Source organism: Coregonus clupeaformis, chromosome 9 (assembly GCF_020615455.1).
Source record: "Coregonus clupeaformis isolate EN_2021a chromosome 9, ASM2061545v1, whole genome shotgun sequence".
Taxonomy (NCBI): domain Eukaryota; kingdom Metazoa; phylum Chordata; class Actinopteri; order Salmoniformes; family Salmonidae; genus Coregonus; species Coregonus clupeaformis.
In genome coordinates, this window is record NC_059200.1 from 4,212,023 (window position 1) to 4,272,970 (window position 60,948).

A 60,948-nucleotide genomic window follows, 5' to 3' on the forward strand; every position below is an offset into this window, starting at 1 on the left:
GTTTAATGCTTCAGTTCCCTTGGCTAAGAGAACTAGCTTGCTAGCATGCTAGCTAGCTCTTTTCATCATTCAAATGTAGCTATACAGATAACTAATTAATGTTTGAAATGTTTCTTTACCTGTTGGTCTGGTTGTGATGTTGTTGGGCTGTTGCTGCTGAAGCTCTGGAGGTTACTGCAGAGAAAAGGTCATGTAATGTAGAACTGGCGCCAGCCCTTGCTGCAGCTTTGTGTCTCTCCCCCTTCATGCGGCTCTTCAGGGCTGATTCATCCATGCTCACAATGTCAGGCTTTTACGCATTTATTTTGCACTTTGCGGGTTGGTTGGGTCTGGCAAAACCCAATCATAAACATCAATATCCTGCCAGGCAGAATCTACATTTGCCAGGCATTTTAGCTATCGAGCTGATGTTTGGCAGCGACTCATCAGTCAGTTCTGTACCTGCCTGGCTGAATGGCAGTGTGGGTGGAATGAGCGTGCTCGCCTGACAACCAGAGCGCGAAACACTTGAGGGAAGAAACACTTTCGGTAGTCTGCCTGGAAAATAATTAGTAAGACCAACATATTTTATCATTCTGTTCTCCTCTCATTTTAATTCAGGTACTTTTAAAGTAGGCTACCAATTTGAGAAAATATCGGATTCTCAAGGTATTACAGTACTTCAAGCACCTTGTGCAAACCCTGCTTTGAAAACCAGACCAATTTTAAAGAAAGCCCCCAGAAGGGATTAAAAGTCAATAACTCACTGAATGAAGAGGGGGATGCTTCTGTTCACCTAATAGAGGTTTTGCAAGGTTACCCTTTAAGGATTATTTATGTTTGAAGGTTAATTTGAGAAAAAAGAAACTGTGATTTAAGAAATACTCTCCATTTTATTTTGTAAACTAGGCCCATCTCATGGAGTTGCCATTTCATTACAGTAGCCTAGACGTAATTGTAAAACATTAACATGGTTCAATATACATTTTCAACTAATACAGCTTGATACCTAGGAATACAATGCTTTTTTTTCTTCCAAACTTCAAATATCCAAGGACTTCTACAAAAAAAGACATGACACAGCATTTGAGTAATATGGCAGTGCAGCTTGCCAAGTGGCCACAACTGCTAGGTCTAGCCTAGCCAGCAGATTCCGACCCTACCGTTACACTTTTTACACCGATCTGCACTGGGGTCAGAACACAATCATGGTTACATTAAGATGCCATGGAGCCGGTGGGGTCGGGAAAACGTACCTCATTGCAGGCAGTGCTTAATTTGTAAATCGGGAGGTGCTGGAACAAAAAGTGAGCGGGAGAGGGTTGCACACATGGGGAACATTTGTAGTAGCCTAGGGTGTAGGAAAAATGTGGCCTTTTATAAATGTATTTCATGCAATTCTGCGTCATTTTACATAACTGGAGACTTTGGCAGAATATTTATTAACACAGCGCAAATGATTGAAATGACAGGCTACTTTGACACTGACAAACTGAGAATCTGAGATCAATAATAACGACCTTGTCTTGAATCTATCAATAGCCTAGGCCTATGTGTGTGGAGACACATATTGTAGGCCACAATATGAGGAGAAAATTTGTCCTGAAAATGCTTTCCAGTTTAACTGACTCACCCAATGACGCGCAGCTTACTTGCCGGTGATGGCCGATGTGTTCATGCCAAAAGTCTATATTGCTCTCTTGTTTTACTTTGTAAAGCAATATTTGGAAGTTGATCAAATATTTTGGTAGCCTACAGCAGACAGATTAGCGTCTTCTCTTTTCAGCAGTAGCCATTTGCTTTCCAACCTGTGTTTCCCGCGATTGTATTTGAAATATTGGGAAAGGGCTGTTTTGTCTGCATGCAGTTCACTGACAGATTTGCCTCGAGTTCCTGACTGTAGGCTATGCCTTGTAATTGGGCTACACACAATCAACAGCTATAAAAAATATATTTAAAAAAGCTATTGATCCTCTGTGGCTAAATTATAGGCCTTCTCATGGTGTAGTAGGCTATTCTGAATGATTTCATTTCTTTCTGAACAGACAGCAGTAATTCTAGAACTTTGGCAAATTTATTTCAATTTATCAGGGGTGCTGCAACCCCTCCAGAACCCTTTGCGCGGGATGAGGAAATACATGATGAAGGAAATACATGATGAAGTGCAACGCTGGAGAGATGAGAGATGCAGGCTCATGTCTATCAGAGCAGAGAGAGGGAGAGAGATCATACAAAGTGAATTTCATTCTAGTTCTGTGAAAGATACAGGCGCACATCTCACACGGCCACACATTGATCTCAAACATAGGTTGTAATGTTGCACAAACCATAAGCCCAGCCCAACCCAAATAAACTCTTAAAATATCAGGCAGAGGCTGGGACCATGTACATTGCAAAATAATTTTTCATGCCACGAGAGGTACCGGATTTGGACAAATAGGTTCCGGAACGAAACAGTCCAAAACGGAGAGGTGCCGGATCCTGTTCCGGCAGTATCCTGCTCAAATTAAGCACTGACTGCAGGGATGGAATATGCCACTGTACTCTAAATTTGACCTTGATTCACACCCATACACCGAGAAGATTGAAATACTGCTAGTTATTCTGAAAATTGCCCTTTTCATCCTCCTGCTAGCTAGCAGTAGCCACTGCAGCCAATCAGCTCCTTTGTTGTTCAACATGACGTGACATTCCATAATGGCTGCTGTGGCTACTGCTAGCTAGCATGAGGACGAAAAGGGCAGTTTACCGGGAAACTAGCAGTATTTCAATCTTCTCGATGCATCAATGTGGATAAAGATAAAACATTTAGTACAGTGGCATATCCAATGATACAGTATATGTATTCACTAAATGATTGACCCGGCGCTGTTCTGATGTCACCGTCTGCCAGTATACATGGAGTGGGTCTAATCCTGGATGCTGATTGGTTAAAACTGCATTCCAGCCGGTGTCTATTCCACAAGTTACCACCGGCTAAATCTATGGCATTGAAATGCCTATTTACTCTGTTCCATCTCACTGCGCAATGCACTGTCTCATCAGCCCAGCCATGCAATTTATAAACTGGATCTTCACTATAAAAAGCATCTAGACATTATCTAACTTTTTTTTGTCATACTTTGTGACATCCAATTACAGTCTTGTCCCATCGCTGCAACTCGGGAGAGGCAAAGGTCAAGAGCCATGCGTTCTCCGAAACACGACCCTGCCAAGCAGCACTGCTTCTTGACACACTGCTCTCTTAACCCAGAAGCCAGCCGCACCAATGTGTCAGAGGAAACACCGTACAACTGGTGACCGAAGTCAGCTTGCACACGCCCAGCCTGCCACAAGAAGTCTCTAGGGCGTGATGGGACAAGGACATCCCAGCCAGCCAAACCATCCCCTGAACGAATAGGTCTCCCGGTCACCGCCAGCTGTGACACAGCCTGGGATTGAACCCGGGTCTGTAGTGACGCCTCGCTCACTGCGATGCAGTGCCTTAGACCGCTGCGCCACTCGGGATGCCTAACATCTTGTTTTCAGCTGCGTACATTACTATGGGACAGCTGGAGATCGAATTTCAATATTGAACCAATGTTGCAAATGTCGGAGAGACAGACAGCAAGGTTTATACAAATCTCCGCTGTTGAAAACCAAATATTAGTCTAAAAGAAATGGGAGATAATGTCTAGATGCTTTTTATAGCGGAGATCCAGTTTATAAATTGCCTGGCTGGGCTGATGAGACAGTGGATTGCGCAGTCAGATGGAACAGAGTAAATAGGCATTTTAACATCATAGATTTAGCTGGTGGTAACTTGTGGAATAGACACCGGCTGGAATGCAGTTTTAACCAATCAACATTCAGGATTAGACCCACCCGTTGTATAAATATCATTAGGCATATCCCATCCCTGCACTGAGGTACATTTTCTGACCCATAGTGTATATCGAGCTGGCTCCATGGTGTCTTAATGTAACCATGATTGTAGGGCAGGGTTTCCCAGCTGGCGGCCCGCTGTCCGAATTTGCCGTCATACATTTGGCCCCCCAAGTTTCTGAGCACAAAATAAAAAAGAATTTGTTTTTGTTGGGAATTTTCATTGTTGGACAAAAGACTGTAAAAATACCAGGAAATGAGCTCCAAGTGATTTTAATTTAAGAAAGTTTTCCTCACACATAAGAGAGACAAGTAATCGTATACAAAATGTAAGCAAGGTTTGAAATGATTATGTTTTAGTCAAACATTATATATGTTTGCAGTCATTTTGCGGTCGACAAATGATTTGTAATTATAAACTGGGTGGTACGAGCCCTGAATGGTGATTGGCTGACAGCTGTGGTATACCACGGGTATGACAAAAACATTGATTTTTACTGCTCTAATTACGTTGGTAACCAGTTTATAATTGGAATAAGGCACCTCTGGGGTTTGTTGTATATGGCCAATATACCATGGCTAAGGGCCTTATTGCTTAATTTTGTTCCGGCCATCTGACCATACGCTCAAGAAGAAAATCAGCCCGCAGCTGAATCTAGTTGATGATCCCTGTTGTAGGGTGTCCAATCAAAAACACTTATTTTGACCAATTGGTAAAATAATATATGTTAATTGTGTAGACAATCTATGAAAACCAATGGTCCAAACCTCATGTTTCTATCATAATTCGTTCAAAACTATTGGAGTTTTTTTTTACAACTGCTGGCTTGCCTCTGAAGCTAAACAGGGTTGGTCCCTGAATGGGAGACCAGGTGCTGCTGGAAGTGGTGTTGGAGGGCCAGTAGGGTGCACTCTTCCCTCTGGTCTAAGGTGATCCCAATGCCCCAGGGCAGTGAAGGGGACATTGGCCTGCGTAGGGTACCGTCTTTCGGATGGAACGTCAATCGGGTGTCCTGACTGTGGTCATTAAAAAGCAAATGGCACATCCCTTACAAAAAAAGAGTGCAGTATGCTACAAAAACTGCGTCCCCCCAAAAAAATTATGACTGCAGTAATTTTGCAGTGTAACTGCAGTTAGATTGCAGTATAACTGCAGTATTCTGCAATTACTGCATCCAAAATACCACAGTCGACTGCAGTTGCTGCACTTGAACTTTTTTGTAAGGGTTATCGTGAGAGTAAGGGTGTTCAAATCAAATCAAATGTTATTTGTCACATGCGCCAATACAACAGGTGTAGACCTTACAGTGAAATGCTTACTTACAAGCCCTTAACCAACAATGCAGTTAAGAAAAATAAGTGTTAAGTAAAAAATTGATAAGTAAAAAATAACAAATAAAAATAAATAACCAATAATTAAAAAGCAGCAGTAAAATAACAATAGCGAGGCTATATACAGGGGGTACTGGTACAGATTCAATGTGCGGGGGCACAGGTTAGTCGAGGTAATTGAGGTAATATGTACATGTAGGTAGAGTTAAAGTGACTATGCATAGATAATAAACAAAGAGTGGCAGCAGCGTAAAAGAGGGGGTGGGTGGGTGGGTGAGGGACAATGCAAATAGTCCGGGTAGCCATTTAATTAGCTGTTCAGGAGTCTTATGGCCTGGGGGTAGAAGCTGTTAAGAAGCCTTTTGGACCTAGACTTGGCGCTCCAGTACTGCTTGCCATGCGGTAGCAGAGAGAACAGTCTGACTAGGGTGGCTGGAGTCTTTTACCATTTTTAGGGCCTTCCTCTGACACCGCCTGGTATAGAGGTCCTGGATGGCAGGAAGCTTGGCCCCAGTGATGTACTGGGCCGTACACACTACCCTCTGTAGTGCCTTGCGGTCGGAGACCGAGCAGTTGCCATACCAGGCAGTGATGCAACTAGTCAGGATGCTCTCGATGGTGCAACTGTAGAACGTTTTGAGGATCTGAGGACCCATGACAAATCTTTTCAGTCTCCTGAGGGGGAATAGGCTTTGTCGTGCCCTCTTCACGACTCTCTTGGTGTGTTTGGACCATGATAGTTCGTTGGTGATGTGGATACCAAGAAACTTGAAGCTCTCAACCTGTTCCACTACAGCCCCGTCGATGAGAATGGGGGCGTGCTCAGTCCTCTTTTTTTTCCTGTAGTCCACAATCATCTAATTTGTCTTGATCACGTTGAGGGAGAGGTTGTTATCCTGGCACCACATGGCCAGGTCTCTGACCTCCTCCCTATAGGCTGTCTCATTGTTGTCGGTGATCAGACCTACCACTGTTGTGTCGTCAGCAAACTTAATGATGGTGTTGGAGTCGTGCCTGGCCATGCAGTCATGGGTGAACAGGGAGTACGGGAGGGGACTGAGCACGCACCCCTGAGGGGCCCCCGTGTTGAGGATCAGTGTGGCAGATGTGTTGTTACCTACCCTTACCACCTGGGGGCAGCCCGTCAGGAAGTCTAGGATCCAGTTGCAGAGGGAGGTGTTTAGTCCCAGGGTCCTTAGCTTAGTGATGAGCTTTGAGGGCACTATGGTGTTGAAGGCTGAGCTGTAGTCAATGAATAGCATTCTCACGTAGAGGTGGGAAAGGGCAGTGTGGAGTGCAATAGAGATTGCATAATCTGTGGATCTGTTGGGGCGGTATGCAAATTGGAGTGGGTCTAGGGTTTCTGGGATAATGGTGTTGATGTGAGCCATGACCAGCCTTTCAAAGCACTTCATGGCTACAGACATTTAGGCAGGTTACCTTAGTGTTCTTGGGCACAGGAACTATGGTGGTCTGCTTGAAACATGTTGTTATTACAGACTCAGTCAGGGACAGGTTGAAAATGTCAGTGAAGACACTTGCAAGTTGGTCAGAGCATGCTCGGAGTACACGTCCTGGTAATCCGTCTGGCCCTGCGGCCTTGTGAATATTGACCTGTTTAATTAAAGGTCTTGCTCACATCGACTACTGAGAGCGTGATCACACAGTCGTCCGTAACTAACCCTCATGGATAAATTCCCAACCTGGCCACCTAAATCATCCCGCTCATTCCTAATTGGCATCTATTACTCCTCACCCCTCCACCTGATGTGTGGTGAGCGTTCTGGCACAAAAATGGTCGCTGTGTATCACCCAGGTGGGCAGGCCCGGTCCTGGCAGTTCTGCCGCCCTAGAAAATATTTTTGGGGGGCTGCCCCCTCCTCCGATACCCGCATAACTACACTGAATAAAAATATAAACACAACATGTAAAGTGTTGGTCCCATGTTTCATGAGCTGAAATAAAAGATCCCAGAAATGTTCCATTCGCACAAAAAGCTTATTTCTCTCAAATGTTGTGCTCAAATTTGTTTACATTCCCGTTAGTGTGCATTTCTCCTTCGCCAAGATAATCCATCCACCTGACAAGTGTGGCATATCAAGAAGCTGATTAAACAGCATGATTGCAGTGGGCAGTAATATTTTATATGTGAATATACAGTATATTATATATACACATCACATGCGACTCATAATAAGACTAAACAATTAGCCTATTAAAATGTTTATCTGACTCCATAAAGATAATTAAAATATACAAGCAAGTATTAGGCAATGAGTTGACGTTGACTAGCAAGAATTGGTCTGAGAATTGTCTATATCAAAGGGAGATATTTAATTAACATTGTACAATGAATGGATTCACATACAAGGCATAAAGCTTCAGTTACGAGCATTAACAAGCATTACAAGGCATTATTCCAAGCATATAGATTCTAAGGTTATCTCACAATACAAAGCATGAACAAAGAGATGTTTAGAAAAATGCATTTAATTTATAACACCTGAAGGTGTAACCTTTCAACCCAAAACCAACCACCTTTGACCAATCAAACGATACCAAGTTTACTGTGTAACCTGACCACCAAGGCCCAATCTCCACAGGGTGTCACAGCATTTAAGTGCTTGTGTGGGGAATGAGACCAGTGTAAATTCCTGAGAGGACAATAGACCCTCCTTGAGAGTAATTGAGAGTTCACCCTGTACAGACAAGTTACCACAGAGATCATACATCCATATAGATAGCATCAGTTCTGAGTTCTCCTCAGTGAACAAGTCTCAGATAGATACCAGACATGGATACTATAGTATTACTATATTCCTATAATATTCTATCACATTCAATATTCAGTGCTCTGGATACTGTAATAGAGAGATACATTTTGGCCCCTCAGAGGGGAAGGGCTGACTAGTCGTTAGGCATTGTCCTCTGTCTTCCAACTCCAGGTGTCAGAGAGCACATTAATTAGGGCCAAGCCTACATGATCATTACACAGGTGCAACTTGTGCTTGGGACAATAAAAGGCCACTCTAAAATCTGCAGTTTTGTCACAACACAATGCCACAGATGTCTCAAGTTTCGAGGGAGCGTGCAATTGGCATGCTGACAGCAGGCATGTCCACCAGAGCTGTTGCCAGATAATGTAATGTTAATTTCTCTAGCATAAGCCACCTCAGCTGATGAAACTGTGGGTTTGCACAACTGAAGAATTTCTGCACAAACGGTTTAAACCGTCTCAGGGAAGCTCATCTGAGTGCTTGTCGTCATCACCAGGGTCTTGACCTGACTGCAGTTCGGTGTCGTAACCAACTTCAGTGGGCAAATGCTCACCTTCGATAGCCACTGGCAAGCTGGAGAAGTGTGCTCTTCACGGATTAATCCTGGTTTCAACTGTACTGGGTTGATGGCGTCGTGCAGGCGAGCGGTTTGCTGATGTTAACGTTGTGAACAGAGTGCTCAATGGTGGCGGTGGGGTTATGGTATGGGCAAGCATTAGCTACGGACAACGAACACAATTGCATTTTATTGATGGCAATTTGAATGCACAGGAGATACCGTGACGAGATCCTTAGGCCCATTGTCTTGCCATTCATCCGCAGCCATCACCTTATGTTTCATCATGATAATGCATGGCCCCTTGTCGCTAGGATCTGTACACAATTCCTAGAATCTGAAAATGTCCCAGTTCTTCCAAAGCCTGCATACTCGCAAGCCATGTCACCCATTGAGCATGTTTGGGATGTTCTGGATCGACGTGTTCCAGTTCCCGCCAATATCCAGCAACTTCGCACAGCCATTGAAGAGGAGTGGGACAACATTCCACAAGCAACAGCCTGATTAGCTCTATGAGAAGGAGATGTGTTGCGCTGCATGAGGCAAATGGTGGTCACACCAAACACTGATTGGTTTTCTGATCTACGCCCCTTCCTTTTTAAAAAAGATATCTGTGATCAACAGATGCATATCTGTACTCCCAGTCATGTGAAATCCATAGAGTTGGGCCTAATTTATTTATTTATATGAACTGTAACTCATTAAAATCTGTGAAATTGTTGCATGTTGCGTTTATGTTTTTGTTTAGTGTAGTTGCCTACCCCTGACAAAGTGTTTCCAAAAAGCTCATCTGAGATACAGGTAACTGCATAAATAATGGACACACTTGAGTAAATGAAGGACACAAAGTATATTGAAAGCAGGTGCTTCCACACAGGTGTGGTTCCTGAGTTAATTAAGCAATTAACATCCAATCATGCTTAGGGTCATGTATAAAAATGTCCAGTTACCCATTATTTTGGCTACCATAGCTAGAAGAAGAGATCTCAGTCGTACATACGGGATACACCGTCCAACGAAACGCTTACTTGTAGTGTCCTTCTTGACAATGCAATAACAATAAGAAATAATAAAAGATAAGACTACGAACATAAAGTAAATGGCTCAGTAGAATAGTAAATATTTTAGCATAAGTATAATACAGGAAGGCACAATATCTACATGTGTTTTGGGGAAGTGGGGATTGGGGGACAACTTTAAATTGTGCAGTATTTAGCAATCATAACAAGAGTCTGGTAGCAGCAGTTGTGATGTGTGTGCGTAGCCATAGCCGCAGGAAGTACGGGTTCAGCACCCCCTGAAAAACCAGGGATTAAAAAATATTAATCAAAAGTAGTGCACTTGACCTTTACTAGTCCTGTTTTAGCAGACCAATATAGCCTTCTGTAGTGAGGGCAGAATTTTTTTGCCTGTCTCTGAGCCTGATGGTATCGGACCTCATGCTCCGATATCGTCTGCCTGACGGTAAGGGAGTGAACAGCTCGTGGCTGGGGTATGCTGCTGGCCTTCCTCAGGCACTGTAACGAGTAGATGTCCTGGATGGGTGGGAGTGCGATCTGATGTGATTGGTCAAAAGACCAATTAGTGGAAAAAACATCAGAATTGGGCTGCCTGTCTAAACAGAGCCAAAAGGAGCATAGGGGGATAAAAGGGTGTGCATGTCGCAATCACCAAATCGCTACCCAATTGAAAACATATGGGAGATTCTGTAGCGGCGCCTGAGACAGTGGTACATGATTGCATTATATCAGTGTTAGTGCAGAAATAAAGACATGGGACATCAGACAAAGGAACAATGTATTTGGCCTAAAAGGGCCATAAATAAATGTTTGTTATCTCGATTTCTGCCTGTTTTGGTGGGATGGAGTTTTGGCATGCCTGGTGAAACCAGGCGGTAAATTAGTTAGTAGACCAATAAGAAAGACAGTTCCAAACATCTCTGCCATTAACAGCTAGTTTTCAGTTTTCCCCTCCCCACTCAGACCACTCCAGGACAGTCCTAGCTAAATTCTTGCTTGAGAAATTGCTTGTTGCTAAAAAGCTATTTGTTTATTTTGACCATTTTATTTGAAAAAAATTCACAGCAAAGTACTTGATATTGAGATAAAAACGGCTGCATTGGACCTTGACGACACTATGTTGGCGTTTCCTTTATTTTGGCAGTTACCTGTAGAATCATACAGTTAACAACCGTGTAATACATGATTGCATTATATCAGTGTTGGTGCAGAAATTAAGACATGGGACATCAGACAAAGGAACGATGTATTTGGCCTAAAAGGGCCATAAATAAAGGTTTATTATCTCGATTTATTAACAAGCCACAGTGTGTCCATGGCTGTCTACCACAGCACTTCAAACTTCTCATTCTGGTGTAGTCCACAGCGTTCACAGACCCACTTGAGATACTTAAAGCCGCTGATAAATCTCAAGGTTCTCATTTTGTCGCTTCCTTTAGAAAATTAAAACAAAAACGTGATAACACTGTACCAAACTGGTGGCAGAGCAGCAGGGCAATCCATCTTTAAGAAAGAGGCGGGTGGGGGTGGGAGGGGGCATAAACCGAACGAAAAAAAAAAAAAAAGAACTCCACCTCATTTAACAAAGCTTGGAGCAGCATGCACTGGCTTTCAATCACTGCAAGAGCGCCATTTTCACTACCCCCCGGTCTTCCTTTTCCAACTGTCCGTTCATTAATTTCTCTGTTGCGTTTTGCTTAAAAAATATAATAGAAATAATAATTATTATTATTATAATGATAAAACCTATAGCAGCAAAAGAGAAACAGAGGAGTAACAGCCATAGCGAGTGACCCCCGGTTTATAAGGAAGGCATGGGTTAAAAGAGTTCCATTGGTGAGTGACCTGGGTGCTGGGGGGCCGTGGGACTGTGAGGGGGGCTGCTGCCCCCTCAGCTCATCTCCCGTCCGCAGGCACCCGGCTCAAGGAGGCCATGACACGGCCGTAGCGCTCAACCAGCTCCAGGGTGGAGTAGGTGGCTAGCTTTGGAGGGTCGTGGAAGCTTTTGATCTCTGTCGAGCAGTCAAGTAACTTGGGTAGGAAGTCCGTCAGCTTCTCCTGCAGGTTGGCTGCAGCAGGAGGGGGAGAACAATGACGAGAGGGAAGAGAGAGTGATTATTTCAATGTCCTTGCTTGCGTCACTCTTCAGAGAAACATCCAGTTACCAAACAGAAATCATAAGCTAAATATTTTCACTGTGATAGCACAAGCTCTTGGTAAGCATGCTCCTCTAGGAAAACACAGATTGAGAAAACAAGATGAAAGAGGCCCTGGTTGGCTGTAGTTCTAAGAAGATGCTGCTGGGTCACTTTTCTGAAAACCAATCAAACTTTTTCCTGGAGTAGAGGCTAGAACTCCACTGAAGCTAGAACTCCACTGAACCACTTTCTCTGAACTAACAATTTTGGTCAAATTCTGTGTGGGTATATCCCTGGTTGTTATGGCTTGCCTGGTCTGGCTGCTAACGTCAACTAATTTGACCATGTCCCTGACCATGTTCCATGTCACTTCCAAATTAAACTACAGCAGAATAATAACCAAACATCCAGCAGATCTCCAGTACCACAAATCTAACCCCCTTGCCTCTAGGCTCTTGTACTCCTTTCACATTATTGTGCTAGCCCAAACCGTACTGTGCTGCCTCCGATGTTATTTTCACATTATCGGTTCCAGCAACTACAGAGGGTGCCTAATAGGGTAGGGAGATATTACGATAGCATCGATAGTGACGACATCATGATGTGACAGACGATGGTTTAGCCTATCTGAACTTGACTTGAGCCGCGCAATACAACATTATTGCAGCAGGACATCACACAAGTGACATTCCGAGTAATTTTCATATTCCTATTTGCTATAGCCTATTTCAATAAATATGTTATATACAGAACACAAGAGGGGAGGAATGTAGGCCAGACAGAGCAGATAATTCCACCAAAGCGGCGCAAAATGTCCAGTCAGAAAATATTGTTTCTCTCTCTCCGTCAGATGAGATGCATGGGCTTTAGTTCCTAAACCTAATCTTTTTTTATATATTGGATACTCCTTAAAGTGAAACTGACAGCGTTTTAGCTACTTTGCAGATATGAAACAGACAATCATAATATCAGTCAAAAATATCAAATTCCCAGTTTATGCTAAAAAACCAACTTTATAAGAAGTTTTCAAAATAGGTTATATTTGACTCAACATTTCATGCCGTACACTAACGCATTGTTGGCAGAATAGATGGATGCAGTTCAAAGCATGATTAATATAATTATACAGTTAATATAATAATACAGTTGAAGACGGAAGTTTACATACACCTTAGCCAAATACATTTAAACTCAGTTTTTCACAATTCCTGACATTTAATCCTAGTAAAAAGTCCCTGTTTTAGGTCAGTTAGGATCACACCTTTATTTTAAGAATGTGAAATGTCAGAATAATAGTAGAGAGAATGATTTATTTCAGCTTTTATTTCTTTCATCACATTCCCAGTGGGTCAGAAGTTTACATACACTCAATTAGTATTTGGTAGCATTGCCTTTAAATTGTTTAACTTGGGTCAAATGTTTCGGGTAGCCTTCCACAAGCTTCCCACAATAAGTTGGTTGAATTTTGGCCCATTCCTCCTGACAGAGCTGGTGTAACTGTCAGGTTTGTAGGCCTCCTTGCTCGCACACGCTTTTTCAGTTCTGCCCACACATTTTCTATAGGATTGAGGTCCGGGCTTTGTGATGGCCACTCCAATACCTTGACTTTGTTGTCCTTAAGCCATTTTGCCACAACTTTGGAAGTATGCTTGGGGTCATTGTCCATTTGGAAGACCCATTTGCGACCAAGATTTAACTTCCTGACTGATGTCTTGAGATGTTGCTTCAATATATCCACATAATTTCCCTTCCTCATGATGCCATCTATTTTGTGAAGTGCACCAGTCCCTCCTGCAGCAAAGCACCCCCACAGCATGATGCTGACACCCACGTGCTTCACGGTTGGGATGGTGTTCTACGGCTTGCAAGCTCCCCCTTTTTCCTCCAAACATAACGATGGTCCTTATGGCCAAACAGTTCAATTTTTGTTTCATCAGACCAGAGGACATTTCTCCAAAAAGTACGATCTTTGTCCCCATGTGCATTTGCAAACCGTAGTCTGGCTTTTTTATGGCGGTTTTGGAGCAGTGGCTTCTTCCTTGCTGAGCGGCCTTTCAGGTTATGTCGATATAGGACTCGTTTTACTATAGATACTTTTGTACCCGTTTCCTCCAGCATCTTCACAAGGTCCTTTGCTGTTGTTCTGGGATTGATTTGCACTTTTCGCACCAAAGTACGTTCATCTGTAGGAGACAGAACGCGTCTCCTTCCTGAGCGGTATGACGGCTGCGTGGTCCCATGGTGTTTATACTTGCGTACTATTGTTTGTACAGATGAACGTGGTACCTTCAGGCATTTGGAAATTGCTCCCAAGGATGAACCAGACTTGTGGAGGTCTACCATTTTTTTCTGAGGTCTTGGCTAATTTCTTTTGATTTTCCCATGATGTCAAGCAAAGAGGCACTGAGTTTGACGGTAGGCCTTGAAATACATCCACAGGTACATCTCCAATTGACTCAAATTATGTAAATTAGCTCATCAGAAGCTTCTAAAGCCATGACATTATTTTCTGGAATTTTCCAAGCTGTTTAAAGGCACTTCTGACCCACTGGAATTGTGATACAGTGAAGTATAAGTGAAATAATCTGTCTGTAAACAATTGTTGGAAAGATTACTTGTGTCATGCACAAAGTAGATGTCCTAACCGACTTGCCAAAACTATAGTTTGTTAACAAGAAATGTGTGTAGTGGTTGAAAAACAAGTTTTAATGACTCCAACCTAAGTGTATGTAAACTTCCGACTTCAACTGTATATTTCCTTCTCTCTTCATGACTGAAGGCTATGCTTCATCGTTTTGTGCATGGCTTTCTCCAGATCAGACAATGAATGTAACAGAGTTCCATCTCAAAACATTATTTGAATAGCCTAAAAACGTAAGGTAGCCAGAGGACTAATAATGAGAAGGAACAAACAATATCAATAGCCTATAGAAAAATCTAATGACAAGTTGAAATTAGTTTAAGCTTATTAAGAAAGAAAATCCCTCCATTCTAGGTTGAAAACCAAATGGCCAATAACCTTTCCTCCTACTAGGCCGATCATAAAAGCTTTAATACAATAGGGGCGATAGCATCGTATATCACAATGTTTAATGGGTACATAACCACGATAGGACAAAGGTTGACATTGCCCAACCCTAGTGTCTAACCAGGCCAGCACAGTACAGCACGGCTTGGGTAAGTAGTGTGAAAATGCTCTGTTGCCTCTGCCCTATGACTTTTTTAGACTCTTGGAAGATTAGTCCCCTAATCTTAAAATGTGGGTTAAAAATAATCCAAAGAAACAAACTCACGCTCCATCTCCTGTCCCAGGTAGGAGCACCAGCGGTTCCTCATGTCCTCCACAGCCAGCAGGTCCTTCTCCGTGTCGTGGACAAGCAGTAGGGGGATACACGGCACCACCAGCTCATTCATGATGCTCAGCCCGTCGCTCACCTCCGGCTCCTCACCAGACTCAAACATCCCCGCCGCATTCTCGTTCAGTTTCTATGGGCAAAGCACATGCATATAAATTGATGAGTTAGGGATTAGCTTCATATGCTAGGGATTAGCTTGAAGTGGTATGCTAACAAATGTACCAGTATTAGCTATTCTGTCAAAACAGACTTGCAGGACAGCCAGGTATTACATGTTCCTATATTGCTAATGTATATGTATTTTACATTAGAGACCACCTCTGTATGAGGGGCTGCAGCCCAGGTAAGACACAGACCATTTGCATTATCACTATCTGGTAGTCATCCATCCCGACAGACATTGTCAATGTCAGAGGATGTTCTCAAGACCTGTGGTACTGACGTGGGCAGTGACGTACTACATGATGCACACAGACACTTCGCTATGTTCTCCTTAGCAAAGCCCTGCACTGCTGCTGACACAGACAAACTCACTGACCTCAGCTCTGGAAAATACCTTACACAAACGCAGACTGCCACTCCGGAACCAGAGAGACTTGGTGGGGGTTCACAAAACATAACTGTGTCAATGTTAGCAGTTTTTTCAATTAAAAACAGAGCAGAAGGTAAACAGCGGGGCTGGAGAGAGCAGGGCTGGAGCGGGAGCCTGGGGTTCATTCTGGCCAGAGATCTGAGATGGCGGCTCTAACTCTAGCAGAGCCCTGAAGGAGCAGAGCCGAGGTTAGCTCAGGACACAGCCATGTCTCCTGGTAATGTGTTTACACTCGCTGGGCCTACTGCTTCCTATTCCCACTCGGGTTGATTACATTAGGAGCACAATGCCGGTGTAAGGTTACTGAGTGCAGGAGCAGCAACAGGGCCGACCGAGGAGGAACAGGGTTCCCCCTCTCGCTCTCCCTCAGTTCAGACCAGACCAGTCACAGCCTGATCCGACCGACCAGGGACTCATTCCATCTAAGCCCTAACCAATATAACCAGAGCATAGTTTGGAGACGGGATATAAAAAACAAAGTGAAGCTGTGGTCTGATCAGAATATTGAAAGGATTTGGATCTTTCCCTCACACCAAGAGCATTTGCTGAGAAAAGTTCTGTGGGAATCTTTATGGGCAATAAAAAAGAATGTAATATCTCAGCTAGAACAGGAACAAACCCTGCATCAATCCTAGAGATTATGGGGTGGAGCGATGATCTTGGTAGACATGACAGTTTGGCTGAGTCACTGTGACCCACGGGAAGGCAAGGATGAGTTAGAAGGTCAGAGAGCCTTGATGAGAATGACTTAAAACGACTTCCACTGTGACCTATTGTTTTGACTGGAAACACGTGATGATCTTTAAAACACTATGGATGAACTTCGACCACTTCCTCTCAGGCTGCAACTTTGTCTCTTTAAAAACGTTCTCTCTTTAAGTTTCTGTACCAAATGTTAAACCCGCTAGCATAAGAAAATCCTACATTAACTAACTAAATTAAGTCAACTGCTGACAGAGACTTGCAATAGTGCAGTGGTTCAGTTGTATGATTGTGAGTGATAGAGGGTTGTCTCACCAGCAGGCACTCTCTGCGGTAGTGACCTATGAGCTCATCATCGTGACCTCTGTACAGCCCTTTGACCAACAGCTCTCTGTTGTACTGGTACGAGTAGATCAGGTACATCAAGGCCTCCACAAAGCTGCAGAGAAACAGACACACAGGAAAGTCAGATCCATTATAGAAGCATCAGGGTGGTACAAACTTACCCACAAGGAGAGGCAGCAGAGATCTAAAATCAGGTTTAGCTGTGTCTACAAAGGAAACTAGAGCAGGAACAGTCAGGCTTTTTTCATAGAGGATTTAAAACTGATGTATTGGAGGGAGAATTAACAGAAGAGGAAATAACCAAGTACATGAACAACCATCTTGATCAATGCCAGACTGAGCTCTATATTCCAGATTGATCTGCTGCCCTCTGCAGGTGACTTTAGGAAGTTCAGGTCCTACTAATAATGCAATAATCTACAGAGAGTATTTCAATCTCTATTTACAAAATAATATATTCAATACGGAAATGGATCAAGAATATCAGTTCACGCTTAAAGTAAGACATGGACACTTGAGTTAGAAGCTCTGCATCGTGGAGAGCAGAATGTAATAACAGTGCTGCCAATTAGCAGAGTCTCACCATTTCTTCTGGAACAGCTCTAAGCCAATCATCAGGAAGATTGTTGTCTCGCGGAAATTCCTGTAGTCCTGATGCCACATCTGGGAAAATTGTAGGCACCAAAAGGTTCATGAATGAGCTTCAAAGGATTTTAAGGACAGATCTGGAACATTTGGATCTAACTGTTCGTACATAGAAGCTTAACAATTACATCCGTGTTTTTTCCATTGGATTATCCATAGAAGGGTTAGTGGGATCAGTTAAAATGTAGAGATTATAATCATTTAAACCTTTTACTTGAATGCTAAATATTGTGCACACACTCCTCTCATTTCAACTGTAAAAATATCCTTATATATGTACTAGACCAAACACTTGAAATCAGTCAAAACCAGTGTTGCAGAATGCTGACCTCATACTCCTCCATGTTGACCTCTTCTGGCTTAACAAGGTCTAGTTTGGCACGGGCCACCTTCATAATGCTCTTACACCTGAGAGAGAGAAGGGGGGGATGGAGAGAAAGGGAAAGTGAGAGAGAGAAAGAAAGAAAGAGAGAGGAAAGAGGAGAGAAAGGGAGAGTGATGTTACAGCAGCTTGGCAGTGGTATGATGAATCATACAGGTGAAGTACTAGCTACTCCAGGAGATTAAACATTACACAGTGGTCTCATGGCCGTGACACACAGGCCCCATGAATCACTCCTTACTCCTTAACCAGACGCTCCTCTCCTGAGGGGCTTATTGAGACCACATGCAACACATAATTATACCGCTCAGAAGAGGCGAGTTGAATCAATTAATTCAAGAATATGGATTACCACGAACATCTCAGTGCATGTGTGAAAACTTTGAGACATTAGAAGAGACATCAAAAAGGGCAGATTCATAAAGTAGCTGGATATATGGCAGGGTAGGATGTTTTACACTGGTGCAAAATATAAAAGATTTTGAACTCTATAAAAGTTCTGCAAGACTGTCCTATTGGAATAAATCTAACGGACTGGGCATTATCAAGCTATGGTTGACTTCATAAACCACTTCAGGTCATTTCAGATCATTTAACATTCAAAGGCGTTGCTTTTTGCTACCCTCTACTGGTGAATTTGGGAAGTTCAGAGGAAATAACCTGGTGTGGTCTTTGTTTTATTAAAGAAAGATAAGACGGACTCATCATTGAAATGAACCAAATAGGAGTGACAGGAAACCGGTTATGGTGGTGTAACCCATACAGACCGTTCATCGAAGCTTAGGTTGCGGTCGGCGAACTGCATGAGGAGGGTTCTCTCCAGGATCTTCTTGGGGGCCTGGTTATGGATGAAGTAGACGATGACGTGCTGCAGACGGTAGTCGTTCTCCGGGGCCGTGTCCTCCTGGGCAAACCTCAGCAGACGGGTGTACTCCACCTTAATGGCCTGGAAAACACAGATAGAGCATGGGGTGAATGGACATGGTAGGCCAAATTAGCATTAGAACTTGTAGGCCTATTAGAGAGTGTAGGCCTATATTAGAACACTGATAAACACTGACAAACATCTGCAGCAGCAGGAGACAAAACTAGCGTATTCCGCATTAGAGTTGTCAAGATCATCATCATCCTTCTCATCCAAAACTCAAAGATTGGTTTCAAGTTTGCTTTGTTCAAATGAATCTCATTGTCCATGTGACACCAAGTCCCATTTCTGGAGGATGCTTTTGATAAGAACAGCTGAGTCACAGAGCAGACAGAGACATGAGGAATGCCAGGTAAAAGGGATGAGTGAAAAACAGATTCAATAAAGAAATAAATAAAAGGTGTGAAAGAGAGACTGAGACAGGACAGAGAAATGGGATCAGGATGTATGTACCTTGAAGAAGGCGGCTTCAGGCCCAAGCTTTTCAAACACACTCCTGGCCTTGCCAATGGACATTATAATACCCTGCATGTTTGGAGTCATCATGGCCTGCAGTACCCAAGGAGGGGAAGCATGTTACAACAGTAGAAAATAGATCCCTTGGACCCCACGGAGCAAGCCCCCAAAATAATACACCTTTCTGGTACAGCACTATTTCAGCTGCCCTGGGCCATGCAACTCTGTCACGACAAGCATACCATACATCAGCAGTCCATGCATATGTTAATAGTTATTCTACTACTGTGAGGTACATACACAGCCCCTGTCACGTGAGGGACGAAGTGCATGCTTAAATTGTCCTATGAAGGAAAGTCTCTGTCTATGAAGTAGGGCCTCTGAAAGGCAGCCCTGTGAAGGTCGAGGTCCCTATAGTACAGACAGTCCCTACAGACAGCCCTATAGACAGTTCTACTGTGGTACAGCCAGCAGACAGCCCATAGTCCATCTGAGGGGAATAGAAACTAAACAACATTGATTCTACAGCAGCACTTGACAACAACATTATTCGCTAGACACTACTGTAAATGCCAAACCAAGCAAAACCAAATAATGTATTGTTAAGAGCAGTGAGACGATGCGGTTACATTATTCAGCTTGTACTTTTCTTTTCCCCTCAAGGGTTTTGTACAATATATATTTATTTGTATCAAAAATGATGTTGGGAATAGTAAGACAAACAGTGCAAATCACATTTACTTTTCACATTTGCTGCCGAGATGCAGTTTATTTCTCAGCAGCAAAAAATACACTCCAGACAATTGAGTCGATGTTTAGGTGAAATTTCTGTCCACATATCTCTGATGAGAACCGAAGGCTTCTGTTTTGTGTAGAAGAGAGTACTTCTGTTGCAAGATGCAGGTAGGCTTGACAGGGATAGGCTTTTCACACAATATGTTTTTAAAGCTAGCCCAAGGCTAGTTTCATCTTCTAGGATAGTACACTGACTGTACTCTAATATAGCACTCCTATCTTGGTCTGCCAAGAGGTTTGGTTGAAAATGCCAACTGTGAGAAACTTGCCCTGAGCTAACCATGACTCTGGTTTGAAGACCGCTCTGAATGAAAATATACTCAAGTGTGAAAAGCCTATAAAAAGAGCCAAGAGGAGAACATCTCCTCATCCTAATCACCAAACAGGCAGAGAGACTTTTCAGCACACCACAGAAGAGTCAGCTGGGTGAGCTGAGTGTCGAGCGCTACCTCGTCATCGTACCCCCCCTCCTCAGACTCGATGACAAAGGTTCCCACCTGGGGAATGGCCACCTCTACCGTACGCTGGGAAAGGGGCTCATCCTCCACGGGGGGGTCAGGGTCAGAGGGAGGGGTGAGGGAGGGATCCACAGGCTGGGGGTCAGAGGGAGGGGCGAGGGGTGTTTCAGGGTTCACCTGGGCCTCCGACTGGGGTTTGGGGGGAGGGGGTGGGCAGAGACTCTCTCCACTGGACTGTGGAGAGAGCTGGAGAGAGAGAGAACAAACAAGAGAGAAAGAGCGAGAGGCATGGAGGGCAAGGTTAAACAGAAAGAGAAACTAAGAAAAAGGGGGAAATTAAGAACTTTAACTGGGGTTGTGTGGGAGGTATACGTGGTTCAGTAAAGCACTTTAACTGGGGTTGTGTGGTAGGCCTACGTGGTTGAGTAAAGAACTAACTGGGGTTGTGTGGTAGGCCTACGTGGTTGAGTAAAGAACTAACTGGGGTTGTGTGGTAGGCCTACGTGGTTGAGTAAAGAACTAACTGGGGTTGTGTGGTAGGCCTACGTGGTTGAGTAAAGAACTAACTGGGGTTGTGTGGTAGGCCCTCGTGGTTGAGTAAAGAACTAACTGGGGTTGTGTGGTAGGCCTACGTGGTTGAGTAAAGAACTAACTGGGGTTGTGTGGTAGGCCTACGTGGTTGAGTAAAGAACTAACTGGGGTTGTGTGGTAGGCCTACGTGGTTGAGTAAAGAATTAACTGGGGTTGTGTGGTAGGCCTACGTGGTTCAGTAAAGAACTAACTGGGGTTGTGTGGTAGGCCTACGTGGTTCAGTAAAGAACTAACTGGGGTTGTGTGGTAGGCCTACGTGGTTCAGTAACGTGAGCATAGAAGGAGCAGTTGTGTGATGTGGTTAAGAGGTGTAGTGTATGCATCTGAGCGTGTGTGTGTGAGATGTTTGGTCTTACTGCAGTAAGCAGTCCCTCAGGGCTCCTCTCCTCCTGCTGCTCGGCTGCAGCCTTGGAGATGGCCCTCTCCGTGTCCTCCTGCAGGTGCTTGGAGTCGTCTGTGGGGGATGGCTGCTCCATGTACTCTGGGTCCTGTTGAGGGGCTGGAGGAACCACACACAGACACAAACACATAAACCAACACTGCAGTGGAAGCACAAGTCTCTCATTGACATGTCATGAGTCTATCTGACTAATATAATTTACAAACTATTGTGCCGATTGGCCCCGTGCCCAAACTGTGCTGGCCTGGAAATGTTATTTTTACACTTCCAGCAACTTTGGTCAAGGCGTAACCAGACCAGCTCAGGAGTGTTTAAATGTTGTAGAGATGACCCCTGGCCCTCACCCCAGCTGTCTGATGGACAGGGCTCTGTGCTCATAGGTTGATGGGACGTTGTTGTTTCTGCTGCTGCAGCGGCAGCAGCTGCAGCCAGGGCCAGCTTCTCCTGCTGGGCCTTGCGTGCCTGCAGGGTGTCCCACTCCTCCATCTCCTTGTCAAACATGCAGTTGTCCTCCTTCACGTAGGCCTTCAGGTCCGGAGGGAGCTTATCAAGACCACTCAGCATCTGACCCGTCTCCTTATCAAACTCCTCTGTAGAGAGAGCGAGACAAACCAGGCAGTCAGCTACAGTCACCGGGTGTATATTATAAACATTCTCAGAAATGGAAAGTCCTGTGCATGTACAGCACAAACTGACCCTAAGAATAACCAACAAGCTTGCCCATGTCCTAATCACATACTCTGAAAGGATAGTGATTACAGCTGCAATTACTTTTTTTTTCCCAACACAAGAACGAAAAAAAGACAGTATACCATAACAAGAGAGGTAAAGGCCAAATAAAGATATTTCCCTACAGTGAGCGGTAGCTACCTTCTATGAGGAAGGGCTTCTTGTCGTTGATGTACATGAGGCAGTAGGCGCTGGCGTTGCGGTAGCCTCCGAAAGAGTCCCTGACCAGCTCCTCCCAGGAGGACTTGGTGACCGAGATGTCGTTGTACTTCATCCAGCGCCGCTGGTGGGGGTTGTAGATGTAGGCCCAGTAGTGGCCAGCGTTGGCCTGGCCCTCGTGCACCAGCACCGCATGCAGCCGGTACGGAACCTGGGAGCCAGCAGGAAACAATGAGTGACCAGGAATACAATACAATACAATCCCCTGAGTTATGTTAACTCAATGTGTGTTAAATGTGAGCGTTCTCTCAAATCAAGACAATAGTGCATCCTTCATTTGGTGTTGTAGTATTACAGACAATGAAAATGTGGGTTTTTCGTGTGACGGTGTATCGTCAGGTTTAGGCAGTGCATCTCTTACCTGCATCATGGACTTGTCAGAGTACATAAGCTCGATGGTTCTGTGGATTCTGGATATGCTGCCCTGAAGATCTGGAGAAGCAAAATCAACCCATCATTAGAATTAATATATTTGTGTGCTTGAGAGACAGATGGAGGTAAACACTGTATTATACGAGGCTGTTTGAGGCCAAAGGTCAGGGGTCGTACGTACCATGGGTGTCGTTCTCCACCTCGCTTCTCCAGCGGTGCAGGCAGCCCTCCAGCACCCGGAGCTCCTCCTCAGTGATGTGGCGTGGGGCTGGGTGCATGGGCAGGTCAGGGGGCAGTCGGGACTGGGTGAAGGGCTTGTGGATGGGCACCCTCTGCTGGGTGGAGGGAGCTTGGGTGGGGGCCGGGGCGGGGGCCAAACCCTCTGGAAGGGTGCAGGAGGGACCCTGTTCGGCTGTGCTGTAATGTCAGGGGCAGACGATTGTGAAGAAGTCAAAACCACAACTCGGTACTTCTGAATCACTTATTTAACAGCTCAATCAGACAGAATTGCTGAAAAAAAGTATCAGAAACATGTACACATGAACACTTAAATCCTGGCACAGAGTCACTGAGCGTGGTTGTAGCTGCATGGTCTTGCATGACTTGCCTTAAAGCGGGCAGCAGCTGCCCCATTGTGCCACCGGGGGGTGCTGATGTGTCAATGTCCTCCAAGGGAGAGGTGCAGACTGGCTTACTGGAGGCAAACTCCATGGCGTACTGCAGGACATCTGCCAGAGGAAACCTCTTGGGGCCGGAGCCATAGCTCAGATACCTGGGAGAGAGTGAGGGAAGAGAGAGGATGAAAGAGTATCTATAAAGTGAAAGAGCATCTATAAACACCATACCAGTATTATAAAATGTTAATGCATTATGAAAGTGAGAAAGTGTGAACAGAATGTGACTGCTGGGGACATGTTGTACATACCAACAACGCCAGAAATTAAAACGACAGTAAATGATTACACTGTTCTATTTTGTCTCCAGGAGTGGGTATTGTTGCTATGACTCTTGCACATCTAGCATTCCAGTGTTAATACTAATTGTAATTATTTTGCACTATAGCCTATTTATTGCCTTACCTCCATAACTTGCTACGTTTGCACACACTGTATATATATTTTCTGTTGTATTTTTTGACTTTGCTTTTTTACCCCATATGTAACTCTGTGTTGTTGTTTTTAAATCGCACTGCTTTGCTTTATCTTGACCAGGTCGCAGTTGTAAATGAGAACTTGTTCTCAACTGGCTTACCTCGTTAAATAAAGGTAAAAAAAAAAAAAGAATGATCAGTCATTTTGATAGTTTATCAATGTAAGAAAGTAAACAGAGGTGTGTATACAGTGGGGGAAAAAGTATTTAGTCAGCCACCAATTGTGCAAGTTCTCCCACTTAAAAAGATGAGAGAGGCCTGTAATTTTCATCATAGGTACACATCAACTATGACAGACAAAATGAGAAAAAATAATCCAGAAAATCACATTGTAGGATTTTTTATGAATTTATTTGCAAATTATGGTGGAAAATAAGTATTTGGTCAATAACAAAAGTTTCTCAATACTTTGTTATATACCCTTTGTTGGCAATGACACAGGTCAAACGTTTTCTGTAAGTCTTCACAAGGTTTTCACACACTGTTGCTGGTATTTTGGCCCATTCCTCCATGCAGATCTCCTCTAGAGCAGTGATGTTTTGGGGCTGTCGCTGGGCAACACGGACTTTCAACTCCCTCCAAAGATTTTCTATGGGGTTGAGATCTGGAGACTGGCTAGGCCACTCCAGGACCTTGAAATGCTTCTTACGAAGCCACTCCTTCGTTGCCCGGGCGGTGTGTTTGGGATCATTGTCATGCTGAAAGACCCAGCCACGTTTCATCTTCAATGCCCTTGCTGATGGGAGGTTTTCACTCAAAATCTCACGATACATGGCCCCATTCATTCTTTCCTTTACACGGATCAGTCGTCCTGGTCCCTTTGCAGAAAAACAGCCCCAAAGCATAATGTTTCCACCCCCATGCTTCACAGTAGGTATGGTGTTCTTTGGATGCAACTCAGCATTCTTTGTCCTCCAAACACGACGAGTTGAGTTTTTACCAAAAAGTTATATTTTGGTTTCATCTGACCATATGACATTCTCCCAGTAGGCTTTGTTACTTTGGTCCCAGCTCTCTGCAGGTCATTCACTAGGTCCCCCCGTGTGGTTCTGGGATTTTTGCTCACCGTTCTTGTGATCATTTTGACCCCGCGGGGTGAGATCTTGCGTGGAGCCCCAGATCGAGGGAGATTATCAGTGGTCTTGTATGTCTTCCATTTCCTAATAATTGCTCCCACAGTTGATTTCTTCAAACCAAGCTGCTTACCTATTGCAGATTCAGTCTTTCCAGCCTGGTGCAGGTCTACAATTTTGTTTCTGGTGTCCTTTGACAGCTCTTTGGTCTTGGCCATAGTGGAGTTTGGAGTGTGACTGTTTGAGGTTGTGGACAGGTGTCTTTTATACTGATAACAAGTTCAAACAGGTGCCATTAATAGAGGTAACGAGTGGAGGACAGAGGAGCCTCTTAAAGAAGAAGTTACAGGTCTGTGAGAGCCAGAAATCTTGCTTGTTTGTAGGTGACCAAATACTTATTTTCCACCATAATTTGCAAATAAATTCATTAAAAATCCTACAATATGATTTTCTGGATATCTTTTCCTCATTTTGTCTGTCATAGTTGACGTGTACCTATGATGAAAATTACGGGCCTCTCTCATCTTTTTAAGTGGGAGAACTTGCACAATTGGTGGCTGACTAAATACTTTTTTTCCCCACTGTATGTGTTAGGGCTGGGCGATATGGCCAAAATATCACTATTTTTCTCATTTTTGACAGTATATAATGTCTCTGAATAATAAAAGTTCTAAATATGCTTTATGGGTAGTGGTTTTAATAGGCTTTCTCCATACTGTTCAACCAAACTTTAACAAAAAATAATAGGAGGACAAAACTGACAGTGAATTAGTCTTATTTTTAGAACATTGCATAGGAATCAAAATCTGGTACTCAACCAATGGTTACCATTTGCATAGTTATTTGTTCAATTCTAGCATTTTAATACATTTCTTCATGTCCTGCATCATTCAGTAAGTTTACATGCACACTAATATTTCAATATTAAAACAGATTATGGCAGTAGGCTGAGTATGGCAATAGTCATGTCAACACTTTACTCTGCTTATCTTAAAATCGTTGTAAGGTCAAAATCGAAGTAAACATACGCTGATTAAAACACCTGGTTTTCTGAACACATCTTTCAAATTATTAGGGTGTGTAAAGAGCTTAAATCGGCCGTCCAGCAGTGTATTTGATCTGCTCATGTGCCAACACAGTGAGTTTGGGAAAAACTGAAAGTATGCATCTTAGAAATAGTTCATACAAACTTTAGATGTCCGAATTCAAAATCAAATAGGCTTCGCAAAAATAACATGGTCGCTGTGGTGGAACGTTTATTTTGATTGGCAATTTTCTGCATTTATTAAAGTCCCATCTGCTAGCCTGATTTCAGATGTGTCCATGTAAACAATATTATTAGGGAAATCGTTCTTCTTGCAAAGCATATAAACACATTTTTTCAAATTTTTTGTGTGTGTATTATACCCTCATTTCTCCCCAATATCGATCTTGTCTCATCGCTGCAACTCCCCAACGGGCTCGGGAGGCGAAGGTCGAGTCATGCGTCCTTCGAAACATGACCCGCCAAACCGCGCTTCTTAACACCTGCTTAACCCGGAAGCCAGTCGCACCAATGTGCCGGAGGAAACACGACCGAGGTCAGTCTGCTGGCGCCCGGCCCGCCACAAGGAGTCGCTAGAGCGCAATGCGGCAAGTAAAGTAAAGGATGGGACAGCCTGGGATTGAACCCGGGTCTGTAGTGACGCCTCTAGCACTGCGATGCAGTGCCTTAGACCATTGCGCCACTTGGGAGGCCCAAAAGCATATAGACATTTTAAACAAACTATTATATTAATCTGACTATCCAAAATAATCATATTATTGTGTGCATATGTATGCCTCTATTTCGTCCCAAAAACTTTACATTTATGAGAATAATGATTCTTCCTCTGTATTTTTTGCTTCAATTGCAGTACTTAAACTTAAAAACCCTGCGGGTAGTCGGATGATTTCTAGGGGTCTATTTGGCAAGCTTGCCCTCCTGAAGTTGTTGACTTGTTGTGCTAGAAAGTTAGCTAGCAGTTCTCAGCTGTTAGCAGTTTTCTTACTGGCAATAAAAATGGTTGAATGCCATTCTTTTGAATCATAACGGAATTATTTTAATGTAAGAAATCAACATTAAAATACCCTTATAGAAGGTAAAGTGAAAATCCAAACCAGTCCGTGAATGAATACCGGTATATAATTTTCTGATGGTTTACCACCCAGCCCTAATGTGTGTGTGTGTGACAGCCTAGCTCAGTGTACTGTACCTCTCCAGACGCTGTTGAAGTAAAGTCAGTTGCTCTTTCAGTCTCCTGATCTCCTCTCGTTTAATCCTGGTGATCTCTCGGTTCCTGTCCATATACCTGACAAAACACAACAGAAATCATACAAGTTTATAAATTCCTCTCCTGAACTGAAAAACCTTCTGAATGGAGAATCTCCATTGAATATGTTTTTTAGGCTAAGAATTTGCTTAATCTGGGTCAGTGAAACCGGCACTAAAAACTAATATATATATATATATACATATACACACACACACACACACAGTGGGGAGAACAAGTATTTGATACACTGCCGATTTTGCAGGTTTTCCTACTTACAAAGCATGAAGAGGTCTGTAATTTTTATCATAGGTACACTTCAACTGTGAGAGACAGAATCTAAAACAAAAATGCAGGAAATCACATTGTATGATTTTTAAGTAATTCATTTGCATAAGCATAAGTATTTGATCACCTACCAACCAGTAAGAATTCCGGCTCTCACAGACCTGTTAGCTTTTCTTTAAGAAGCCCTCCTGTTCTCCACTCATTACCTGTATTAACTGCACCTGTTTGAACTCGTTACCTGTATAAAATACACCTCCACACACTCAATCAAACAGACTCCAACCTCTCCACAATGGCCAAGACCAGAGAGCTGTGTAAGGACGTCAGGGATAAAATTGTAGACCTGCACAAGGCTGGGATGGGCTACAGGACAATAGGCAAGCAGCTTGGTGAGAAGGCAACAACTGTTGGCGCAATTATTAGAAAATGGAAGAAGTTCAAGATGACGGTCAATCACCCTCGGTCTGGGGCTCCATGCAAGATCTCACCTCGTGGGTCATCAATGATCATGAGGAAGGTGAGGGATCAGCCCAGAACTACACGGCAGGACCTGGTCAATGACCTGAAGAGAGCTGGGACCACAGTCTCAAAGAAAACCATTAGTAACACACTACGCCGTCATGTATTAAAATCCTGCAGCGCACGCAAGGTCCCCCTGCTCAAGCCAGCGCATGTCCAGGCCCGTCTGAAGTTTGCCAATGACCATCTGGATGATCCAGAGGAGGAATGGGAGAAGGTCATGCGGTCTGATGAGACAAAAATAGAGCTTTTTGGTCTAAACTCCACTCACCGTCTTTGGAGGAAGAAGAAGGATGAGTACAACCCCAAGAACACCATCCCAACCGTGAAGCATGGAGGTGGAAACATCATTCTTTGGGGATGCTTTTCTGCAAAGGGGACAGGACGACTGCACCGTATTGAGGGGAGGATGGATGGGGCCATGTATCGCGAGATCTTGGCCAACAACCTCCTTCCCTCAGTAAGAGCATTGGGTCTTGGCTGGGTCTTCCAGCATGAAAACGACCCGAAACACACAGCCAGGGCAACTAAGGAGTGGCTCCGTAAGAAGCATCTCAAGGTCCTGGAGTGGCCTAGCCAGTCTCCAGACCTGAACCCAATAGAAAATCTTTGGAGGGAGCTGAAAGTCCGTATTGCCCAGCGACAGCCCCGAAACCTGAAGGATCTGGAGAAGGTCTGTATGGAGGAGTGGGCCAAAATCCCTGCTGCAGTGTGTGCAAACCTGGTCAAGACCTACAGGAAACGTATGATCTCTGTAATTGCAAACAAAGGTTTCTGTACCAAATATTAAGTTCTGCGTTTCTGATGTATCAAATACTTATGTCATGCAATAAAATGCAAATTAATTACTTAAAAATCATACAATGTGAATTTCTGGATTTTTGTTTTAGATTCCGTCTCTCACAGTTGAAGTGTACCTATGATCAAAATTACTACAGACCTCTACATGCTTTGTAAGTAGGAAAACCTGCAAAATTGGCAGTGTATCAAATACTTGTTCTCCCCACTGTATACAGTTGAAGTCGGAGGTTTACATACACCTTAGTCAAATACATTTAAACTCAGTTTTTCACAATTCCTGACATTTAATCCTAGTACAAATTCCCTGTCTTAGGTCAGTTAGGATCACCACTTTATTTTAAGAATGTGAAATGTCAGAATAATAGTAGAGATAATGATTTATTTCAGCTTTTATTTCTTTCATCACATTCCCAGTGGGTCAGAAGTTTACATTCACTCAATTAGTATTTGGTAGCATTGCCTTTAAATTGTTTAACTTGGGTCAAATGTTTTGGGTAGCCTTCCACAAGCTTCCCACAATAAGTTGGGTGAATTTTGTCCCATTCCTCCACACAGAGCTGGTGTAACTGAGTCAGGTTTGTAGGCCTCCTTGCTCGCACACGCTTTTTCAGTTCTGCCCACAAATGTTCTATAGGATTGAGGTCAGGGCTTTGTGATGGCCACTCCAATACCTTGACTTTGTTGTCCTTAAGCCATTTTGCCACAACTTTGGAAGTCTGCTTGGGGTCATTGTCCATTTGGAAGACCCATTTGCGACCAAGCTTTAACTTCCTGACTGATGTCTTGAGATGTTGCTTCAATATATCCACATAATTTTCCTTCCTCATGATGCCATCTATTTTGTGAAGTGCACCAGTCCCTCCTGCAGCAAAGCACCCCCACAGGATGATGCTGCCACCCCCGTGCTTCATGGGTGGGATGGTGTTCTTCTGCTTGCAAGCCCCCCCTTTTTCCTCCAAAGATATCAATGGTCATTATGGCCAAACAGTTCTACAGTCGTATGAAAACGTTTGGGCACCCCTCTGAGGCTGCATAATAATTTACTCTGTCATCACAGAAAATGATCACAGTGGCATGCCATTCATTTTCTAATAAAAGCTGAGTACTGGGGTGTTGTCCAGACAAAGATTTTTAGTGTAGCAATATTAAGTTGTATGAAATTAAATCAGATGTGAAAAATAGGCTATGCAAAAATGTGGGCACCCTTGTCATTCTGTTGATTTGAATACCTGTAACTACTTAGCACTGATGAATTGGAACACATAATTGGTTTGGTGAGCTCATTAAGCCTTGAACTTCATAGACAATTGCATCCAATCATGAGAAAAGGTATTTAAGGTGGCCAATTGCAAGTTGTTGTTCTCTTTGACTCTCCTCTGAAGAGTGGCAACATGGGGGCCTCAAAACAACTCTCAAATGACCTGAAAACAAAGATTGTTCAACATTATGGTTTAGGGGAAGGCTACAAAAAGCCATTGTGAGGAACATAGTGAGGAAATGGAAGACCACAGGAACAGTTCTTGTTAAGGCCAGAAGTGGCAGGCCAAGTAAAATATCGGAGAGGCAAAGGATGGTGAGAACGGTCAAAAACAGCCCACAGACCACCTCCAAAGACCTACAACATCATCTTGCTGCAGATGGTGTCACTGTGCATCGTTCAACAATTCAGCACACTTTGCACAAGGAGAAGCTGTACGGGAGAGTGATGCGGAAGAAGCCTTTCCTGAACACACGCCACAAACAGAGTCGCTTGAGGTATGCAAACGCACATTTGGACAAGCCAGCTTCATTTTGGAATAAGGTGCTGTGGACTGATGAAACAAAGATTGAGTTATTTGGTCATAACAAGGGGCGTTATGCATGGCGGCAAAAGAACACAGCGTTCCAAGAAAAACACTTGCTACCCACAGTAAAATTAGGTTGGGGTTCCATCATGCTGTGGGGCTGTGTGGCCAGTGCCGGTACTGGGAAGTTGAGGGTCGCATGGATTCCACTCAATATCAGCAGATTCTTGGGAATAATGTTGAAGAATCAGTCACAAAGTTGAATTTATGCCGGGGCTAGATATTTCAACAAGACAACGACCCAAAAACACTGCTCAAAATCTACCCGGGCATTTATGCAGAGGAACAAGTACAATGTTCTGGAATGGCCATCCCAGTCCCCAGACCTGAATATCATTGAGAATCTGTGGGATGATTTGAAGCGGGCTGTCCATGCTCGGCAACCATCAAACCTAACTGAAGTGGAGATGTTTTGTAAGGAGGAATGGTCCAAAATACCTTCATCCAGAATCCAGACACTCATTAGAGGCTATAGGAAGCATCTAGAGGCTGTTATTTTAGCAAAAGGAGGCTCTACTAAATATTGATGTGATTTTTCTGTTGGGGTGCCCAAATTTATGCACCTGTCTAATTTTGTTTTGATGCATATTGCCCATTTTCTGATAATCCAATAAACCTCATTTCACTACTGAAATATTACTTTGTCCATCAGTTATTTGATAGATCAAAATGAAACTGCTGATCCAAACACCCAATTATTCATAAATGGAAATCATGGAAATTGTCAGGGGTGCCCAAACTTTTTCATACGACTGTATTTTTGTTGTTTCATCAGACCAGAGGACATTTCTCCAAAAACTACAATCTTTGTCCCTATGTGCAGTTGCAAACCGTAGTCTGGCTTTTTTATGGCGGTTTTGGAGCAGTGGCTTCTTCCTTGCTGAGTGGCCTTTCGGGTTATGTCGATATAGGACTCGTTTTACTGTGGATATAGATACTTTTGTACTTGTTTCACAAGGTCCTTTGCTGTTGTTCTGGGATTGATTTGCACCAAAGTACATTCATCTCTAGGAGACAGAACGCGTCTCCTTCCTGAGCGGTATGACGGCTGCGTGGTCCCATGGTGTTTATACTTGCGTACTATTGCTTGTACAGATGAACGTGGTACCTTCAGGTGTTTGGAAATTGCTCCCAAGGATGAACCAGACTTGTGGAGGTCTAGAAATTTTTTTCTGAGGTCTTGGCTGATTTCTTTTGATTTTCCCATGATGTCAAGCAAAGAAGCGCTGAGTTTGAAGGTAGGCATTGAAATACATCCACAGGTACACCTCCAATGGACTCAAATTATGTCAATTAGCCTATCAGAACCCACTCATTCAAGGGTTTTTCTTCATTTGTAAAAAAAAAAAAAAAAATTTACATTGTAGAATAATAGTGAAGACATCAAAACTATGAAATAACACATATGGAATCATGTAGTAACCAAAAAAAGTGTTAAACAAATCAAAATATAATAGCCAAATAGCCACCCTTTGCCTTGATGACAGCTTTGCACACTTTTGGTATACTCTCAACCAGCTTCATGAGGAATGCTTTTCCAACAGTCTTGAAGGAGTTCCCACATATGCTGAGCACTTGTTGGCTGCTTTTCCTTCACTCTGCAGTCCAACTCATCCCAAACCATCTCAATTGGGTTGAGGTCGTGTGATTGTGGAGGCCAGGTCATCTGATGCAGCACTCCATCACTCTCCTTCTTGGTCAAATAGCCCTTACACAGCCTGGAGGTGTGTTTTGGGTCATTGTTTTGTTGAAAAACAAATGATAGTCCCACTAAAAGCAAACCAGATGGGATGACGTATCGCTGCAGAATGCTGTGGTAGCCATGCTGGTTAAGTGTGCCTTGAAATCTAAATAAATCACAGACAGTGTCACCAGCAAAGCACCCCCACACCTTCACACCTCCTCCTCCATGCTTCACAGTGGGAACCACACATGCAGTGATCATCCGCTCACGTAATCTGCGTCTCACAAAGACACGGCAGTTGGAACCAAAAATCTAAAATTTTGACTCATCAGACCAAAGGACAGATTTCCACCGGTCGAATGTCCATTGCTCGTGTTTCTTGGCCCAAGCAAGTATTTTCTTCTTATTGGTGTCCTTTAGTAGTGGTTTCTTTGCAGCAATTCAACCATGAAGGCCTGACTCACGCAGTCTCTTATGAACAGTTGATGTTGAGATGTGTCTGTTACTTGAACTCTGTGAAGCATTTATTTGGGCTGCAATTTCTGAGACTGGTAATTCTAATGAACCTATCCTCTGCAGCAGAGGTAACTCTGGGTCTTCCTTTCCTGTGGTGGTCGTCATGAGAGCCAGTTTCATCATAGCACTTGATGGTTTTTGCGACTGCACTTGAAGAAACGTTCAAAGTTCTCGAAATTTTCCGGATTGCCTGACCTTCATGTCTTAAAGTAACGATGGCTGTCGTTTCTCTTTGCTTATTTATAATAATATAATAATATGCCATTTAGCAGACGCTTTTATCCAAAGCGACTTACAGTCATGCGTGCATACATTTTTTGTGTATGGGTGGTCCCGGGGATCGAACCCACTACCTTGGCGTTACAAGCGCCGTGCTCTACCAGCTGAGCTACAGCTTTTTCAGCTGTTCTTGCCATAATATGGACTTGGTCTTTTACCAAATAGGGCCATCTTCTGTATACCCCCCCCTACCTTGTCACAACACAACTGTTTTGCTCAAATGCATTAAGAAGGAAAGAAATTCCACAAATTAACTTTTAACAAGGCACACCTGTTAATTGAAATCCATTCCAGGTGACTACCTTATGAAGCTGGTTGAGAGAATCCCAAGAGTGTGCAAAGCTGTCATTTACATTTTGAAGAATCTCAAATATATTTTGATTTGTTTAACACTTTTTTGGTTACTACATGATTCCATGTGTTATTTCATAGTTTTGATGTCTTCACTATTATTCCACAATGTAGAAAACAGTAAAAATAAAGAAAAACCCTGGAATGAGTAGGTGTGTTCAAACTTTTTACTGGTACTGTATATATTTGTTTATACGCGACTTGAATAAAATGTTCCTTACCTGTCCATGTACAGCATAGAGGGGAACTCCAGCTTGTTGTGGATCTTCTCAGGCCGACCCAGGGCTTGGTTGAACTCAAATCTCGACAGTTCAAAGGTCAAGACAGGAGGGAGTTCGGTAAACCAATGCTGAAAGGAATTCCAAATATGCTATTATAATTGAGTTTCCATTTTCTAATTTAGGTCATATGAGTAATGGGTTTTCCATAAACACCACATTTGATAATTTTTTAATTGGGCCCTTCTTAATGAGTAGTCTTGAGTAGCGTGTTTAGAAATCATTCCTATATGGCTCACGCCTGTCCCACTAATATTGTTGTGCCTCCAGTCTATTATTTATGTCATTATTCCAAGCAGACACCGACGGTATATACACAGTGTACAAAACATTAGGAACACCTGCTCTTTCCATGACAGACTGACCAGGTGAAAGCTATGATCCCTTACTGATGACACCTGTTAAATCCACTTCAATCAGTGTAGATGAAGGGCAGCAGACAGCTTAAAGGATTTTTAAGCCTTGAGACATGGATTGTGTATGTGTGCCATTCAGAGGGTGAATGGACAAGACAAGCTTTAAGTGCCTTTGAACGTGGTATGGTAGTAGGTGCCAGGCGCACCGGTTTGAGTGTGTCAAGAACTGCAACGCTGCTGGGTTTTTCACACTCAACAGTTTCCTGTGTGTATCAAGAATGGTTCACCATCCAAAGGACATCCAGTCAACTTGACAACTGTCAACTTGACACAAGAGTCCATGCCCTGATGAATTTAGGCTGTTCTGAGGGCAAAGGGGGGTTTGGCATACTGGATCCAGTCCAGAGGGGTCAGTCCCAGTCCATCTGTGATGTGAGGGGGACTAGTAATTAGCTAGTCCCAGCTGCTGTGCTGTGGGGCTGGTGGCCCAAGCTGAGGCAAGGCTAACTCCGGACAGGGGTCAACGCCAGGCTAGCAGGGTCATAGCAGAGGTCAGGGGTCACATGCTAGGCTAACGCTGTGGGAGTCAGTCGGTCCCCCACTGAATCTCCTGAATTATTCAAGTACCCGTCTATTTTTAAGTAGACCTAGATGGGCTGTTTTAGTGGGCTACTGACAACATTCGGTAGTTGAACAGTAATGTAATGGTGCTTCCTATTTGCCTGTACATTTTGTGTGTGACTAACCATAGATTTGGAACATGTTTTGGAGTTTCATTTTCCCTATTACACATCTATTACGGGGGGCAGTATGAAAAATAAAAAAATAATGTATGCACTCACTAACTGTAAGTCGCTCTGGATAAGAGCGTCTGCTAAATGACTAAAATGTAAAATGTAATGTAAAACTCCAAACTCCACTGTGTTAGTTGTTGGTGTGTCTCAGTGAGCAGCAGCACTGACCTCCTGTCCAGACTTGGCAGAGTTCTCTGCAGATGAGTGTAGGGACTCGATCTCCCCCTCGATCATGGCTGCCTCCAAACACTCGTGCAGGTCCTTAAAGCCGTTCACCTGCAGAGGGTACTGCCCGAACATCTCTGTGTTCTCAAACTTCTTTCCTGTGAGGAAGGGAACAGGAGCACAGAAATATAATCTAAATGTATGCACCTCACACATACCCACAGTTGTGGCCACATAACCCACAACTAATTAAAGAAGCACTGGGATTTGGTAGAGGCAGTTGTGCCCGATTATGCAGTACTACTCCTCCGAGGTGTGGTCCCATGACCTAGCCCTAGCTTGCTTGCGAGCGCGTGCCATATGGGGAGGCCAGGGAGAAAGTGGCCCAGGCGTGTGAGAGACAGAGGAGAGACCCATTTCACACTAATTTAGCAGTCATCATAGCCAGGCCTGGTTTCAAATAGGATTTGTTTAGTTTCAAATACTTAAAACATTTGATTGAGCCTGCCTGGGATGCCAGATGGGCAGGGTTTATACTTTTTCATTGGTTCCACTGCGCCAGGCAAGCTCAATCAAACAAAGAAGACAAATACTATTTGAACCCAGATGTAGCCATTACATCCACTAACTGACTAAGTACAGCACAGCTTTCTGCATTTGCAGAGCCTCAGCCGACCCACTGCACTGACTACAGCAGCTGAGTGCTGACTGACCAGAAAAAAAACTGAACCCAGAGAGTGGAGAGGGAAAGCTGGCGGACATGCAAATTAGGCATTAAGGTCATAAGGAGAGGAGCAGAAGCTGCCTTGCTGGCCCAGCTTTGTGTCTGGCGGTTCTGAGCCAGTATCGTCATGCATAATAAGCACAATGTCAGTCAGACGTCAAGGTCCTCCAGGATCAATGCTCTGCAGCCCCGGTACTTTTACATGTGCCACATCTCATTAAAGATGCACTCCAGGATGTTAAGCACAACAAATTCGTAGATTTTGAGTCTAAGATGTTGGGGGGGGGGGGTGGCGGGAGGTGCTAAACTGACATATGGAATTGTTTAAGATGGCCATACTATGGATTATTTAGCTATTTCATTTGGAATTTTAGGATCCCTTTAGGTATACAAAAAATATATATAACACATTCATAAATGGCAAAAAGGACAGTCAAAAAAGAAATCATAAGAAACAAGGTTTTGAAGTGTCTGTCCTAAATCTAGGATTTTTTTATTTATTTTTTACAATTACACATATTTAACACCTTTTTTGGGGTAGGCACAAAACTAACTTGATACTTCCATTTGTTTTTTTAAACCGGTATCAGCTACCTTCAGACAAGTCCTGTGACAGTTGTGGGAGAACACCATCGTGTTTGTGAGAGTCTCCCCTTTCAATAGAGTGGTCATAATAGTTTGTAGGTCAAACTGTTCGGACGCTACAGACGTTTTCGTGAGAAGAACGATTTTCAGGCTGTCGCATGGTCTGACAAACACCGCTTTAGCTCTGCCACCTTTCACCGCAGATGCGGAAGTGCAACACTGGCGGCGGATGCAGTGGATTGAAACATATCTCTAGCTTAAAACTGACAGATTTTGATGGGGAGTTTTTTGTTATGTAACTTAGATTGACGCAATGGTGCGTCAATAGACCCTAGGGGGATATAGTACGAGTTGGATTCGCAACATACAGTGGGGGAAAAAAAGTATTTAGTCAGCCACCAATTGTGCAAGTTCTCCCACTTAAAAATATGAGAGAGGCCTGTAATTTTCATCATAGGTACACGTCAACTATGACAGACAAAATGAGAAAAGAAAATCCAGAAAATCACATTGTAGGATTTTTAATGAATTTATTTGCAAATTATGGTGGAAAATAAGTATTTGGTCAATAACAAAAGTTTCTCAATACTTTGTTATATACCCTTTGTTGGCAATGACACAGGTCAAACGTTTTCTGTAAGTCTTCACAAGGTTTTCACACACTGTTGCTGGTATTTTGGCCCATTCCTCCATGCAGATCTCCTCTAGAGCAGTGATGTTTTGGGGCTGTCGCTGGGCAACACGGACTTTCAACTCCCTCCAAAGATTTTCTATGGGGTTGAGATCTGGAGACTGGCTAGGCCACTCCAGGACCTTGAAATGCTTCTTACGAAGCCACTCCTTCGTTGCCCGGGCGGTGTGTTTGGGATCATTGTCATGCTGAAAGACCCAGCCACGTTTCATCTTCAATGCCCTTGCTGATGGAAGGAGGTTTTCACTCAAAATCTCACGATACATGGCCCCATTCATTCTTTCCTTTACACGGATCAGTCGTCCTGGTCCCTTTGCAGAAAAACAGCCCCAAAGAATGATGTTTCCACCCCCATGCTTCACAGTAGGTATGGTGTTCTTTGGATGCAACTCAGCATTCTTTGTCCTCCAAACACGACGAGTTGAGTTTTTACCAAAAAGTTCTATTTTGGTTTCATCTGACCATATGACATTCTCCCAATCCTCTTCTGGATCATCCAAATGCACTCTAGCAAACTTCAGACGGGCCTGGACATGTACTGGCTTAAGCAGGGGGACACGTCTGGCACTGCAGGATTTGAGTCCCTGGCGGCGTAGTGTGTTACTGATGGTAGGCTTTGTTACTTTGGTCCCAGCTCTCTGCAGGTCATTCACTAGGTCCCCCCGTGTGGTTCTGGGATTTTTGCTCACCGTTCTTGTGATCATTTTGACCCCACGGGGTGAGATCTTGCGTGGAGCCCCAGATCGAGGGAGATTATCAGTGGTCTTGTATGTCTTCCATTTCCTAATAATTGCTCCCACAGTTGATTTCTTCAAACCAAGCTGCTTACCTATTGCAGATTCAGTCTTCCCAGCCTGGTGCAGGTCTACAATTTTGTTTCTGGTGTCCTTTGACAGCTCTTTGGTCTTGGCCATAGTGGAGTTTGTAGTGTGACTGTTTGAGGTTGTGGACAGGTGTCTTTTATACTGATAACAAGTTCAAACAGGTGCCATTAATACAGGTAACGAGTGGAGGACAGAGGAGCCTCTTAAAGAAGAAGTTACAGGTCTGTGAGAGCCAGAAATCTTGCTTGTTTGTAGGTGACCAAATACTTATTTTCCACCATAATTTGCAAATAAATTCATAAAAAATCCTACAATGTGATTTTCAGGAATTTTTTTTCTCATTTTGTCTGTCATAGTTGACGTGTACCTATGATGAAAATTACAGGCCTCTCATCTTTTTAAGTGGGAGAACTTGCACAATTGGTGGCTGACTAAACTTTTTTTCCCCACTGTATCATTCGAATTGCACAAACAAAGGACGGAACATATCATACGAAATGGATGACCTAGTACAAAAGTTGATGACGTAGTACACAAAAAACAGGGACCACCTTTGGCTTGTGAGCACCACTTTCAAAACTACTGGCTGAAATTATACGTTTGAGAGTGCATCTTTAAAACAATTACCAGGGGCAAGGACTCTACCTCTCTCTTTGCTGCTACCTCGAAGCAGGGATCAGACGGCTGAGCCTTATCTCTCTCTCACTCTCCAGTCACCTATCCTCCTACACCAGGGAGGTTCTAACATGTTTGCTTCCCTCTCTTACCTTCCAGAACCCCCACAGCCTGGAAGCGGCCGTAGAACAGCTCCACCATCGGGTTCTTTGGCTTCTTGCCATCTCTGGGAACCGAAAGAGGTCAGAGTCAAAACACACACTCATTGGGGTGAGTCACAGTGCGCACACACAAGTGGAAGAGGACGTTTAGGCCTCTAAGCCATGTGAATAATGATCCTAGACCCTTTTGCACAGGCACCTTCATAAAATGCTTACTAAATTCACTACGGTACATACTGTATGAAAACACAGAGAGGGCATGTGTCCCATTATCTCCTAGGAGGATGAATCACACAGTGTATGTGTTTCATGTGCTTTTATAGACTTATATCATGTGTTGACATTAGCGAGGTATTTTGCCATACCTGTCCTCCTCTGCCTTCATCTGGAAGGCATCCTCCAGCCAGTCCAACAGCTTGTGTGTGAACTCACTGACATCCTGCTGTTCAGGAAACACAGAGAAACAGACCAATTACAACACTACTTACAGGCAGTACACAAAGACAGACCAATTAGAAAGCTGCTTTCAGGGCACAACATAGAGACCGGACAATTAGAACAATGCTTTAAGGGCACCTGTGAGGAGTGAAGAGTTTACACAGGCTCTAACTATGCCCAGCAGCACAGATCCAATCATTTAAAATCACAGTAGAATATAATAGGCCTAGAACTCCTAGACCTAGAGAACTTAGCCATGGTTTAAAACATGGAAAGGAGGTAAGTGGGATTATACTGAGGGACTCGATTTGTATCCCCCCAGTCGGGTCAAATGTAATTGTTAGGCTTCAAAAGCAACCAACAGCCCAGAGGGTCCTTTACAGACGTCCATTGTGCCCTCTGATTGGGGTCAACGCTTCTCTAACCCCAGACACACACAAAGGGGCCAGAGCAGAGCGGACCGCGGACATTTCTGATGAGTACAGTAGTCAGACGGCCAACCTCACAGGACCTTAACAGAAACATTAGCTCAGCATTATCGGGTTTTGGGGGGCAGACACTGAACAGTTTTGGGACTGTGTGTCATATTACCATTACATTACAGCATATTAGTATAAAGGAGCTAATCCCCCTTCCGTCAAAATCTATATTTGTAGCAGAGTTCAGGGGGAGGTTGGTGGTCTAGGGATTAACATTATAGACAAGCGAGGTTGATGGTGTCAGGGGGACAGGGGAGGGCCTGGTGTTCCAACGTCTGCTGTTTCCCTGGGCCTTGTTGCCCTTGCTGACTCAGCCAAATATTTAAGGGAGGGCTCGGGTCCTCAGCCAAAGAGACAAGGGACAATGGGAAGGTAAGGGAGAATTCGAATCATGTATTTACCAACTGACAAAATAATGGTATCTTGGTCGCTTAAAAAAAGAGATACTTTTATGTATATAGTGTATACCAGATATGTATGTGGACACCCCTTCAAATTAGTGGATTCGGCTATTTCAGCCATACCCGTTTCTGACAGGTGTATAAAATCAAGCACACAGCCATGCAATCTCCATAGACAAACACTGGCAGTTGATAGAAGCCCCAATCTATTTGCAATATTCAAGCGGATCTAGTGCCCAATATCTTTTTTCCCCAAAAAATAAAAATACATTGGCAGTAGAATGGCCTTACTGAAGAGCTCAGTGACTTTCAATGTGGCAGTCATAGAATGCCACCTTTCCAACAAGTTAGTTCGTCAAATTTCGGCCCTGCTAGAGCTGCCCCGGTCAACTGTAAGTGCTGTTATTGTGAAGTGGAAATGTCAAGGAGCAACCACGGCTCAGCCGCAAAGTGAAATGGTTTGTTGAGATCGGTGTGGAAGTACTTTGCTGGCCTGCACAGAGCCTTGACCTCAACCCCATCAAACACTTTTGGGATGAATTGGAATGCCGACTGCAAGCCAGGCCTAATCGCCCCAACATCAGTGCCCAACCTCACTAATGTTCTTGTGGCTGAATGGAAGCAAGTCCCCGCAGCAATGTTCCAACATCTAGTGGAAAGCCTTCCCAGAATAGTGGAGGCTGTTATAGCACCAAAGGGTGGACCAACTCCATGTTAATGCCCATGATTTTGAAATGAGATGTTCGAAGAGCAGGTGTCCACATACCTTTGGTCATGTAGTGTACATTAGACATTGTTCTACTGGAGTAGCCTAACCAAATTCAAATTGATTGCTCAATAGAGCATTTGCTCCAGTCAGAAATGTATTTTACAGCAAGCCCCTGTAGCCCTGTCCATGTACCCCATAGTTACACTTGCTGGATCAAATAATACAATGAATTTGATCACAGCAGATGTCTGGATGACTATGGATGGCATAGCTGGCTTTATAAATAATTTTGTCTTGCCTTGCCACTGTGCTGTTGCTTGCTTTGAGTGGTCAAGGCTGGGTTACTGTAAAGCACTTTGTGACAACTGTTAATGTAAAAAAGGCATTATAAATACATTTGAAGGATAGATTGATTGGTTTATCATAGCAGGCATTACAGAGGGATAGCTAGGAGGTTTACCTGCTGAGACTCGCTGGACTTGAAGGCGTCCTTGAGGATCTCCACGGCGCGCGATGGGTCCACGTACTTCCTCTTAGAACCGACCATGAGTGAGAACAGGTTCCTCAGCTCCTGCATGAAGGGCAGGTTCCTGTGCTCCTATGGAATGACAATCGGGAACCACACACAGGGACGTTAGTTACCATGACAACTCACCTTCTAGAGTAAGGGAATAATGGTTTCCAAATCACAGTCATATTCCAGGGTTTTAATGTTAACCATCTTTCAGACCGTAGAGACTGAATTGAGAAGTAATACTATAATACCTATTATAATATTTTCAAATTCAGTGCTTTATGATGGTTGTAGTGTGCCTGTCAAAATATGAAGAACGGGTATTTCCCCACTTTATGCGAGGGAATGTGTTTTTCTGTTGGAGCCTAGTGATGCTGAGCTGATCCAGTAAATCTGAGCTGGGGCTGGTGTGAGATGTGACAACCAGAGGGTGTCCTCCACTGCTCTATATACACTAGGACACTGACTGGCTGCATCACAACTACTGGCAATGAATGAATGAGTTCTAAATTACACACTAAGCCTATGGTGCGTGTTGAGAGCAAAGAGCAAAGCCTTGCTTCGAAGTCGAGCCTCGTTGACAGAAAGAGCAGATTAAAGAAAACTAGAGCAACGTTCTCTCTGTGCTCGAGGGTCGCGGCTATTGATGACAGGTTAGGGTCTAAGCCCTAGAAGGGTCCCTCCTCTGTTCGTTCAGCAGTGGGTCGTTGATATTAGAGGGACAAGAGACTAAAGGCGTACGCATACTAGCAGAACTTGGATAGGCGACGTGAACGTACGTGCCTTGCATACACCCTTAAAACAGAGTTTCCCAACTCAGTCCTGGTCCTAGTCCTGCCCCCCGGTGTACGTTTTGGTTTTTGCCATAGCACTACACAGCGGATTGAAATAATCAAAGCTTGACGAGAGAAAAAACCTAAACATGCACCCAGGGTACGCCCCAGGACCGAGTTTGGGAAACCCTGTCTAAAAAGGCCTTCTGTTGAAAAACAAGAAAAAAGGGGCAATAATACCGTTTGTCCCTATTGAGACGCCGTAGCAACAACATAGCCAGAAACACTTCCTCAAAATAGTCTGCATTAATCCAAGAAAAAAATTAAATGACCGATTTCTTGATTTAAGTTTTTGCAGAGGAGGTCTTAGTCGCGCAATTTTACATCTAACTAAGATGTTTAGCGCAGAATTTCTCAAGTCAAAAAATTGGCATGAAAACGAGTCATCTCTCGTTGAATTACAACAAACACTTCATGTTCCCACTCTCACTAGGAGTAGTACTGTTGACCAGTTGACCAATCACCGACGAAGGGGAATAGACTTTGGCTACCGAACTTCGACTTTCCTCAATATTTGTTTTTGCACAAACAGCTGAAAGAAAAACTGCCGAAGACCATAACTGCCAAAACCATCAAGATTTCGGCATAATGCACAAACTGTTTCGACCGACTGGGAAGCATACGGTAAGCTTCAGACCCCAAGATGACTGGGTGCCGCTATATGGCAACAGCAGCAGAGGCTTATCCCAGATTAGCGGATGTGCGCTAACCACTAACCCTATGGAGGGCTCCATGGGAAGCGGTTGGGAGGAACGTGCTGTGCAGATAAGATTGCAGTTGCAGAAACCAATGAGGAAGAGACTGCAGCTGCTGTAGAGAGAGAGGGGGGAGAGGCTATGCTGAATCGACTGGGAAGTCAGGGGGCAGCGTGAACCACTGGAACCTGAGGGGAAATCAGATCACGCTGCAACCAAATAGAGATGTTGCACAGTGAGGGCATTGATTTTACAACCCAGAGGGTCAAGCCTCTCTTCAGAGGGCCAGAGCCTCTCTTCAGAGGGCCAGAGCCCAGCTCAGAGGCTAACAGGAATGATAGCTATCCAGCTGAGGGCCATGGATCTCAAAGTCAGGAGAGAGCTAACCTGACCTTTTCCCAGGGTTTAACATATGTTCCTAACACAAGGGGAGTTTTTCAGTGCCACTATCTCTGTAGCGTATTGGTCAGGGGGATTTGACCTAAGCGTCACTGCTGAGAGTTGATATGAGTTGTCTGGGTGAGTGAAGGATGATAGGTGGTTCACCTTCTGGTTGCGAGGCAGGTCCTGGACTCTGGCAGGAGGGGAGTAATGCAGCACCAGCCTCTGGAACTCCAGCAGGTTGAACAGAGACTGGAAACAAACAGATCGGAACGAGTCAGTTTTCTTGAATAACATAAATTTACCTTTCAACCAGCACTAAACATTTGCGCACTATCAAAAGAGATCATGCATGTTGCTGTATAGTGAGGTAGTCAACAGCTGTTTTACTATGGATGTTATCACCCTGTTGCTACTAGCTGTTGGAATGCTGTATGGGTATGATGGATTACAGAAGAATGTTAGCGTTCGAAGTTACGAACCAAACTTCCATTCCTTTTGATAAAAGGGATGAAATAATTAGAAAAGGAGAACGATTAGTTGAGTTGTAACTTCATTTTATCACCTGCTTTCAGTAAATCTCTAATTCTGGGAAGAGACAGAGCTGAAATGTGTGACTGTGCTGTCTCCTTAAGGAGTCCCATTACACACAGGCAGACAGGGACCATGTGACGGTGTATCCAGTGTTCATTCAGCATATTTCAGCTCACTTTACCCTCTACTAGGGGGTCTATACAGTAACAACGTAATCCATACCTTATGACGGGGAGGGCTAGTCTTTCCAAGTCTCTCTACAAAGAGCTCTACATCCATGCCATAAGAGGATGAGGGTCTAGGCCTATATTGAATACATTACATTGATATAAGATGTTTCGCAGAGTCAAAAGGGAGGGTGTGTGTGTTTTGTCCCCACCTGGATGACGGCGCTGAACCAGCAGGTGTTACCCACGTTCTTGAGCCCGACGGGGCAGTTCTCCATCCTCTTCCTGTCGTGAGGGTTGGGCGAGTCACTCCACACCTCAGTGTGTGTCCGCTTCAGGCTCGCCTTGTTCTCCGCTATGCTGGCCTCCAGAACTCTGCAGAGTACAACACATCTAAGAAAACACTTTCATCAAAGGATATTTTATTATTTCAAAGCCCTAACAATGTGAATAAAGCATATTGTTGACGTTTCGCAACTCAAAATATTAGCGAAACTGCACAGCGACTTGCTCAGTCTGATACCCTCAAACACAGATTGTTGACATGCCACTCAAACACCTGACTGGTGTACCTGCTGATGGCCTGCTCCTCGTCGGTGATGCCCGTCTCCCTGAAGGCCCGGCTGGACTCCTCCAGGCTGAGAGCGATTGCCCTCTGGAGGTCATCCTTATCATCACCAGTCAGGTCAATCACGTCTAAAACAACACACACACACGTACAACTCCTTACTTACATATATAGAGTACTTAGACCTTCTTCACAACATAACTCAAGTTTTTCTTCCACTGACATCAATGCACGATTTACGCTTAAAGTTAAGTACCCCAAGTTAGAATCCCACCCTTACTAATTTTATAATCCCAGTCATGCTGCCGTGTTTCACAGACGGGCTGAGAGGAAAGGGCAGACAGACAATCTTAATTTTTTTATCCCAGCTTAAAAGACCACAAAGGGAAGAGGAGAGCTTAAAATGTGGTGCAGTAGCCTATAATATTAGACAAACCTATAAAAAGACTAAGGTGAGTCATCATCAGAGTAGTAAACAGAGCAAAAGGTATTTTTCCCTCCTCCCAGACAACTCAATTCCATTGACTGGGTTAGGTTATAGGTCACGTGTCAAACTCATTCCACGGAGGGCCGAGTGTCTGCTGGTTTTCGCTCCACCCTCGTACTTGATTGATGAATTAAAGTCACTAATTAATAAGGAACTCCCCTCACCTGGTTGTCTAGCTCTTAATTGAAAGGAAAAACCAAAAACCTGCAGACACCCGACCCTCCGTGGAATGAGTTTGACACCTCTGTTATAGATTGTTGTTTTCCTTATTTGACACATATCCAAGGGAGTGAGTAAGTTCATTAATTAGGCCATTCCTGCATGAAAGTCAAAAGGGGCATGTCAGAATATATGACCTTCTCCGGTGTTCCTGAACGGAGAAGGATATGCCTCTGCAGTAAAGGCAGGACTTCTCGTGCCCATCTCAGAAAATTCCCCAGAGATGACATCATGTAATTTCAACAACGTAACCCCTTGTCTCGCATGAGAACCAGGAGGCATCCTGCTAACAGCCATCCCACAGACCTTTATACAATGTTAACTGCTCACTTAGAGCTTCAATACGAAACTGAATGGGAACGATTGGCAAAATATGATGAAATAGAATTAGGGGAGACAGTAATGTTAATCATTCACATACAGTGCATTCAGAAAGTATTCAGACCCCTTGACCTGTTCCACATTTTGTTACGTTAAAAACGTATTCTAAAATGTATTAAATAAAAATCATCAATCTAAACACAATACCCCATAATGACAAAGTGAAAACAGGTTTTTAGAAATGTTAGCAAATGTATTAAGTATTAAAAACAGAAATACCTTATTTACATAAGTATTCAGACCCTTTGCTATGAGACTCAAAATTGAGCTCAGGTGCATCCTGTTTCCATTGATCATCCTTGAGATGTTTTTACAACTTGACTGGAGTCCACCTGTGGTAAATTCAATTGATTGGACATGATTTGGAAAGGCACACACCTGTCTGTATAAGGTCTCACAGTTGACAGGGCATGTCAGAGCAAAAACCAAGCCATGAGGTCGAAGGAATTGTCCGTAGAGCTCCGAGACGGGATTGTGTCGAGGCACAGATCTGGGGAAGGGTACCAAAACATTTCTGAAGCATTGAAGGTCCCCAAGAACACAGTGGCCTCCATCATTCTTAAATGGATGAAGTTTGGAACCACCAAGACTCTTCCTAGAGCTGGCCGCCCAGCCAAACTGAGCAATCGGGGGAGAAGGGCCTTGGTCAGGGAGGTGACCAAAAACCCGATGGTCACTCTGACAGAGCTCCTCTGTGGAGATGGGAGAACCTTTCAGAAGGACAACCATCTCTGCAGCACACCACCAATCAGGCCTTTATGGTAGTGGCCAGACGGAAGCCACTCCTCAGTAAAAGGCACATGACAGCCCACTTCGAGCTTGCTAAAAGACACCTAAAGGACTCTCAGACCATGAGAAACAAGATTATCTGGTCTGATGAAACCAAGATTGAACTCTTTGGCCTGAATGCCAAAGTCACGTCTGGAGGAAACCTGGCACCATCCCTACGGTGAAGCATGTTTTTCAGCGGCAGGGACTGGGAGACTAGTCAGGATCAAGGGAAAGATGAACGGAGCTAAGTACAGAGAGATCCTTGATGGAAACCTGCTCTAGAGCGCTCAGGACCTCAGACTGGGATGAAGGTTCACCTTCCAACAGGACAATGACCCTAAGCACACAGCCAAGACAACGCAGTAGTGGCTTCGAGACAAGTCTCTGAATGTCCTTGAGTGGCCCAGCCAGAGCCCGGACTTGAACCCGATCGAACATCTCTGGAGAGACCTGAAAATAGCTGTACAGCGACGGTCCCCATCTAACCTAACAGAGCTTGAGAGGATCTGCAGAGAAGAATGGGAGAAAATCCCCAAATACAGGTGTGCCAAGCTTGTAGCGTCATACCCAAGAAGACTAGAGTAAAGGGTCTGAATAATTATGTAAATGTAATATCTTCATTTTGTATTCATTTGCAAACATTTCTAAAAAAACATTATGGGGTATTGTGTGTAGATTGATGAGGGGGAAAAACAATTTAATCAATTTTAGAATAAGGCTGTAAGTAACAAAACGTGGAAAAAGTCAAGAGGTCTGAATACTTTCCGAATGCACTGTATATAATGGGTTTGAGGCCTACAGATTTTTTCTTATGCATACACCTGAGATGAGGTAGGTTGTGGTACTCACTGGTATCTCCCTGGCTAGGGACTGCCCCGGGCAGTGCTGGGTGAGGTAAGTACTCACTAGTGTCTGCCTGGCTGCCCACGCTGATGTATCTGTCGTTGCCCACCTGGGTGGTTTGGTAGTAGGTAGCCTCATCCTTCTGGGGCACCTTGGCGTTCTTCTCTGTCAGAAAGGCCACCGCCTCCGCCAGGTCTCCATTACTGACCTGCAGGGACAGCTATACTGTCAGACTGGTTTAGAAGTAGACTATCAACACTTATTCTGGGAGATCAATAAAGCTTATGAGCTGATGAATTGGTTGAAAATAAGTAATTTCCAGAACTCACACTGGAGATTTTAGAACATAAATCTGTAACATTTCAAATTGCGTCAAACCATTTTGAAATGCATCCCTGAAAATCAACATCCGCTAGGGAAAATATTGACAATTTTAAACAACGTTATGTTGGACTAATAGCGCTGAGCAAGTAGTGCTTTTTGAGGTCGGTTCGGTTTTGGTTAGATTATTTAAAATCACTGTTTTAGATTCCCATTATTTTTTTAAACATTAAATGCATTATGAAATAATGACATTACAAATTTCTAAGCCAAAAATAGTGAACATTCAATTGAAAAAACAGTTCAAATATTCCATTGTCTCTGTCAGGTCCACATTGGTTAGGCGCCAATAGAGAAAGAGGAAATTACTATGAAATAATACAATATTTCAGTTGTGTATATTACTTAGTTCTCATTTGATGACTATTTTTCATTCCTTAAAGTCATCCATCATCTCTGCTCCGGCAGTAGCAGTCAGCCAGCCAGACCATATAACGGTATCTATTTGCTCCCCATACTGTACTGTTTTTGGTCATCCTATTTAGCTATAGCCTGCCTAAGTATGCTGCAGAGCTGTCTGATAATCATTTTACTAGTTATTTAAAGTAGATAAGGCATACTTTCACAAACTGTCTTGATCCCTCTCGTTGCGGTATATGCGGTCGGTGTGTATCTAACCCAATGACTGTATGATCTAGCCTAACGTAGCAGGCGTAAAAGTGTATCCGTCCAGAGATCTGTATATAATGTCTCCGCCCTAACAATGGGAGTTGTTGTGCCAAAGGCAGGAAGGCAGGTGACAAACTTAGGTGCAAATTAAGCCTATAGAAACGCATTGGGCTTATTTTGGACAGATTTTGTCAAGAGTGAAACCACTCGCTTTGCCTCTTCCCTTCTGATCTGTCACTGTCCGAGCCTGAAAAAACTGGCGCAATGGATTAGGGTCATTGTAGTTAATTATCACGTTTCTGTGCTGAACTAGGTTGAATATTTGCTAAATGAAAACTACAACTCCTTTAAGCCTATTGTCCCAGAGTTCTTGACTTGATTTCTCTCGTGAATGATTTGATTTCTCTCTAGAGAAACAGCACGTTGGGCTCACAAAAAACAAAAAGGAATTCAAGTAACTGAACCGACGTTGGTCAATTAGTTGTTTAATAACTGGAAAAAACAAACATTTCAGTTAAATTGCTCAGCACTACGGACTAAATACAACAACTTGATCAACACATTCAGACATTGCAAATTGAGAAATCTAACAAGATCTCTCAATGTGACATCACTACATCCGCACCGCAGGGCCTCGTGCACGTGTGTGTGTGTTACCTGCAGGGCCTGCTGGAGCAGCTGGACGTCTGTGGTGCCTGTGACCTCCCTTAGCTGGTTCAGTAGAGTCTGCTGGTGCTGTCAGGAGCGAGAGACGCACACGTCATCAGAGAGACAGGCAGTCAGAGATGTGGGGGGGACAGAGAGATTCAGAGAGAGCGAGAAGAGTACATAACAGGACACACATCACTCTCCATCACTTCACTAACTGCACATCAGCAGCAGCACATAATGTCTGAGTGAATCATAATTGAACCAAGCTCGCTAGGCTGCAGAGGGTGTTGCGTTGCAAGTAGGCTACAATGTTTTACCGAATCCATGCAGGCCTTATCTGGACCACTGACCATTTCTCTAAATACCAGTTAGGCTTTAGCTAGTGGAGAGGACGAGACTGCACTGTGCACTCATGTCTGCCCTGCTGTAACTGTTGCATGTCAACCCCAGCTGGGATGCAAGGGCTTACCACCACACAATGGCTGTGTCCACTAAACAATGAGCCAGTGCATTACACACCCTGGCCGAGTGCACTCCACCGCTCCAAACAATGAAGGAGAACACTTACTGTCAGGACCTGAGGCTCAGGCCACTATTCTAGGTCCTTGGATAGCAGCCATAGAGGCTTGTACAGTAAGTAAGCCCTACACTGTTAAAAGTGGCTGTTGTGCTGCAAAGATGCCATCATGGATAGCCCATGTTTGAGTCAAAATAAATATGGGTGCGTAGTGTGTACTAGTTCTCCACTTGTGTCCACTGTGCAGCAGCTCCTTGGCAACTAGCTCCAGATATTTCACAGGGGGTTAAAAGTGAAAGAGTTTCACTCTGGTCCTGCCTAGGTCACCTGTGTTTCACAGGGCCATGAGAGAGAGGGAAACACAGTTCACACCTCTGTTAGAGTAACTGAACATAAATAATGCACCAACCAAGTCCTCTATCTCGGTCTCTCTGGCCCAGCTCCCATGCAGGCTAGGCAGTAAACACTCCTAGACAGTGCTCTTAGGACGGTGAGTCAAACCCAGAGACAGCTGCTAGGCCAAGTTCTCTCTGACTGAGCCAAACAAACACACTCCACCCCAGACTGGAATTCTAAAGAACCTCACTATTATTGGGTATCTTAATTCCAATCATAAACCAGGTAGTTTGGATACTGGATGATGATTGACTAACACAGCATTTAGCCGTGTGTATGTGAGACCGTATACCATGACTATGACGTTTAGCCTTTTCACCTTGATAACATGGCTACATTAACAATAGTTTGACATGCCGATGTAGAAAATAAGCGATTAGATTAACTTGAGAGAAACCGAAATGAACATTGTGAAACAAACAAAGTGGGCACCTACCTGCTTCACTGACTGGTGTGCAGAAAAATTGATACATTGTGAGTTTGGGAATACAACAAAAACGGAGCGGAACGTCATTCTACAGGACTTTTATGGTTCACTGTTTGCTAGCTAGCTAAATCTTTCTAATGTATCCTGGCAATATAACCGTTAGCTATGTAGGCCTAACTATTAGCTAAAGTTATTTTGTCTTATATGTTTCAGATACACAAAAGAGCCGATGGGAGTGAACATCCTCGCAACACTGTTGCCAAAGATCTGCAAAACAGCTGGCACGTAGCAGATTTACACATGCCACTGCCTCCGAACCACCATGATCCAGAAACTGTCCGATGCCGGACTAGAGGCACGAGAAATAATGTCTGTCAGTGGACACAGATTCGAAACCTGGCCAAATCTGGAAGCGAGGAAGCGGTGGAGCAACACAGCAGCAGCTCCCCCAGCTAAAAGAACAGCATCAATTTCCAGCAGCGTGGAGCCAACAAACAATAACATAGGACCATTTTTTCCATTCGTGCACAATAAATGGAAACATTCTGATCAACATTAATAAATAATTGTTGTGTGTTGGTCACTCTAGAAGTGGTGCTAATGCTCGGTATTTGCATACATTTAATGTAAGCTTGCTAGCTAGCCTGTGGTTATGTTGCATAGCAACCAGTCTAGCAACAATACTTTTGTCCAGACTACTTTTTCAGGCGGAATGTATTTATCATGAACTTATTTATTAAAACAACATTTTCAACTTAGATGTGTAGTTCCTTGCATTACTGTGTTTATAAAAGCAATAAGGCACCTCGGGGGTTAGTGGTAAATGGCCTATATACCATGGCTAAGGGCTGTATCCAGGCACTCTGCATTGCGTCGTGCTTAACAACAACCCTTATCCGTGGTATATAGGCCATATACCACACCCCCTTGGGCTTTATTGCTTAAACAGAACATTATCATTCATTGCTGTGGCCCACTTGGTAACAAATCTCAACTGAGTGGAGTGTTGTGGTTTTAGTGACTCAAAGTATTAGTGAACTACTTTGGCAGACTGAAGTACTTCACTGAGATTGTTGAGAAAGAGCCACTGTCCTGTAGAAAGTGCATTTTAGTTTGGTCACGTTTATGAACGCATTATATTGGCTAGCTACAAGCAGGCAGAATGTGACAGAGGGTGAGAGGAGTGAGAGAGGTCAGGCCCCCTTTTCCCTAACAGTTGTCTGGAAGCTGACCCACACATACCTTGACTCATCCTCATGTGGCAAGTCTAGAGCGTCTGTCTGTCGCACAAAGTCTCCCCTTACCATGAGGTCAGTGCCAGTGAATGACACCAGCACAGCGAGCCTTACAGGAATGAGCATTCCCAAGTGTTACACAAGACCAAGGAGTTTACAGGAGTAGCCTTTGAGTCATTCCACCTCAAAAAGCACAAGAAAGAGGATTTCGACACCCACCATCTCAGATTGTTCTGAAATAATTTCTGTAGTTAGAAACAGATAAGATCAGCATTCCTGAAAATTATTTTGTCCAAATATAATTTGCTCTCTGAAAAATTAAGCTAATTGATTAGGTACTATTGTTATTGAAGATTATATGAATCCGATAAATTAAAATGATATTTTTGGTTGCAATCAATTTGCTTAATTTCTCAGAGATACAATTTTATTTCAACAAAATAATGTTTCAGGAATGCTAATCTTATCCTGTATCCAATGTGAGTGAATTTAGGCCTACATGCAACCAGGCATGATGGCAATATACGGATGTTTTGAATGATAACTGTGTTTCACTACCTAGGTGTATTGCAATTTCACAGGGCAGCAATATAAATCGCCTTATATAGTCCAATAACATTATGATGTAAATGTAATAAACCTCCTGCTGTTCTGAACTAAGTCCATAGAGAGTACAGTCTCAAATGTTGTTAAATCGTGTCACCATCAACACTGATCAAAGGATGCGGTGCTGGATGGTAATCTGAGGGATGGTAACACCCTCAGACAAATCCCATGACAGTGTAATACTGCTGGTAGGTAGCTACCTTACCTAAATAGTTGAGTTATGTAAGCAGCTGCTATGGTGTGAGGGCTATGCTGTCTGCAGCCAGCTCACTAGTACTAGACTAGGTCATTTGCTTCCTATAGTTAATGTTGGTTAACAACCTATGGCTCATTCTGCCCTCTAATAATTAACTAAAATGAAGAAGTAATGTTGGACCTCTTCCTCCAAATCAGATTACAATCCATTTTACAATCAAAACACAATCAATTATGCATATCTGCATAGTTGTACTAGATACGTGTTTATCAAATATATACTGTCCAACGTAAACTTTCATAATTAGCCAGCCCACACCCTCACTCAGCATGCTTGCAGTAACGCATTTGCATTCACTCATTGTTGTCACTCCTGGCTGGCTGGCAGTAAACAAACATATCCCAGCAGTAATTTGAGTAACGTTAGCAAACCAGACCAAGCACACAGCCTGGGTCAAGTGTCTGGCTTGCATGGTGAAGGCAACAGTGACTTGCTATTATAACCTCTCAACAGTCAATAACTGTCAATGACTTCTAACTCCTTAGCTGGCTAGCTAACTAGTTAGTTAGCTATCTAACAATATAGCTACATTTGACGTTAGCTGCTAGCTAGCATCTGACGACAGAGGATCACAGTGCAAAGATTGTCTGAACTTGAGATAGCTAACATTTATCCACCCAGTAACGACCTTAGCTAGTTATGCTGAATTGACGACATTAGCTCGTTACCAGCTAGCTAGCTGTTGCCCTCATATGCGTGTCACTGTTGGTAAACTTATATTAGCGGGGCTAGCTGTAACGTTAGCAAGCTAACTTGCTGACAATGTAGCTAGGTCTAGATACCTAGTTAGCTACTGTAGTTAGATACCAATCTGCCCTCATGGTTTTTTTTGACAATGCAATGGGATTATTTAACGATGCACGTTGTTTGTAAATACTTTCAGAGACTGTGCAATCGATTGAGAAAAGACTCAAGGATCTGACGCCACACTTGGGAACAAACGACAAGCTAACAGGCGGAGAAGGAAAACATTGCCACTACGATGTACCTACCTTCTGAGAATGCTGTTGGAGGACATTCTGCTCCACGGTCATGGCCGGTTGAGAATGAAACGAAAATAAATTCAAACCAAAGCTAAAAACACCTAGTTATATCCAAGTGAAATAAAATAACAGTTAATATGTCTCCCAGTTAATCAGTACGATAGCGGGCGCCATGGGAAATGCAGGCATGTAGGAAAAATGCATGCAGCTGGTAAGCGATCGCTTTTCTGTTTTTGATTAGTACTGCCTTGTTGGACTGCATTTACGTCACTGATATAGTTTTAGAATTACGTAATGAACAATTTTCAGTCCTGTAATCTTGCATACTTTCCCTTTCCATTTCTTCCAATACGAAACCAATCATTTAAAACTAACGGTTTGGATTTGGTTTAATAGCGTGTCAGCTTCACTATTAAAGGTTTGAACATATTTGTGTCTTGTGTGATTACCAATGACTATTAATAAGGGTAATATGTGTTATATAATTGAATAACTTTATTTTTCCCAGAGAGAGAAAGACAGCCTTGATACGATGTGTGTATTTGTTAGAATACTCTTTAATACCTTAAATGTGTGGCGTAAGCTTAGGGACCAACGCAGTCCGTTTCTAATAACCATTTATTAACAATGAAACAGAGCCCACATTAAATATATTTGCAGATCACAAAAAAAAATGTAGTTAACAAAATCACGTAACATGTTTATTATATTAATTTTAATGAAGAAAATAGTATCTCCCTTCAGTTGGTAGTGTCATACTTTTCCACTGGTTCTACAGTGTTCCCAATCTTGGTGGAGGACTTTGAATGGAGTTTGAGGTTATCAGCAAGTAGGAAGGGGTTATTAAAGTGGCAGCTCTGAAAAGCACATCACAAAGGAGAGGAGAGAGAAAGAGAATTAGCTACTGGTGCTTGCAGATGACTGCATATATCTATCTATTCGGCAGTAGGGCTTTTGAGACACTGAGTGGGCTGAACTGTGTGGTAAGCCTCCTCCTGCTCAGAGTGATGCTGTGACCTGAGTGGGATGAAGGTGCTGAAAAGTGCTGTAATTCTACATAACAGAGAACATGTAGCCCTTCCAGATACATGACCATAGGATCAACTTATGAGGATTTATTAATTACAATGATAAGAATTTCTGATTAGAATTTCTCTTTCTTTCTCTTTATGTAATGTAGCACATATTGGTATGGTCTATATGTATGGTGGAAAAATATACAAATGCATGATGGTTTCTGGATAGCCTAGAGGAAATATACTAGAGCGTTTACCTGAGGGGCACATTTAGGGCTTGGTGCAGGTTTGACTGAGCTTTGGATGGAGAAGTCAGAGGAGAATCAGGAATGCTGAATCACGGCTGCCATTTCTTCATCCACTGTTACCTCTATGTCTGTCTGTAGGGATCAAGCAGAAACACAAAACACAGCCTTTCAGAGGCAAAACTCAGGTCCAGAAAGGGAGAAGAGGAGAGGAATACTTGCCAGCTTTTTAATAAACCTCAGATATCAGTGGAATAAGTTTGGTGACACATTTCTTGGACACACACCTCAAAACAATGGGGCATGTCAAACTTCAATAGGTCGGGATGGTCAGAGACCGTTCCTTTGTAAGCCACCACTGCGTCGCTCTGCTTTCTATTTTCGGGCAACTTGAAGAGGTGGTAAGTTGCAGAGGTGTGTGTGATGCCACCTGTGGGGAACAAGAAAACAAAGAAACAGATGTTTTGATCTGATAGTTGCTAAAGGAAGTGGTTGAAATGAAACAATGCATTCCTTTGTTCTCACCCAATCATCTTTCAGAATAATGCTCAAGAGAGATGGTAACAGAGAATGGAACTGTGGCACCTGGCTAGACATTGAAGTCTACTTTCATCTCATTGTCCTATTCATGAGATTATTGAGAGGCAGACATTAATGTGCCATCTTACTTGCATTCTTCTGTAGCTCACTATTGTGGTCTACGTTGTGGCTTGCAGTGAGAATGTATAGAGTACTGAAGCCCACCTCGTGCACTAGAGAGATCAGGTCTCGCCAGTAGAGGGCACCACTCAAGCCTTCGCCTGTCACAACACACAGAAAACACAACATTAGATTAACAATTCCCAACCAACTCAAACCCCCCTCCACTGCTATGTTGTTGATAATTTAATGTATCTAGGACAGTGTGTTATTGGGTCTCGCATTGGCTCAACATCATTATTCCTGTCAGATAGCATACATTGAACTTTTAACTCTGTCAACTGTCAGAAATCAAGCATTCTTACCCCACAGAACTGGGTCTTGTTTACCCAACAGAACTGGGTCTTGTTTCAAATGTTCCGGAACAGCCTTGCTGGAATATATCTCATGAAAGTAAAGTTCCCCACCCTCCAATAAATACATAGGATTTGACATGAATTAAACATTTTCCAATCTATAAAACTTATCAGAGTTCTGACAAGAAGGCTCAAGAGACAATCAAAATACTATATTATTGAATGAAGATCATATGATGAGGGAATATATTATGAGGGAATAGTTTAGTGATCTGAATTGAAAGCTATTTTACAATTCAATAACAAATCTTAGAATTTTTGTTTTGTTTTATTTGGGTCATTTATTTTGGTGCTAATCTTTACAAAAATAAATGTTTTACAATGTTGCAGGTGAAGGCAAATCAAACCATAGCCCCATAAGCAAAAGTTCATTGTTTTTCCAGCAGATGGCAATAGAGTTTCAGCAGATGGCAGTAGAGTATCTGATTTCACACTGTGGGTTGTAATGATAGGTTCACATACCAACAAAGATAAATGAGGAAAAGCAAATGATTTATGAAAATGATGCCACTTTGTAAATCAATTAGCTTTGTAAATCACATATTCTTGTTTCCAATTTTCAGCATTGCTACTTAATCAATATTTTATATTTTTATGTGAGGCATGCGGCATCATGCTGAGATATTGGCTGACCACCAAAGAGTGTGAAGGTTACCTTGAGCACTCTGAAAGCCTCCCTGAGAACCGGCTTCTTGTCAGAACACAGACACATGGCACAGTTTGACCTAAAGGCAGGCAGGAAGAAGGCAGAGACATCAGTTAGTCAGGGTATCTGGGAACCTATCAGGTCACCAATCAGGGAACAAATTGATGAATCAATCTGTGAGCCAATCAGTGAATAAATGGTAAATAGATAAGGCATTTCCCCTTAACAGACTATTAGCTCAAAGGAGATGGAGAGGAGGGATTGTCATTGTAAATGTGTTGTGTGTGATTTTCTTCAGTAAGACACTCGAATAGATCCCCAGCAGAAAGCCATACTTCTCCTGGTGGTACCGGACATATTTGTGTGATGCCAGGATCTGGGTAAAGGACATAGTATGAAAATCACTTGTGATTCACAGTTTCATTTGTGATAAGATATTAGATAGGGAATTCACACAAAATATATTGTGTGGCACTGTAAGCCTACCAGTTCTGCTGTCATGTCAATGCCGATGACATGACCACTCTGGCCCGCTAGTTTACTGAGGATGAAGCAGTCCCTGCCAGAGCCACTGCCCAGATCCAGCACCTTACAGCCCTGTAGCTTCTCAGGAACCACCAGCCCACAACCAGAGTATCTGCAGAACAGCACAGTAGCACCCGTGATAGTAGAGACACTGATGCATTGAAGGTGCATTGTTACTGAGAGTGACCAATGCTGGTGCAATGTGAATATAGTATTGATGATTTTCACATAGACCAACAGTGAATTATATGTTATTGACTTGGCCTGTTATCAGTTACAACATGTTTATTATTAGGAACAAACAATATAACAATATGGTGTTATAAACCAAAGAGAGACTTAGCTTTCTTTTTGCAGAGTGAGGGGTGGACTAGTCGAAGTGCATCAAAAGTGCTCTGGGGTATTGGGGTGGATGGTGACATGCATGACAGTAGTACAAATAAATCTGATTCAGACATTTAACATCAGCTACAGTGGCACAAATCTGTTAAATAGTACAGTATGCTAGTGAGGGAAAATATATACCTGAATAAGTTCATGATATTACACATTTTCCATGTTGTAGGCTGATTATAGCTGGTTTCACTTCAACTGTTGCCAAGAAAACAAGCACTTTTTTGTTTAAAACACAAAAATGATAGGCTGCATATACTGAAATATTCACATACCAGAAGACAGTCTGGCTGGATTTGCTATTACTGTGTAACAGAGATACTACTAGTGTAAGGTGTAAGCACACCTTGAATTTATTGTAATCCCTGCGTATTTTAATTGACTTAATTCTTTTCTCATAAAAAAATTGAGCTGGTAGTAGGACTGACCAAAATGACAGAGCTTACCTGGCTAGAACGATCGCTTCACAGTTGACCTTCCCTTTCCCCTCTCTGCATTTATTGAGGTCTGAGAGCAAGGTGAGTATTGATTTTATGACAACTGAATGGACTAGTTTAGCCAGCTGGGTTTGGAAAAAGGGCATCCAGCAGAGGCCTATGTCCTGTAAAATCCAACCAAACTTGATAGTACCAGATTTGGACTGTTTGTTGAGGCCAAGTTCACTTACCCCCACTTCATGCAACAAACTACAACTGTTTTTCAGTTGTATTCATGTTTTTCATGAATGTATTCTTTATGTGTTCTTTGTGTTTTTACCTGTCAATTGTCCAGGCACTTTCTTTGTACTGTACTGAACATTGTTTTCTGATTCATGTATAGCAAATGTGTTCTCCTATCCCCTCATGTCCCACTTTGTATCGTCTCTGTCTGCACATCTTTCACAGTTCAATGCATAATAACATTTAAATACGCAAGCAATGTGAGTTGGAGATGTTTCAAAATCTCCTCTGAATGCCAGATGCAGTAAGTAAAAAGCCTCTGTCCCTCCCCTCAACCCATGGAACTGCAGATCAGAAACCAGTCAACAACAGAGTTAAATTTAGCATGTTTCCCCTAAATGCCCCTTGGCCTCCACCGGCACAAAGTTCACATCTCAATCTGGTCTCAGCAAGACCAGCTGACACTGACCCGCCCTTTCTCATTCTGGGGTTCTTGAGAAATGTTTACTTGGGAAGTTCATGGCCACAGTGTTGTCATATGTGGTGGAACAGTACTAACTGTAAGTCACTCTGGATAAGAGCGTCTGCTAAATGACTAAAATGTAAATGTGAATGTAACTACACAGACAATCACAAGCAAACTGTGTCCTTAAAAAAAATGTGCTTTGAGAATTGAAAATGGGGTTAAATTGATCAAATCAATTTTAAGCATTGTTGTTTTTTTAAAGTGTTTAATTTGGATAATGGGACATAGCCACAATCAAGCACTGTGCAGTTTCAGTTCTGGCCAATGTTGAACTTTACTGCTCAGTGTGAAATTTGGCCTGGGTAATTGCGGATAACCAAACAAATCTTTAGGCATTTTGTAGGAATACTGTATACTCACCGCGAAGAGCATAATTATTAGTAAAATGTTTGGTTTAAGGAGAGTGGTGGAAAAGATTTGAGTACCTTCCTGGGAGGAAGACATTAACAGACAGGAGATTGACACCACTAGCTCTCCCCAGACAGTTTGTAAAACATTTACCCTTGTGCTTGTCTGACATTGCAGATGTCAGCCATGCTCTTTCATTGTCAGCCAAGATCCCTCAAACGGACAGGCAGGCAGGCTGCTGCGCTGAAGCTCTGACTGCAGAGAGACGCTCTTAGGGATCATTAATATTTCACTCACTCTGTTTACATGTATTCACTTGACCATCAATATGCAGCCTATATAAAATGCGTTATTTCTTTACCTTATCAATAATTTAGGGCACACACACATTTAAACCAAAAAAAATTAAATGTATTCGTGATTACTGATCAATTAATTTATACATTTATAATTAGTAGGTTTTGTTATCTGTTTTAACAAACCTTTTAAATTTGTGTACTTATGTATTGTATATACTTTTTTGGGGTGTGGTTTTCATTTAAGACCTTGGGCTTCCATCCACACCTGCACACCATTTTCTGTATGATTCTTTTTAAAAATCTGTATTGTTGTCTATCACTTGTTTTCTTTGGTGCAATTTTTTTTTTTAATAAATAAAATAATGAATAAATGTGAACCCTGTGCATCTTTGAGACTAGTATCCTTGACACAGTAAAGACTGTCTTAGTAAACAGAGCATTTATCCATTAGCTCTAATAGACCATTATATTTTCAGTCCACTCCATATTAACCTATTGAATTGTAACTATTACAGTAACCACGGAACTCATCTTAAAGCACCATTCCACATATCAAGATAATTACTCATTTATGACATGTAATAATTACCAAAACATTTATGTTCACCCACAGAGAGGTCTGGGGAGCAGAGAAAGTCAAAAGGTCAAAAGGCTATCAGGTGTGATTAAAAGAAAGAACTGAAATCATGCTGCCAGTTGTCATATTTACAGAGGCCCTTTGAAGAATGGGATTGTGAAGCGGAGGGGGGCCCAGCTCACAGCTGCGGGACAACACTTGATCCTGGGCTGCCGAGAGACAGAGGGCGGTCAGGCCGAGAGGAGGTTCAGAGGTTATGACCTTGGTGGTTAAGGCTCCAGACTTCACAAGAGGTACATCTTCAAAAGCTAAGGCCCCATTGGGGAAACTGGTTAGGGCAGGAAAATAAACAAATGTGACCTCTTTCTTTTAGAACAGGATTTTCCTCCCCCAGTTGCTTGATTCTATTTTTTATTTGATTTTATGTTGGTTCTCTTCAAGTTTTACTTTCAAATTTCATCCATTCATTGAAGTATTAAAACCATCTAATTTCAAAGAGCTAATCTATTGTATCACATTAAAAAAAAGTTTTAAGGCTTCTTGTTATGTTTACTCTTTTTTTACTCTTCTACTTCTAATTGTGAAGTTCTCATCAGGACGAGGAGAGCCTGACACCCCTCTTTCAAATGAGGTCACATGACCCATAAAATGTTAATTGCACTCCTCCATAGGGAGGTGTTGTGTGTGTTTACATAACATGGGAGGTCAAACCATGTGCTCAATGTTCAAACACTAGTGTAAGCAGGGGTGACTGAACATCTGTGGGGGGATGCATTAGAACAATCACCATGACAGCTAAAGACAAGTGTTGGCCGTGCATGGCCCCCATGTGAGTAAACAAAAGGATTTGATAAAATAGGACAGAAAATAAAAACAACAGTTTTATTGACCATCATCCCAATAAAATAGTGTTTAAAAAAAAAAACTTTTGTGAACTTTGTACATTTGAATTACCCTCTTGTTAGTGGAAAGCTGTGCAGATCCTTGACAAACTTTAGAATTTCAAGTGAACAATGCTCTATACCGAGTTTTGATTTTTTTTTTACTTTTGAAACTACCAATGCTGGGTGCCATGTGAAAAATCTCACAGCATGAAATATCTCACAATCGACTATTATTGTGATTATTTTTACGCTTCTGATTGACTCTGATTGTGACGTCAAAGCGTGAAAAAGCTCAGATCTTGAGAATTCTCACTGGTCAATTGATTGCTTGTGCTTGTGCTTGTGCTTCTGCTTCAATTCTGTTTCTGGGTTATCTGTGTTTCTTAGGTGGATAACATCAGTGCCTGATTGAAATTGACACTTCAAACGTGAATAAATAAGTAATGACCACTTTTAAAATATATTGTTGATTGTTTTGCGCTTCTGTCGGGGCGCAAAACAACTGGGTGGAATGTCGAGAGTTACTGTAGCTGTTAATGCGTTAGCATAGTGATTTAGCAGCAAGCCTGTTAGCAAGTTGTGAACACTGACTGTGTAGATGGCTGAGCTCGTGGCTGCAAATTCTTCCAAATTAATTACAAATGAAAAGCTTAAATGTCTTGAATCAATAAGT

General features: G+C 43.0%; 2 protein-coding genes across 7 annotated transcripts; both read right to left on the reverse strand.

Annotated features, from left to right (window-relative positions):
• Positions 1-10,767: 10,767 nt before the first annotated feature.
• Positions 10,768-53,323, reverse strand: LOC121573589 (ubiquitin carboxyl-terminal hydrolase 25-like). Of its 6 annotated transcripts, none has more exons than XM_041885682.2 (26): positions 53,112-53,323; positions 48,689-48,766; positions 47,105-47,249; positions 44,345-44,468; positions 43,985-44,147; positions 43,237-43,323; positions 41,109-41,246; positions 38,987-39,063; positions 38,613-38,686; positions 35,025-35,179; positions 33,650-33,777; positions 27,090-27,185; positions 23,240-23,404; positions 22,814-23,049; positions 22,622-22,692; positions 22,183-22,411; positions 21,657-21,902; positions 21,269-21,411; positions 20,313-20,567; positions 19,066-19,161; positions 18,455-18,633; positions 17,635-17,713; positions 17,244-17,323; positions 16,631-16,754; positions 14,959-15,151; positions 10,768-11,596 (listed from the first exon to the last, which is right to left on the reverse strand). In XM_041885682.2, the coding sequence occupies exons 1-26, from the start codon at positions 53,151-53,153 to the stop codon at positions 11,424-11,426; spliced, it is 3,576 nt and encodes a 1,191-aa protein (XP_041741616.2). In that variant the 5' UTR covers positions 53,154-53,323; the 3' UTR covers positions 10,768-11,423. The 6 variants fall into 6 exon arrangements, with proteins under 6 accessions (XP_041741616.2, XP_041741614.2, XP_041741615.2 ...); XM_041885680.2 differs by having other exon boundaries at positions 38,987-39,060; positions 47,048-47,249; XM_041885681.2 differs by having other exon boundaries at positions 20,361-20,567; positions 47,048-47,249.
• Positions 53,324-53,641: 318 nt separating this feature from the next.
• On the reverse strand, positions 53,642-57,535 carry LOC121574326 (arsenite methyltransferase). The gene is made up of 10 exons (XM_041886942.2): positions 57,429-57,535; positions 57,115-57,180; positions 56,551-57,034; positions 56,400-56,440; positions 56,074-56,143; positions 55,368-55,470; positions 55,032-55,163; positions 54,651-54,793; positions 54,376-54,498; positions 53,642-53,959 (listed from the first exon to the last, which is right to left on the reverse strand). The coding sequence occupies exons 3-9, from the start codon at positions 56,758-56,760 to the stop codon at positions 54,442-54,444; spliced, it is 756 nt and encodes a 251-aa protein (XP_041742876.2). The 5' UTR covers positions 56,761-57,034; positions 57,115-57,180; positions 57,429-57,535; the 3' UTR covers positions 53,642-53,959; positions 54,376-54,441.
• Positions 57,536-60,948: the final 3,413 nt, after the last annotated feature.

What these genes read in the sequence shown, in the direction of transcription:
- LOC121574326 (XM_041886942.2), bottom strand. Translation starts at nt 56,760, where the DNA reads ATGCACCTTCAATGCATCAGTGTCTCTACTATCACGGGTGCTACTGTG. An exon ending in TTGACATGACAGCAGAACTG is followed by an intron (nt 56,441 to 56,550) that starts GTAGGCTTACAG and finishes TCCTTTACCCAG; the next exon opens with ATCCTGGCATCACACAAATA. An exon ending in AGGCTTTCAGAGTGCTCAAG is followed by an intron (nt 55,471 to 56,073) that starts GTAACCTTCACA and finishes TATTTATTGGAG; the next exon opens with GGTGGGGAACTTTACTTTCA.
- LOC121573589 (XM_041885679.2), bottom strand. Translation starts at nt 53,153, where the DNA reads ATGACCGTGGAGCAGAATGTCCTCCAACAGCATTCTCAGAAG. An exon ending in ATGAAGGCAGAGGAGGACAG is followed by an intron (nt 38,687 to 38,986) that starts GTATGGCAAAAT and finishes TTCGGTTCCCAG; the next exon opens with AGATGGCAAGAAGCCAAAGA. An exon ending in CTGTCCATCAGACAGCTGGG is followed by an intron (nt 21,412 to 21,656) that starts GTGAGGGCCAGG and finishes TGGTTCCTCCAG; the next exon opens with CCCCTCAACAGGACCCAGAG.